The 72089-nt window shown below is 33.3% G+C and overlaps 3 protein-coding genes across 3 annotated transcripts; 1 reads left to right on the plus strand and 2 right to left on the minus strand.

The window, feature by feature from the left end:
- Positions 1 to 15265: 15265 nt before the first annotated feature.
- LOC126884025 (cathepsin L-like proteinase) lies at positions 15266 to 41139 on the plus strand. The gene is made up of 5 exons (XM_050649814.1): positions 15266 to 15299; positions 29895 to 29991; positions 32213 to 32560; positions 37108 to 37393; positions 40756 to 41139. The coding sequence occupies exons 2-5, from the start codon at positions 29905 to 29907 to the stop codon at positions 40998 to 41000; spliced, it is 966 nt and encodes a 321-aa protein (XP_050505771.1). The 5' UTR covers positions 15266 to 15299; positions 29895 to 29904; the 3' UTR covers positions 41001 to 41139.
- Positions 41140 to 42974: 1835 nt separating this feature from the next.
- On the minus strand, positions 42975 to 44234 carry LOC126883759 (uncharacterized). Its single transcript, XM_050649423.1, has one exon. It carries the CDS (start codon positions 44232 to 44234, stop codon positions 42975 to 42977), a length of 1260 nt encoding a protein of 419 aa, XP_050505380.1.
- A 6303-nt stretch (positions 44235 to 50537) lies between these two features.
- LOC126884023 (uncharacterized) lies at positions 50538 to 56295 on the minus strand. The gene is made up of 3 exons (XM_050649806.1): positions 56160 to 56295; positions 55710 to 55809; positions 50538 to 54736 (listed from the first exon to the last, which is right to left on the minus strand). Exon 3 carries the CDS (start codon positions 54590 to 54592, stop codon positions 50732 to 50734), a length of 3861 nt encoding a protein of 1286 aa, XP_050505763.1. The 5' UTR covers positions 54593 to 54736; positions 55710 to 55809; positions 56160 to 56295; the 3' UTR covers positions 50538 to 50731.
- Between the last annotated feature and the right edge of the window lie 15794 nt (positions 56296 to 72089).

Genomic DNA, 72089 nt, shown 5'->3' on the forward strand with positions numbered 1-72089 from the left:
CTGACGAAGAGTTATTGAAAACTGGTGCCCTTGTGTTAAGTAATCGGTGTCACCTCAATTATTTAAAAACAAACGTGATGTTTGTTTTGTAGGACATTTAAAAATTAAACGAATATGTCTTGCTCTTATTTTGGATGATGGTAATCCTGTACACTTATTAGGAGGAAGACAAATCCACAGACATAAAAATTATAATAAATATATTTACTAAAAATACTAATAATATATTCTTTTCACGCACACTTTATTTGCGCTACATAACTTAAAAGATGTAGCGACTAATATTTATTTATTTATTAATATTTATTTATTATCTTTATATTATAATTATATTTAATATTATATTTAATATTTTGTATATATTTTGTATATATTATTTTGTATATATATTTTGTATATATTTTGTATATATTATTTTGTATATATTTAATATTTATTATATATATCATACTGTCCTTGTGCGCATGCGCCAGAGAATGTAAAAATTCACCATCGTGCCTAAAGATAAAGAAGTATAACTTCAAAAAACGATATTAAGTATCAAATTAAAAAATATTGTTGATCTTCTTAAGAAGAGTTGTAACGGTAAATAAAAACTTAAATAAAATGTTATGGTTTGTCACTAAATTATTATTTTTGATTATCCCTTTACGTATTGTCAGGAAAAGCCACTGATGCGTGTAATTATTATTTCATCTGTCGTCTTCGTGTATTTGCGGATATCAGAATAGTAGAACAAGAAAAAGGATCGAGCCGTTTGATCGAAAAATTCTTGATATTATGAAAGGGTAATGGACCGGAAGCTGATTAGAAAAAGGCCTTTCTCGGCTGAGATACCAGACAATGGCGCGTCGAATAAATATCATGACAGTGCTGCGATACAAAGCTCACGAGAACGTTTTATTTTGACTTTTTACGTGGTATTACTATCGAATTCATGGAATAAAGGAATTCTAGGAAAATCGCCAGATGCGTATATATTTTGCCAAAAAAGAATCAAATGCTGGTAGAAGAGAGTTCTATCTCTAAATATACATTTATTTTTTGAGGGATTTGTAAGAATCTGTTCTCACTTTAATAATTACAGAAATATAAAATGATGAAATGACCAAATAAATATATATATATATATATATATATATATATATATATATATATATATATATATATATATATATATATATTTATATATAGTGGGGCATTAGATCAAAATCTATAAATCCATCGTCAGACCTGTAATAACATGTGGATGCGAAACGTGACTCGTGCTGCCCAAATGCAAGACCAAGACGAGACTTAGACAGTCTTGGTCTTGGTCTTGCGCCAGTACACCTGGTCTTGGTCTTGGTCTTGGTATTGCGCTCCCGGTCTTGGTCTTGTTCTTGCAGCAAGAGTCTTGCAAGTCTCGCAGTTGCCTATTAGCCTATTACATATCTTTGAACAACGTGACAGAGATGTACATTTTAAGCTAGAATTTCATAGCCATAGTAAAGATCAGCCAAATTAATAAATATCTAGACCAGCGGTTCTCAATTTGGGGTACATGTACCACTGGTGGTACATATCATTATTTGCGGTGGTACACAAAACGCAAACACAGCTAAAATCAGCACCACAATTATTATTATACTTAATTAGATTACCTAGCTAGATACCTATTTCAGTTAGTTGCTAACCAAAATAATAAAAAGTATTTTGTGGTTCATGACTCAAAAAGATTGAGAATTACTGATCTAGACAACTACTGATACCGGGTTGAGTTTGAACTCATGATCTAAGTAATCCGTGCCTATGTTCTAACTAACCAAAGTTTATTAGAAACTTATATATTTTATTATACATATTAATACAGGGTAGAAAAGCCATATCCATGATGAACGGCATTCTGTGGGACCAGCCAATATCTAAAGCGAACAAACAGCTCACATACAATAGCATACTTAAAAGTATAATCACATATGGCAGTGAAGTTTGGCCACTGAAACAAAGAACGGAGAAAATGCTACTAGTAACAGAAATGGACTTCTGGAGAAGAGCAGCAGGCAAATCAAGAAGGGATCGGATACCAAATGAGAGAATACGAGAAATGATGGGAGTCACACCTACAATAATTGATGACATAAAAACAAAACAACTAGTATGACAGATGACAGGATCCCTAAGCAGATTTTTGCATGGACATCACAAGGGAGAAGAAAAAGAGGAAGGCCGAGAAGAAGCTGGAGGGAGGTAATTGAAAAAGAACTAAAGGAAAGAGAAATCCCCCCAGGTCTACGGTTAAACAGAGAAGAATGGCGGTTAGGAGTCGGAAGGCGTCGAAGAACGCTGTAAACCGATAATAATAGTAGTAGTAATGTATTTTATTATCCAATATAAGCGAATGTACTGTCCAATATAAGCGAAAATATGAGGTTATCGTTGTAATTTCAGTATTTTATAAATGCTAGAATATTCCACAGACTGATGACTGACTCTGTGAAAAAACACACTTTTATTGGTACACCCGGTCTACAGTGACAATAATAATTGACCTGTCTAGCAACAATATTACACAGCGGTATTTATAAAAATAAGACAACATATTAAAAAATCACTTAAATCGAACAACAGGCTTAGGAAATTCAAGACATTAACAATGACCTGTTTTTAAGGTGGTGAGTAAATTTTTTGGAGAAGTGTATATCGTTAATTTCGGTATTTTATTTACACTGTTCCTTTGTCTCGTAATCATACTTTTAAATAATAGTCGCGCTGTTTCGGCAAATTTTCTGTAACCCAGTGATCTCATCGCATAGGTCATAGCACATTCAGCAAAAACAATACATAATAGTCTTACTATTCTATATACCGATAAGTTTAAATTTATTAGGTATATTTTTTATCAGCAAGATGACATATTTTTAAAAAGTTTGGATACGATATTTGATATTACTATCGGCGTCGCAAAGCAAGAATGTTATGTTATGATTAGAAGGCGACTATTTTCATAATAGGTCTGGATCCCGCGTATGAAAAAAAGTTGATTAATAGCAAGCTGAAAATTTGTTAAGAGCTTAAGGGTGTCTAGTCGGACAAACTTTGATATATGGGAACACTGGAACAGGGGAAGTTTTAATTGTCGAACAGGTTAAAAATTTGGAACGGTCAGACCACGAAAACGTCACATGTATTTTGTCCGACAGAACTTCCAATTGATTTGTTACGATTTCATTAAACTCTCATGCAAAAATGAGACTGCTATTTATCACCTGTCATAATTCCTGTCATTTGACATGTTCTACGTGTTCCACTCATTATCATGCCCATTTGGTGATAAATAGCAGCCTGATTTTTGCATGAGAGTTTGATGAAAGGGTAACAAATCAATTGGAAGTTCTGTCGGACAAAATATATGTGACGTTTTCGTGGTCTGACCGTTCCAAATTTTTAAACTGTTCCACAATTAAAATTTCCTCTGTTCCAGTGTTCCCATATATCAAAGTTTGTCTAACTAAATACCCTTAAGCTATTAACAAATTTTCAGCTTGCTATTAATCAACTTTTTTTTCATACGCGGGATCCAGTCCTATAACCCGGACAACTAATTTCAGAGAAGTCGTCTGATGGGAAGGAAAGTACGAAATATTTTATTTTTACATTGTAATAATGACCTGAGTACGTGTCAAATGTGTCAAGTGTTCTTTAAATGGATATTTTGACTCGCTATGTACGTTTACGGTATTGTTCGTAGTGAACATAAGTCCAATTTTCAAAATTTTTATTACAATTTTTTTTGTTTCTCATAAAGTATGTAAGAATATAACTAATATACATACTGCCTAAAACGACCCTCAGTTCTAACTGCAAGACGCAAGAGTCTCGCAGACTAAGTCTTGTTCTTGCTCAAGTCTTGCACGGTAAGTCTTGGTCTTGGTCTTGCTAAAATTAGGCGGTCTTGGTCTTGGTCTTGGTCTTGCGAAAACGCAAGAACAAGACCAAGACTGCAAGACCAAGACCGATTTTGGGCAACACTAAACGTGACCAAATCAAACGAAGAGAAGCTCAGACATTTTGAACGAAAAATACTTTTTTTTTTCGGACTTTCGGACCTCACCACGACATTAACACAAACCAGTATAAGATCCGCCATGGCGGAGTTCTCAATACCAAAGAAAATCATTCTGATGACTAAAGTCTGTATGGAGGGTGGAATATCAAAAGTACGTGTAAATAATAAACTATCTGACAGCTTCGAAATCAACAGTGGACTCAAGCAGGGTGATGCGTTATCTCCACTACTTTTTAACCTATTATTAGAGAGTTATTACTGGCATACGCAGATGACATTGATCTCGTTGGAGACTCCATTATATCCACAAAAGCCATTTTCAACAAGGTGGAAGGAGCAACAAGCGAAGTAGGGCTGAGGATAAATGAAAAGAAGACGAAATATATGTGTATAAATAGAACGACACGAAGAGACAGGATAGGACAAAATGTGACGGTCAACACCTTCAATTTCGAAAGAGTACAACGTTTTAAGTATCTGGGGGCCGTAATCACAGCTGACAACGATGTTACTGAAGAAATAAAAGACAGAATCCAATCAGCAAATCGCTGTCTATTCGCACTGGATAAGCTTATAAAATCAAAAAATCTTACAAGAAGTTCCAAGATCGAAATCTATAAATCCATCGTCAGACCTGTACTAACATATGGTTGCGAAACGTGGACCATGACCAAATCAAACGAAGAAAAGCTCAGACGTTTAGAACGAAAAATACTTAGAAAAATTTTCGGACCTCACCACGACATTAACACAAACCAGTATAGTATCAGAACCAACTTCGAATTAAAAGAACTCTACAATGACACCGATATTGTCCAAGAAATTAAATCACAGCGGCTAAGATGGGCAGGCCACGTGCACAGACATAATAACGAGAGACTTGTAAGACTGGTATGTTCCTACAGGCACAAGACCACTCGGGCGTCCCAGAATGGGATGGAGAGATAACATCCAAACAGATCTCCGAAAAATAAACATCCCATTTGACCCTAGGTCGATGTAAGACCAAACAAATTGGAAGAAAGTTGTACAGTCAGCCAGGACCCACCCAGGATTGAAGCGCTACGTGATGATGATGATGATGATGATGATGATGCTGATGATGGGGCATTAGTGGGAGGAAGTCCAATGACTCGTTTGTCGTAAAAGATAAGAAAAAACGTTATTTCGCTAAAAGTTGGGGCAGAGATAGTATACCTGAATAGATTTAGGAAAAAGACAGTCCTTTTGTTTTTATTTGACCCAGAGTTCGACCACCCTTTCCAGATAGCTATTTCTGCCTCTCATGCTTTTTCAATGGAGCTATGTAGTCACAGCTCTTAATAAAAAAATACTAACGAACTGCCTTATTTAAGGGAAATTACCGCGAACGCAATAATTCCAATTTTGAGACGCAAATTAGTATCTCTAGTAAAACGAGGAAAACGAAAAGCCCCAGATACAAAATTTACTACAATTAAACAATTAAAATTACTGAAATAAAAATAATAAACAATATTTTAAAGAAACTGTTTTTTGGCTGCATAGAATAGCTGAGTAGATTTAACTGAAAGTATCAAGATCACTTGCATCGCATTAACGAACGTCTGTCGTCTCTTCTCTTGGCGGTTGCAGATAAATCGGTTTCACTGTACCATTATTTAAAAATATTTTCAAATATACAAGGCCACTCGTATTGTCAAAGTGCCACAAACTTAGTTTTTTGAAGTTATAGTTCTTTAGGCACGAGGGCAAATTTTTATTTTGGTGGGCGCATGTGCACACCGACAGTATGGTATGAAACGTTATGAGGGATCTGATTGGGTGTTAAAATCATCTGTCAATAATTGTTCAAATGGAGATTCTGGATAAACAAAATGTTATGTATATTAGTTTTTGTTGTGATGGCAGTGAGAAAAAGCAAGTTCATAATTGTAGTGACTTTTTAAATAGTTTTTGAAAGCAACAGGTACGTACCTTATTGTAAATGTTTCAATATTGTAATAAAAAATTACTAGTTAGGTAAATATCTATTTGGAAAATGTACCTACCTAGCTAGTAGATAATGCTTTGATTTACATAATTTGATTACCAACAAAAATCTCCATCTAGTATATTGCTTTTTTAGTCTATATTTTGTCGTATTTTAATTCCACAAGAATCAAACTTATTTGATTAAACTAACAGAATAAGCAACTGTCAAAAAAATTTTAAAACGTTTAGTTGCTAGGTATATCTTTCCACTTCATTCACATGTCTCTGTAGTTAAATTCTGCTTGGGGTGAGTTCAAAATAATTTAAACCTGATAGACGCAGGTTTAATTCCCAATGCAAATTTTTATTTTTTTTTTATTTTTTTATACATTTTATGATTGTAAGTATATTTATTATTATTTTTTTTTCAGAAAATACGTATTTAGTTAAAATTTTCTCAACAATTTTTCAGAAATAATTTCTTTGGTTTCATTTTTCAATGTGTTTGCGTGTGTTTTATTCTTTTATTTTTTTTAATTTTTCGTATTGTTTTAATAAAAATTTTTGGAAAGTAGTAAGTATTAAAATTAGTTTAATATTTAAATAAAATATAAATAAACGGTTATATTGATTTCGTTGCAATCATATAATAAAAGTATAACTTCTTACGTCCGTACAAAGTACACACACATTCTTTTTTGTTTAATGGAACACCCAGTATATTTTTACATTTTTGGATTCTTCTAGATGTCTTCTTTCTTAAAATCACCCTTAATATTCACACCCTTTAAAAATGTAGTGATTTGACATCAAAATTTATATTTATGTTACAAAACTATAAGATTATATATTGGTATATGCTTCAGAGACATTTACATTAACAGCAAGAGAAGAAGGACAAGTGAAAGCTTTTAAGAGGCAGATTGTGAGAAAAATTCTGAGGCCAAAGAGGGAAAAAGAAGATGCCAGACAATGGATGAATCATGAAATATCAGAATGTTTGGGTCAAGAGAACACATTTAGATCAATGAAAGCACAGAGATTTAGATGGTATGGACACATAATCAGAGGAGAGAAAAGCAATCCGTTAAGAGTTATAACGGAATAAATACCACCAGGTAAAAGAACCAGAGGCAGACCTAAACTCAAATAAAGACAAGTGGAAGAAAACTTAAGGAGTATGGAAATTAGAAATATAACAAGGACAATCAAAGAGAGAGAAGATCGGAGAAAAGTAGACAGCAAAGTCACACCAGCATCTATAAAACCAAGCGCAGAATGGGATTATCAACCACAAGAAGGATCTTCGAGTGAACACAGCTTCAGCTTCCTCTGGAGCGTATAGCTTGTACATATATATAATAAAGGCCTTTCTCAGCTAAGATACCAGACAATGGCGCGTCGAATAAATATCATGACAGTGCTGCGATACAAACCTCACGAGAACGTTTTGTTTTGACTTTTTACGTGGTATTACTATCAAATTCGTGGAATAAAGGAATTCTAGGAAAATCGCCAGATGCGTATATATTTTGCCAAAAAATAACCAAATGCTGCTAGCAGACAGTTTTATCTCTAAATATACATTTATTTTTTGAGGCACCTACAATAATCTGTTCTCACTTTAATAATTACAGAAATATACATACACGGAAAAAACAAAATAATAATGAAATAAAGAAATAAATATATTATACTGGGTGGGGCAATAGTGCGAGGAAGTCCAATTACTTGTTTGTCGTAGGAGATACGATGATCTGATAAATCTAGCACATGGTTTGCTGCGAACAAACTAAAACTTAATACTGAAAAAACGCAGGACTTGATTATATCAGCAAGTGGTTTACATGGCGATCCAGATGACAAGGAGACTGCTAAACTATTAGGAATAACCATAGATAATCGATTGAACTAGTCGGCTCATATTTCACAAGTAAAGCGGAAGCTGTCTAGTTCATTCTAGCTGTCACGACTCTTTAAATCAACTGTACACAGAAGCTCCTAACCACGATATTAAAATAATACTAGGTGATCTAAACGGAAAGGTAGGCATAGAAGATTACGTAATACCGGTGGCAGGTAGATATAGTCTACATGAAGTTACAAACGATAATGGATCACGTTTGGTCGATTTTGCGACAGGCTGCAACTTAGCCATCAAAAGCACCCAGTTCGGTAGGAAAAAGATCCACAAGGCAACATGGAGATCAAACAATGGAAGAACAAATAATCAAATAGATCACGTACTGATTGATGAGAGACATTCTAGCAGCATAATAAGCGTAAGAAGTATGAGAGGGCCAGATAGCGACACAGAACATTTTCTCGTAAAGGCCAAGCTCAAAACAAGAATTTCAACACAAACAATAGATAAACACACAAAGATCGAAAGATGGAATATTGCGAAGTTGAAAGAAGAAAATAACCAAAGACAGTTACCAAGTAGAATTAAGAAATAGGTTTCAGGTTTTGGAAATAAGTGAAAATGAAACGGAAGATGTAGATCAGCGATGGAACTCCACAAAAACAACTATTACAGAAGCAGCAGAGAAATCTATCGGAAGAACGAAAAAAACAAAAAAGAAAAAATGGTTCGACGAGGAATGTGAAAGAACACTAAAAGAAACAAAAGAAGAATTGATTATCTGTCGAACCCATCAGAAGAAAAACATACACGATTCCACAGAGAGAGAGCCGTAGCTAGAAGAACACTTAGGCAAAAAAGAGACAATATCTACAACAACAAATTGAAAAAGTAGAAGGAAAACACAGACGCAACCAAAGTAAAAATTTCTACAGAGAGGTAAGACAACATAAGAGAGGCTCGTATATAAGGACAGCCAACTTCGTGAGAGATAAACATGGAGAAATGCTGGCTGCCGAAAACAAAATAATAGAAAGATGGGCTGAATATTTTGAAGAGCTCTTGAATATCCAAAATGTCACTGATGAAAACAATGAAAATGGTGGAAACAACGGAGAACATGAGTATCAAACGGCCGAATTAGAAATACACCCACCAAGCATGGAAGAAATTACGCATGCCATAAAAAGGATAAATCCCCTGGTCTGGACAATATTGATGCCGATCTAATTAAAACAGGCGGTCATGAACTCATAAGTAAAATCCATCAATTAATAGAAAAGGCCTGGCAACAAGAAATGATGCCGAAAGGATGGTGTGGTAGTATTATTGTACCAATACACAAGAAAGGAAAAAAAAGAATCAAGCATGAATTACCGAGGAATCTCACTAATTAGTACTACGTATAAAATATTGGCTTCGATATTATTAAAAAGATTAGTACCATACACCGAAGAAATAGTTGGTGACTACCAGTGTGTCAAATGTTAAATATTTACAATAAGACAAATGCTTGAAAAGTATTGGGAATATAATCAGGACGTTCATCAGATCTTTACAGACTTCAAACATGCTTATGATTCAATTAATCTTTCAACATTATGGAAGGCAATGATCGAGCTCGGCGTACCAAAGGAACTAGCTGCGGTAACACAAATGTGTGTAAGTAACTACTTTGCATAAGTTAGAATACGGGGGAAATATCAAATGCTTTCTGCGTAAATTCTGGACTAAGACAGGGAGATCCGTTGCCCCCATTTTTTGTTTAACCTGGCCTTAGAATATGTCATGCGAAAAATGTATCCAAAACTCAAACCAGACATAATTGCTCGTGGAGCAAAAATCATACTCGCCTTTGTCGATGACGTAGACGCAGTAGCATAATCAACATTAGAAATTAAGGATATTTTCTCGAGCTTTAAAAAAGCTGCATTAAACATCGGTCTAAAAATAAATGAAGACAAAACAAAATACATGGTCGTCTCAAAACAAGAACGACGGCGAATAAGGCAAAATATTACTATAAACGATCATATCTTCGAAGTGGTTAAAGAATTTATATATCTAGGAGCAACAATCACAAATGACAACAAATTAGAGCGAGAAGTTGACACGCGAATAATGGCAGGAAACAGATCTTTCTTTGCAATTAAACATCTAATGAAGTCAAAACTTCTTTCACGAGGTGCAAAAATCCAGATATATAAGACCATAGTACGACCAGCAGTCGCGTATGGAAGCGAAACATGGACGCTAACAAAAAGAGAAGTAAATAAACTGCTGGTGTGGGAACGTAAAACCCTTCGAATGATATATGGTCCTTGCAGAGACAGCGTGACAAACGAATGGAGGCGCAGATACAATAACGAGCTAGAGTCTCTATTCGGAAAAGAAAATCTAGTCAGATATATTAAGGCTAATAGACTCAGATGGGCAGGGCATGTGATACGCAGTAACGACAATCGCCTTATAAACAATGTGTTCTGGGAAAGTCCAGATGGAAGAAGGTCTGTAGGGCGGCCTAGAAAAAGGTCGAAAAATGCAGTAAAAGAAGATCTAGAGAAAATGGGAGTGTGACAATGGGAACTAGTGGCACAGGACCGACAAACATGGAAGGCAATAGTAAACGAGGCAAAGACTCATGAAGAGTTGTAGCGCCATTGATGATGATGATGTCTAGTTCATTGTGTCTTATTCGTCAACTAGCAAGGGTTGTCAAGTTTGAGACATTGAAAGTGACATATTTTTCTTTATTTCACTCACACCTAAGCTATGGATTAATCTTATGGGGTAATTCAACAAATGCTCTTCAAATTTTCAGCATGCAAAAGAAAGCTATCCGAATTTTATCAGGGGTTAGTTATCTGGAATATTGCCGACCTCTCTTCATCAAATTAAAAATTATGCCGCTACCTACTCTGTTGATATATCAAGTTCTGACTAAAATTCACAGAAAACGGGCCCATTTAATAAAGCAGTCTGATGTTCACGTTCACAATACGCGAAAATCTTACTATTTGCGAACAAATCGCTCTAGATTGCGTCTTTCAGATAAAAATCGTCTGAATTATAACTATTACAATATTTTACCAAAGGATATTAAACAGCTAAGCTGTAACAGTTTCCAAAAAGTCATAAAATGGTATCTGTTGAAACATTGCTTTTATTGATCGGAAGAATATATGGCTCACTGCAGAACATCTACTGAAATGCTTACCGTGACACAAAATATTTTTTGTTAATCTATGTTCTTGTTTGTGATAATTATAAGTTATGTTATATATTTCTATTTTATATACCTTGTAATTTTTATATACCTTGTAATTTTGACTTGCTACAAACAATTTTTTGTAAAGTAGTTAAATAAATCTATCTATCTCTATCTATCTACGAAAAAAAGTTATTTGGGTAAAAGATGGAGCACAAATAGGACTATAATAATATAAAAATATTTACAAATATACAGTATCACCCATATTGACAGGGTGATACAAACTTATGTTTTATTTTTAATTGAACATACAGTATATTTTTACATTTTTACATGTCCACAGATAGGACTATAATAACCTAAAAATATTTACAAATATACAGTTCCCCCCGTATTGACAGGGTGATACAAACTTATGTTTGTTTTAAATTGAACATCCAGTATATTTTTACATTTTTGGATTCTCCTCGATGTTTTCTTTCTTAAAATATAGGATTTTGTAATATACGACGCAGTCTCATAGATAATTACGTTTTTTTGTTTTAATTTCTTAGCTACATTCACACCCTGTAGAAATGTAGTGATTTGACATCAAAATTTTTATTTATGTTCAAACGATTTTTAATACATATAGTATATTACTGTTAAACATTATTAATATAGAGAAATGTTTTATTTTAGTACACAGGGTTGGTCGAAACTTTGAATGAGTATTTTCTGAGTTATCTTAAATCGAACACCCTGTATTTTAGTATTGTTATGTAATGATATTTTATGGTACTTTTTTATTTCTTAAGTATTGCCTACACCTAAGTGCTTTAATTTGTGACGTATTCGTGATTCTTTAAGCCAAAAATTAATTGCAAAAAAATTACGTGAAATTTTATTAGGTGGCCGTGAAAACATTCAATCAAAAATAAGTTTTCGAAAAAAAATACATATTAAACTAAACTTATCCTTAATTTATTAATATTGGATGAGAAATCAAAATACCTACATAGTTAAGATTGTTGGTGCGTAAAATATTAATAAAAACATACATTCTACCTAGTTAGCTATGACACTAAATTTGCTTCAACATTTGACATTATACTATTTTTATAGTTCCAGTTACTTTGTAACCATTACTAATATGATTATCGAGCGTTGGCTATCAAATTGGCTATATTCCGATTTCTATTCCGTCTACCTTGCCTTGTCTTAATAAATTGAGTATATCATATCTCTCTGGGTGTCGCATAACATGACCAAAATATTCAAGTTTGCGGTTTCTAACTGTTCTGATGACCTCCGCAACTTTGCCAATCCGATGCAAAACAAATTCGTTACGCCATAGTATACGTATAGTCCAGGGCGCATCTGTTTTGAGATGGACGTTGAGGGGTGACTCAAATTTTTTTGCCGAAATTGCTTGAAAATAACTCAAATAATAATATTTGAGTTATCCTCCCACTCAAAATGGTCCGGAACATTGTTTAAATAATCAAAATGTCAAAATATGAAGGAAAAATTCGATTTTTTTTTTGGTTTTTTGATTATAACTTTAAAATTATTCATTTCTGAGAAAAGTTTTACTGACATAAAAGTTGCGTAATTAAACTTTCTACAATATAGAATTGGTTAAAAATTAGTCACCCTTGTTGCAACATAGCAATAATTGCGAAAAAACCATACAAAAACAAGTATTGGCATTTTACGTTTTTCGACCATTTATGCTACACTTCGGACCTTCATATTTTACCCAGAAAAACTTTATGATATAGTAAAACAACACTGTAAATTTCATTAAGATCGGTTTAATAGATTTTGCAAAATAAATTTTGCAATCCAACTTTCGCAAAAAAAATTCATTTTTTTATTAATGTTGCAGGACTGAAAATAAAGCAGATAGCAAGTTGAATTTTTTTTTGCTTATAGAAGTCTACTGTACCTTTCATTTGCAATTTGCAAAATTAAAATCAATTTACTACCACGGCGTCAGGAAATTTTTTAAATAAACATTAGTTTTTGGTGCTACGCGCAGGACAGCGGTGTTCGATTCACACAAGTTGATTTCCACCAAAATTTCTTCCAATCTTTATCTAATATATTATTTTCTTACTCTATATTTTGTTGTATTTTAATATTTTAATTCCACAAAAACCAAACTAATTTTATTATTGTTTGTGAAATATTCTTTAAACAATTGCGTATGTTTAAAAATAATAAACTTTTATTCTCTAAGTTAAAATATATGAACAAAGAAAGTTTTTGCTAAAAAAAGTGTTATTTCAAAGGATAGAGTATGTGTTTTTATTTTGCAATAAACAAATTTATTTATTTATATCGAAATGTAATGAAAAGTTAAAATGTATCTCAATCATTATCAAAGGTCATTGAAATGCCCAATCAGAGCAAACTATCCGCTGTCCTGCGGGTAGCACCAATAATTAATGTTTATTTAAAAACATTCCTGACGCCGTGTTAGTTAATCGATTTTAATTTTGCAAATTGCAAATGAAAGGTACAGTAAACTTCTATAAGCAAAAAAAATTTCAACTTGCTATCTGCTTTATTTTCAGTCCTGTAACATTTTTAAAAAATGAATTTTTTTTGTGAAAGCTGGATTGCAAAATTTATTTTGCAAAATGTATTAAACCGATTTTAATGAAATTTACAGTATTGTTTTTCTGTATCATAAAGTTTTTCCTGGGTGAAATATGAAGGTCCTAAGTGTAGTATAAATGGTTGAAAAAACGTAAAATGCGAATACTTGTTTTTGTATGTTTTATTCGCAATTATTGCTATTTTGCAACCAGTGTATTATTATTTTTTAAATTTTTAAGCAATTCTATATTATAGGAAATTTAATTACGCAACTTTTATGTCAGTACAACTTTTCTCGGAAATGAATACTTTTAAAGTTATAATCAAAAAACCAGGAAAAAAATCTAATTTTTCCTTCATTTTTTGACATTTTGATTATTTAAACAATGTTCCGGACCTTTTTGAGAGGGAGGATAACTCAAATATTACTATTTGAGTTATTTTCAAACAATTTCTGCAGAAAAATTTGAGTCACCTCTCAACGTCCAAATGTACTAATATTTTTACAGATGCGCCCTGGTCTAGTAGGGGTATTGTATTATAAGCTTTCGTCAACCATTGAATGAAATGATCATATCAGTCGAATAATAACAAGTTAATAGAATGGTAAAGACTGCGAGAGAAGGTTCTTCAATAGGAAGGCAATTAGCGAGAAGACCACGAAAACGATGGAATAACAACTTACTGGAGGAACATTGAAAAACAGACAGAAACACAGACAAAAAGACGAAGTAAAAGTTATGAGAGAATGCAAGATATCAAACCAACAGACGTGTTAGCAAAACTAGACTCAGGAGAAACTTTTGTGGACCCAGAGGCGTATCGTCACTACACGTGACTAACTTGTCATGTAACTGACGTTGCAAGATATGAGTTCTAGAATTAGCTAGAAAGAGATATTACCAATAGAAGGCTCTCCAGCAACCTGACAAAACTTAGTCAACACGAATTAAGAACAGTCACAACAATGGCTTATTTAACACTGTCAACTAAGAAAGCACCTATATCGCATGGTGAATTAACTATGGTCCGGAAAGTGTGAATAAGCACAAATTACAAGCTTTCTCCTAAAGTACAAGGCTTCTAATATAGTGTAAATGAAAGGTTGCGCTACAATAGACTTACGACTAAATGCCAAATACTCTTGCCTAAAAGAAAAATTGGCAAAGTACACAAACCGAAGCAGCAACAATATCTACATATTTATGCTAGACAATTATTAACCAAAGCCTTAATTACCTAAAACTCATGTGTTTTAGGACTTGATCAAGTAAGAACCATAATATTCGTAACAGATTATAATTCTTCTTAGAAGCCTACATCTTTTTGGAATAAACAAAGATGTAGCCGACATACAAAAATGATCTTTCAAGTCACAGTGTCTCAGTCTCAGTCACTGGAAGGATATCATTCCACGGTATGAAAGTTAAAAATTAAATCGTCGAAAAAAAGTATCAATAAAAATAAAATTTTCGTACGTATATTGTAAACCGTGCTCCGAAAGGATCGTGGGGCATGAAAATAATAAAATGTTTTTAAGGGACACGATACATTACGTCAATGTTTTTGGGGTATAAATATAGCAAAAATTTGATAAGCATTTACAGTTTTTTGTGAACTTCATCATAATTATTAAGGTAAGTGTTTTACAGACATTACTTATAATATACAGGGTGATTACTTAGGGCCGGTTTTTCAGTGCTGGGTTAACCTATTTATTTTTTGGTCACCGAAATATTCATGTTTAATCAGTTTTTCAGTACTAGCTTAGAGCTTAAACTCGTTTAAGTTAACCACGATTTTAACCGATCCTCGTTAGATGGTTTAACTCCGAATTTTGCGGTTATGCTTGCACATTGGTGCAGTGAATGCATCATGTTTATTTTTTTGAGTACCTGCCTGACAGCGACAGAAGGGATTAGTTGGGTTATGATATTTTTTTTCATCGCGGCAAGTATTCTAATACATCCTTATTATTATAAGGAAATTATTATTATTGAAATTATAAATTATTATCGTTATTATAAGGAAATATATTTATATATAGCTGTAACATGTACCTACGTTTACACTTACTGTAACAGGATTTAATGCATGATTCCTAGTAATATTTTAAAACGATTATTTTATATTTGTCTATACATCAAAATACTTAATTATTTATCAAACAGTCTGACTTCTTATTTCCTGGTCAATCTGTTCAAATATTGATAAGACCGTGGTCTTTGACAAACAAAAAATTCTAAATCGTCCCAGTAATTCTAATTCTCTTCTGGTATGAAACTGAGGTAGACGTTATGAACTAAACAAATATTCCGAACTTGATATTGCATTGCATTAATCATTTTTTTTTTTAATTTGGTTATGAAATTGTTTTTTATTTATTTTTCTGTCAAATTGTGTGTGTGTGTGTGAGAGAGAGAGAAAAAATGGCTTGGATGCGGGTCCGTTAGCCACAGATTTTTATTTTATTTTTACCTCAATTTATTAGTTTTGTTATATTTATACCTATTTCACTTAAATGAATATATTTGTTTCTCTCAAGTAGTTTCTGTCAAATTGATCATTATTTCTTGAATTGCACATGCGCACGTACAGTTACTGCTGCCAACAGAAGAAAAAAAGTGGTTAGCTAACCGAGATTTTCTTAACTTGATTTAAAGCACTGAAAAACGATATGAGGGTTAAAATATTGGTTAAAATTTAAACTAGGTTAGCTAACCAAAATTTTAACCGCTCACTGAAAAACCGAGCCTTTTACTAAATTTTGATAAAAAAAACTTTCTGGCTACTACCAGAGGCGTACGACAAAGGACAGTGAATTGTTTACTAAAAAGGGGTAGTTCCCTGGATTGGCTGTATACCTTATAGTTAAACAAACTGGAACATGAAGTAAAAACCACTTCTATGTAAAAGGTATATTTACTAAAAATTTTTAGAATCTCAATGGATTCAATAAAATGAGTTCATCAGAACGTTTTCAAACCTATCGGTCCATCATCAGTGATTTGAATACTTGCAAAATAGCCCCAGAACCAAACAATGGTTGTGATTATAAATAAATCTACATTATGTTGAAATAAATTTAAAATGGCTAAACGCCGATGTTCAAGGATTAAACCTCTGGGAACATGGTGAAACTCTACCCGAGGACCCAATCAACCATCTTCGGTCAACGAAGACTTAGTAGTCATCGTTGACCGAAGATGGTTGATTGGGTCCTCGGGTAGAGTTTCACCATGTTCCCAGAGGTTTAATCCTTGAACATCGGCGTTTAGCCATTTTAAATTTATTTCAACATAATGTAGATTTATTTATAATCACAACCATTGTTTGGTTCTGGGGCTATTTTGCAAGTATTCAAATCACTGATGATGGACCGATAGGTTTGAAAACGTTCTGATGAACTCATTTTATTGAATTCATTGAGATTCTAAAAATTTTTAATAAATATACCTTTTACATAGAAGTGGTTTTTACTTCATGTTCCAGTTTGTTGAATTGTTTACCTTTCGCAAATTCTACACCACTGGCGGAGTTGCCATTTTAGCACAATATTTTGATACTCCAATACTTTCTAGGTAAATAATATACTCTCTGTTAGTAACGATAAAGTCATTAGTTTTCGAGACATTTGGAGTTGAAAATGAAACGGCACAGCTATTTTGATTAATGTATTGGGTATTTCTTTAACTTGAAATATCTCGAATAATAATGATTTTATCGGTACGTATTAAGGGCCGGTATTTCCAACCTCACTTAAGCCAAAGCTTACTTTAAGCCTTTGCTTAAGCTTAGGTGCCTGTATTTCCACTTCAATTTGAGGCTTAAGCCTAGGCTTAAACCAAATAATTTTAAGCTCGCGCGGGAGTTGGTTTAATCCTTTGCTTATTTGTTTTCTGTTTTTTGAGGTTATTTCTATAGATTATTAATTATAGAGTTGTTTTGAAAACCAACTTTAAGTAATAACGTTATTATTGGATTATTAAATAATAATCTATTAATTTATTAATCGTAATAACGATTATTAAAATTCTTACTACTTTTGGAAGGTGTAGGCACATGAAAATTGTTTATTTCTACAATGCTTGGTAGGTATATTTATTTTACAAAAATAAACTTACATTCCAATTTGACATTTTTAAAAATATATCCAATAAACAAAATTACAAAGACGGATCTATTGCATATGCAAAATAACAATAAAAATATAACCAGAGAAAATATAGACAATAAACTAAAAACACATGTACCATGTACACAAAATTAAGTAAAGTAAAAATAACATTGATACAGATGACAAGATAAAATTAAATGTCAATAGTAGTGGTTTTTACCTCAGAACAGTTAGCTCTGGCACTTTGACGTATTCAGAGGTACCAAACCAATTAATTTTACAGCTGAGCCTCAGTTTAGTTAAGAGAATGATGGAAGTACGGCACCCAGCTTAAGCTTCTCCTTAACTTTTGACACAGGCTTAGCTAAGCAATAGCTACTTAAGCTTTTGGTTAGCTAAGCCTGTGTCAAAAGTTAAGGAGAAGCTTAAGCTGGGTGCCGTATTTCCATCATTTCTTTAACTAAACTGATGCTCAACTGTAAAGTTAATTGGTTTGGTACCTCTGTATAAGTCAAAATGCCAGAACTAACTGTTCTGAGGTAAAAACCACTACTGTTGACATTTAATTTTATCTTGTCATCTGTATCAATGTCATTTACTTCACTTAATTTTTTGTACATTTGTACATGGTACATGACATGTGTTGTTATATTTTATTGTCTATAATCTCTCTGGTTATATTTTTATTGTTATTTTGCATAAGCAATAGATCCGTCTTTGTAATTTTGTTAATTGGATATATTCCTTAAAATGTCAAATTCGAATGTAAGTTTATATACCTACCAAGCGTTGTAGAAATAAATAATTTTCATGTACTTACACCTTCCAAAAGTAGTAAGAATTTTAATAATCGTTATTACGATTAATAAATTAATAGATTATTATTTAATTATCTAATAATAACGTTATTACTTAAAAGTTGGTTTTCAAAATAACTCTCTAATTAATAATCTATAGAAATAACCTCAAAAAACAGAAAACAAATTTTAAGCAAAGGCTTAAAAAAACTCCCACGCGAGCTTAAAATTATTTGGTTTAAGCCTAGGCTTAAGCCTCAAATTGAAGTGGAAATACAGGCATCTAAGCTTAAGCAAAGGCTTAAAGTAAGCTTTGGCTTAAGTGAGGTTGGAAATACCGGCCCTTAGAGTATATTATTTACATAGAAAGGATTGGAGAATCGAAAAATTGCACTAAATTGGTAATTCCGCCAGTGGCGTAGGGAGTAGCCAGAAAGATTTATGTAAAATATTTTAGTAGGGTGTACAGTACCTACACTTTTGCCAAGTATGATAATGATAAGTCAAACACTTTTAAAGTACTGGATACAAATACTTCAAATTTATGTAATAGGGATGTTTGATATAAAAATTTAAAAATTATTGGTATCCAGTCCTTTAAAAGTATTTGAAATATCCTTATCATACTTACCAAAAAGTGCAGGCACTGTACACCCTACTAATTTATGTTAAATAAACGTTTCTGGCTACTACCAGGGGCGTACAGGGGAAACCGATTGCTTGACCTTTCCCAAATTCTGCGCCACTGATGAAATTGCTATTTTAGCATAATTTTTAGATTCTCTAATACTGTATATGTAAATAATATTTTCTTCAGTCGAACGATAAAATCATTAGTTTTCGAGATATTTAAAGTTAAAAATGAGAAAGCGAAATACATTTCTCAAAAGAGCTGTGCCGTTTCATTTTCAACATAAATATCTCGAAAACTAATGACTTTATCCTTACGAATGAAGAGTAGAATATATATTATTTACATAGAAAATATTAAAGAATCCAAAAATTGTAGTAAAATAGCTATTCCGCCAGTGGTGTAGAATTTAGGAAGGGTCAACCAATGAGTTTCCCCCGTCTGGTAGTATCCAGAAACATTTGTTTAACAGTACCTACACTTGCGGCCACATATGACAAGGATATGTCAAATGGTTTTAAGGTACTGGGTACAAATTTAAAATTTTTAAATTAAACGTCCTTTAACTCAGTAAGGAGATAGTGCAGCCGATATGTGAAACAATTGTGCATTTAATGATAGAAGTATATAATTTGGCCCACATATACTGCACATACGATGGTTCAAATTTAGATATGAGGCCATCTCAGATTTTGCCTTTTACAAAAATGGCGGCGATTTAAAAGGGCGACTATACATTGTGACTAATATCACGATAACTTTTGAACGAGACTCCAGATTTCAACCAAATTTGGTATATAGGTTCTTTTTTTGATGTATAATATCAAGGTCTTGAACGGGAAGAATCGGTTTACCAGAAGTTGTGTTTTTCCTGGTTTTTATGTAAAAATATACTGTTTTTTTTTTCAATTCTTTCACCCTGTATGTATTAATTTTTCAAAAAGTTAATACCACCACTGAAAAGAGCGTAAAAATATTTTTTAGGAAATATTTTTAACTTTTGATTTATGTTAATTATTACCATTTAATAAATGCAAAACGTATCTTCATATGTATCTATATGCGGCAGATTCGTGCAAATATTATAAGAATTATTGTGCATTTAATGGTAGAAGCATATAATTTGGACCACATATATTACACATATAAAGGTTCAAATTTAGATACGAGGCCGTCTCAGTTTTTGTTCCTTTTACAAAAATGGCGGGCATTCAAAATGACGACTATACATATGTGACTAATAGCACGATAACTTTTGAACGAAACGTCAGATTTCAACCAAGTTTGGTATGTAGGTTCTTTTTTTGATGAGTAATATCGAGGTCTTGAACCGAAAAAATCGGTTTACCAGAATTTGTGTTTTTACTGTTTTTTTTTTTTTATGTAATAATATGTTGTTTCTTTTTCAATTCTTTCACCCTGTATATATAAATTTTTCAAAAAGGTAATAACGCCATTGAAAAGAGTGTGAATATATATTTTTTGGGAAATATTTTGAACTTCTCAGTTGTGTTAATTACCATTTAATAAATGCATATCATATGTTCACATGTACCTATGGGCGGCAGATTCATTTTGAATGCCCGCCATATTTGTAAAAGACTAAATCTGAGATGGCCTCATATCTAAATTTGAATCTTTGGATGTGTAGTATATGTGGTCCAAATTATATGCTTCTACCATTATTAGATTTATATGCCAAAGAATTATAATTTAAAAATAAAAATCGACCTGTTTCGTGATTTAGCTCCAAAATCGCCCATTCTCGAGAAAATAAATTTATTCCAACCTAAACGTCCTCACTGTATAAGAGCGTAGGAGTAAAATTTCGGACCAATGCTTTTAAATGAAATAATACAGTATTACTGATAGGTCTGAATCCCGCGTATGAAAAAAAAGTTGATTAATAGCAACGTGAAAATTTTTTAATAGCTTAAGGGTGTCTAGTCGGACAAACTTTGATGTATGGGAACACTGGAACATGGGAAGTTTTAATTGTGGAAGAGGTTAAAAATTTGGAACGTCAGACTACGAAAACGTTCCATGTATTTTGTCGGATAGAACTTCCAATTAATTTGTTACCCTTTCATTAAATTGTCCTGCAAAAATCAGACTGCTATTTATCACCAACTGGGCATTTTAATGAGTGGAACACATAGAACATGGCAAATGACAAGAACTATGACAGGTGACAAATAGCAGTCTGATTTTTGCATGAGAGTTTAATGAAAGGGTAACAAATCAATTGGAAGTTCTGTGCGACAAAATAAACGGGACGTTCTCTTGGTCTGACGTTCCAAATTTTTAAATTGTTCCACAATTAAAACTTCCTCTATTCCAGTGTTCCCATACATCAAAGTTTGTCCGACTAGACACCCTTAAGCTATTAACAAATTTTCAGCTTGCTATTAATCAACTTTTTCTTCATACGCGGGATCCAGACCCATGAGGGGCGAAATTCTCTGAAAACTTCTATAATGTTTATTTTAATAAATTATAGGGGTGAAAAAAAAAGAGAAAATTTAGTGTGATTTTCATTTTCAAATATCTCATTTAAAAGAAACTTTTAGTTTATTCTAAGCGATTTTGGCCCTCGGTAATAATGCAATGTTTCATTTTGCGTTTAATTTTTTCAAAAATATTTATTAGTTTTTTCATCATTCAAAAACAATGAATGATTTAAAAAGCACTGGCACTGAAATTTTGCGCCTACGCTCTAGGTGCACAAACGCAATAGGTGACCGATTTTTGATTCTTAATTCTACATGTTTTCTCCAAAGTTCCACGTTTTCTCCAAAATCATAAAGCTCGTCGTTTAGATTTTGCAAGAACACTTCATACTCAGTGGAATATCTACAACTGGAAAAATGGTCTGTTCACTGATTAGACCAGAATTCTATTATAGAAGCCAGATGGTCGAAACCACGTCAACGGAAGAGTTGTAAAATGATTCGCAATCTGGCCCAGACCGATAGTTTTTTAGGTGGTGGCATAATACTTTCAGGAGGTATTAATTGGGAGGGAAGCGTCTCACTTGTGGAAGTGATTGGGTGAATGACTGGTGACTATTACGTTCAAAACATCCTACAAGACCATGTTTTGCCATATGTTGATTACATTAGATACGACAGGTTGCTCGACCACACGCTTTATGCCAGGAACCGAAGCTTTTCACCTCGCAATTTTTACAGAATGGATCGATTTGATTGAAAATTTGAAAATAAGTAATGGATAGTCCAAGGATCAAAATCTATATGATTCTGAAAGGCGCTTTTACCATGGGAGTGGTTGCCACCCCATCTCGGGGGTGGAAATTTTTTATTATATTTTGACCGCAAAAGTTGATAAAAACATTCGTTCTAAGCAAAAAATGTTCTATACGGTTTTTTGATCAAATTAATAATTTTCGATTTATTTGCTATCGAAAGTGTTAGTTTTGTATAAAAAAAAATCAATGTTTTTCGATATACTCATTTACGATTCACTCAATTTTTGCCGTAGAAAATTTCTTTTAAACCAAGTTCTTATAGCCTAATAGATGACCGTTTTGGAGAGTAATTTCCAAGGGCAACTCCGAATTGCATGAAAATTTGGATTTAGGTTCTATTTACCCTCCACTTCAAAGTTGAATTTCTGCCGTTGGTTTCTTTTACTTGGGGGGTGACATTAACCCCTTCTCGGGGGGTGAAAAACGCGTGTTTAAAATGAGGCCGGAAATGGATAAACTGACTTATTTTAAGCACCTTTTGTTCTATAAAGTTTTTTACGTAAGTCAATACTTTTCGAGTTATTCGCGATTTAAAATGTTGATTTTTCGACAAAAAAAACTATGTTTTCAGACTGTTCTTCCCAAATAACTAAAAAAGTAAATATTTTATCGAAAAAACTATTTTTAGCAAAAGTGTAGCCTATAAAAAAAAACGAAAAAAATGATGTACCTACCAGTAAAGTCTACAAATTGAGTAGAAGCAAAGTTTGATTGATTTGAAGTGCTTATTTTTGAAAACATTTGGTTTTATAGTAAAAAATTTGTTTCTAAAAATTTTTGAAAAATTTCATTTTTTCAAAATAACTTAAAAAGTATTAGTGATAAAAAAAATCTTAAAGAGTAAAAAAATGTAGGTTTTGCTATTATAAATATGCTAGTTTATTTTGTTTCTCCGTAAGACAAAAATTGGTTAATATCTGGCTGTTCAAAAATTCCATACACTCATGATAAGTGACCCATTCAAGCTTTCTCAATTATAACCCTTTCAAAAATAAACACTTTAAACTGGTGAGCCTGACAGATCATATAAAAAATAGATATGTAATTAAATTGTTTGTAAAGCGGTAGCGATTAATTTCATTTGGGGAGCTAAACACGGCGAGATTTTCATGATTTTTTACAAAAAAAAAAGAGGGCCAACTAGATTGTGCGTAACTCGCTTTTTTTAATGCTAAGACTTTTGTTAATAACTAAAACAAAGCTTTCTATAAACACTTTAAAAAAGTTAAAATCGGTTTTTCCCGAAAAGTGCTTAATTTTTCGGTGATTTTACCTTGAAATATTCGATTTGGAATTAGGCGAATAAAAACGTATTTTTCATGAGCTACAACTTTGTTTTTATTTGATTGATAGACTTCACTGATACACCATTTTTTTGGGTTTTTTATAAGCTACACTTTTGCTAAGGATATTTTTTTCGATAAAATATTTACTTTTTGAGTTACTTGCGAAAAACCGTCTGAAAACGTAGTTTTTTTTGTCGAAAAATCAACATTTTCAATGTCAAATAACTCGAAAAGTATTGACTTACGTAAAAAACTCTATAGAACAAAAGTTGCTTAAAATCAGTCATTTTATGCATTTCCGGTCTTATATTGAACGTATGTTTTTTCACCCCCGAGAAGGGGTGGCTGTCACCACCCAAGTAAAAGCAACCAACGGCACAATTTCAACTTTGAAGTGGAGGGTAAGTAGAACCTAAATCCAAATTTTCATGCAATTCGGAGTTGCCCCTGAAAATTACACGGTATCGCCGAATTTCCGTTCATTTACGGGGCTATTAGGAATTAGATAACCTACAATTTTATATTTAAACATTTTTTCGTATCGCTAATACTAATCTTTCTATTCTGAGGAGAATTGCATTTTTACCAAACTACAAAAATTCGTTATTCGCTTTTAACTCCAGTTTTTTAAAAACTAATTATTCTAAGCCAGTCAGACTTCTAGAATCTATTAATAATGCATAAGTAAATAAGAATGAATAAGTACTTCTTCTTTGGGTGCCGTCTTCTTAGCGAAGGTTGGCGATGACTTCTGCAAAGTCTTCTCTATTTTGGGCTTTTCTTATTAGACTTTGAAAGTCTAATCCTGTCCATTCTTTGATGTTGCGCAGCCAGGTCATTTGTCGTCTACCCGGACCGTGTCTTCCTTATATTTTCCCTTCCATAATAAGTTGAAAGAAGTTATACCTGTCGTGTCTAAATATGTGTCCAAGATAAGATGTTTTACGTCTCTTGACAATTTCTGTGAGTTCACGTTTTCTACTCATACGCCTTAAAACTTCTTCATTTCTAACGCGGTCGGTCCATGGAATTTTCAACATACGACGAAATACCCACATCTCAAAGCTCTCTAAACTTCGTAACGAGCTGACTGTTAACGTCCAAGCTTCCACGCCGTGCAACAGTACACTATATGCATAACACTTTATCATGCGGTATCGTAGAGACAGATCAAGATTGCGGACAGTGAGTACTGTCGCATCTTTAAGAAGGTGTTTCTTGCCTGTTCTATTCTACATTTAATCTCTTGTTCTTGGTCTAAGGTTTCATGTATCCAACATCCTAGGTACTTAAACTTTTTCACTTGTTCAACGAGATTGTTGTTGACTAGGATGTTTATAACTAGTGTGTGCTTTTTTGAAATTACCATTGTTTTAGTTTTTTTTTACATTCACCTTGAGACCATATAATTCTCCTTCTCGCACTACTTTGGTTAATAGAATTTGTAGTTCTTCTTCACTGCCAGCAATCAGTACTGTATCATCGGCGTACCTGATGTTGTTCGCAATTTTTCCATTGACTTTTATGCCTTCTTGTGCTTCATCTAGAGCTCGTGCAAAAATTTCCTCTAAGTACAAGTTGAATAATAATGGTGATAATATACAACCTTGTCTAACTCCTCTTTGGATGCTTATGGTTTCAGTATCACCCATTTCGGTTCTAACAGAGGCGTTTTGATTCCAGTAGAGTTCACGTATTGTATTAATGTCGTTTGGATCCAGGTTCTTTTTTTTTGCAAGCATCACAAGTAGACATCTTTTTGTTGATCCCGACACTTTTGCATGACAACAATGAAACTGAACAAAGCCTCTCGAATGCCTATACCGTTTCGAAAGCCAAATTGTTCCGGACCCATATCTTCTTCGCATTTTTTGTAAATTCTGTTATGGATAATTTTTAGAAATAGTTTCAGAATATGGGGCATGAGACTTATTAATCGAAAGTCGTTAAATTTTTTTTGCTAGTTTGATTTAGCTATAGGTAGAAACGTAGACGTTAACCATTCTTGTGGAATTGAACCAGTCTTGTATATACTATTAAAGAGTCTTGACAGTAGTTCTAAATTGTTTTCTTCCAAAAGTTGTATAATTTCACTATAGACGTAATCAGGTCCAGAGGCTTTTCCGGCTTTCATATTTTTTAAGGCGTATTTTATTTCTGATATTAAGATGGGCAAGTCGTTATTTTTGATGTTTGTTTGTCTATCAATAATTATTTTTCTATTGTCTGAGAATAGGTTTTTTATGTATGTTCGCCATTCAACGCTTATTTCTTCTATTGTGGTCAGGTCTATATCATCCGTGCTTGTTATTGTGCCAGTCTGCCGAGCGTTTTTGATCCCACACATTTCTTTAATTTTCTTATGAAGAAGTCTATCATCATGTTTATTCTGTAAGTCTTCTATCTCTTCGCAAGTTTCTGCAAGCCACTTTTCTTTTGCTTCCACTATCATTTTTCTTATTAATCTTTGTATTTCTTTATATTTATTCCAGTCTTTGTTCTTGTGTTGTCGTCTCACATTCATCATTTCTAATATTTCATTAGTTATCCATGGTTTCTTGCCTCTTTGATTTGTGGGTTTAAGGTGGTCTTCAGCTTTTAGAAATACAGTTTTAAGTTCTATCCATATTTGGTTTAAGTCGTCGATTCTTCCGATTAATCAGTTTTCTTTTGTCTGTTTTTCAGTTCTCGACATTCGTGGTTAAGGTTTTGTGATATCTTCTGTTTTGTTTCTACGTTCTTGAGTAAGCTCATGTCTGATGTCTGTTCTCTCTTCTTTCTTTTGATGCTTTTTAATGCATTTTTAAATTTAACGACAAGCAAGGTATGGTCGGAAGGGACATCTGCACCGGGGTAAGTTTTTGCGCTTTGTATGCTATTTCGGTATCTCTGGTTGATCATGATGTAATCTATTTGGTTTCTGACGCAATTTTTATTATTGTCTTGTGGCGATTTCCACGTGTATAGTATGCGCGCAGGTAATTTGAACCATGTATTCATAATAGTAATATTCTGTTCTTGACAAAATTGAAACAGCCTATCGCCTCTTTCATTTCGCTGACCTAATCCATGTTCTCCAATGATATTCTCAGATCTACCTTTTCCCACTTTCGCATTGAGGTCTCCCATTATTATAGTTATTTCGTGCTTTTTTGTAAGCTGCATCAATCCTTGTAGGTCTCCGTAGAACTCTTCTATTTCAGTGTCGGGTTTATCAGTTGTTGGAGCATATACCTGTATGATATTGATATCGACTGGACTTCCATGTAATTGTAGAAGTAGCATACGATCCGAGTGGTAGATCACATTTTTAATGCATTTTCCTATACCTTTGCTTACTATGATACCAACGCCATTCCAGTGCTGTCTTTGATTGTTACCTGAGTAGTATATTGTCTTGTTGTCAATTTTCATTGTTCCTGAATTAGGCCACCTTATCTCACTGATGCCAAGAATCCTATTGTCAAGTCTATCCATTTCTTGGATGGTGTTGTGGATTTTGCCGGCTTCAAACATACTGTTGATATTCCAGGTTCCAATTTGTATTGTTAGTCTATTTTTAACTCTTTCCACTTTCGGGTGGGTCCTAGCTTTCTTCGCGGGGATTCTTAGCACCCCCTGACCATCTAAGGTCTGCCACGGACTGGGGGGCCAATTGTACGGTTGTGCTTTGCATGGTCATTATTAAGTACAATGACTAAAAATACCGCTAACTTACATTATTATACTTCCAATTGGATTTCTCCTTTTTTTTCAAAAAATATATTGATTTTTTAACCGTAACTTTTTTATTATTTATCTTAGAAAGTTTGGTAAATAATAGTTTTGTAGGATTTTATAAGGTCAATAACCCTATTAGTATTAAATCTTTTTAAAATCCTCAGTCGCAAAAAAGGTGACTTTGAAAGGGTTTGTAAATGTGGTTTTGGCATGTAATTACAAGTTTTAATTATCAATAGCTCACTCAATTTTTGCCGTAGAACAATTTTTGCAAACCAGGTTCTTGGGAATTAAATAAGCTACAATTTCATATTTAAACATTTTTTCGTATCTCTGATTCCAATCTTGCTATTCTGAAGAAAGGCCATTTTTTTCAAAACTACAAAAATTCGTTATTTTTTTTAACTCCTTGTTTAAAACTAATCATTCTAAGCCGGACAAACTTCTAGAACCTATTAATAATACATAAATAAAAAAGACCAAATAAGGTTAATGACTAATTTTAATTAGGGTGGTGATTAGGGGGTTGCTTGCCATCACTTTTTCGCTTAAAAAAATGGGAACTGACATTCTTTCCATTATTTTCATTTTTTAGTTAGAGACTTTTTTATTTCCAGAGATAGATATTTTTAAGTACTTTAAATTAGTTTGAACAAGTTGTCCTTAAAAAATGCATATTTTGCCCGTCTTTTGACTTTGAAACTACAATATTTAGCATTTGACGAAGAAGAGCCAACATTTAATAAAGTATAGTTCGATTACTATTGGTCTTAAAGAAAAATTAAAAAAAAAACGGTTTTGTTTATTTTTCAAAATGTACATTTTTGTTCAGTAAAGTTGTTTTGATTAAAACGAAAACTTTTGGAGTTATTAGCAGAAAACTTATCAAAAACATTGATTTTTTCGATATAAAACCAACACTTTCGATAACGAATAAGTCGAAAACTTTATCAAAAAATGTATAGAACGTTTTTTGCTTAGAATGAACTTTTTTATCACTTTTGTGATTAAAATATAATAAAAATATTTCCACCCTCGAGATGGGGTGGCAACCACACCCATGGTAAAAGCGCCTTTTGGCATGACATATATTTTGATTCTTGGACTATCCACTATTTATTCTCAAATTTTCAAGCAAATCGACCCATTCTGTAAAAATTGCGAGGTTTTGTCCTACTTTAAGCTTTATTACTTGGACTACTTCTGCCATAGTGAGTAATTATATCGATGAGGCCCAAATTCGAAGATTGGATTCGAAGATTAAATAGAAGATTTAGGATCAGCTAAAACGCCGCATACGACAAAGAAATCACGTTCCAAATACGATAGAACAGCGTCGGCTTTCTGCACAGGATGAATGGAATGAAATTCCCACAGGACATGCCAAAATGTACTTGCAAGCATGCCGAGAAGGATGCAATCAGTAATAAGAGCTAATAGTTACTAGTTAATTGCTAATAAAGGGTGAATACCTGTTATTGTAGGGGAGCAAAGTATGCTAAATTTGCAGTCACTCGAGCGTTATAGGGACCTATTGGGTTGTGATTATTATGTCTTAGAACCAAAAAAAGTTAAGTAAAATTTTTCATTTCAGTGGGGACTTTCCATTTTTTTAATTTAATTTTTCATTTCCAACAATCGTTTTTTCCGATTGTAGCACCATCTATCCATAATTCGAAAAAATATCTCGAATAAAAGTTGCTTATTTTTACGTAAAGAATCCAAATCTGCTATAAAAATTTGGGGGTCCCATTTAAGATTTTAAAGTAAGCCCCCACCCCACCTCCGTGGGGGGACATGTTTAGTATTATTCGATAGATTTTTGAAAAATATTGAAGACATATTTTTTAGTTTTTCGATCTGACGTTCATTTCACGAAATATTCGCTTTTATTTTGTGAAATTTTTGACTCACCCATTTCCTTACGCCCCGCTCAAATCGTCAGATTTTTTAAATATACACTCTTTTGCATGTACTTAACTTACCTTATCTTAATCTGGAAATTTCGAGTATTTTTAAGGATAGATTTTTTTCCGGCCCCCCTTAACGAACTTCCCTGTGTTAAGAGCCAATATAATAATATGGTAGAGGTACATCTGCAGGGTACCAAGTTTCTTTCGATATGATAATCTGACGCTCTCGAGGAACTGCAAAAATCCCCGCTTAGGCTCCCCTGCCATTACTGATCATGCACATTTTTCAGTTAGGAAGAATTATTTAAGCAATTAAAATTAGAATTTAAATTTAGAGTAATTTTCTTCGCATAAAAACTTAATAATTGTTCATCAAACATTATTAAATTAAACTCTTCTTCAAAATAAACGAGTTGGTTGACTAGATTTTATTAAAAAAATTAGAAAATTCCAAAATATTCGATAGTTTTGTCCACGTGTGTATTTTTATTCTGTTGTAGAAAATTCATCATGCAAGTGTTTGTCGTTATTGCTGCTCTTATTGTGGCAATCTCCGCTGGATTGCATGAAGATTATGAGGAATGGATCTCATTCAAGGTAAGCCTATTTTTAATTCTTATAAAGAAACTGTACCATTTGCAAAGGCCAGACCTTGGTTTTTTTAGAGCTTCTTCTTCATGTACGTTATCGCTTATCGAGCGTTGGCTATTAAACTGGCTATAGTAGTTTTGTTGACGGCAGCTCGAATAAGTTATGCAGATAATCTCTTAAACCATTCTCTCGGATTTCTAAGCTATGACGTTTTTCTTCGACCTGACCTTCTTCTTCGGTCTACCTTGCCTTGAATTTTTAAATGGAGACAATATACAGCGTGTCTATTTAAGTTGGAAACATATGGGAAACTTTTTTGTTATTCATTTTACGAAAAAAAGTTATTCTTTATAAAAAGTTCTGCATGCTCTAAAACCTAAGATTCAATCATCAGATATTAAATTTTGTCAATATTATACGAGGTATGTCAAAAAATATAAACTATGTTCAAGAGTAAAGTACCTTTATTTCTCTCAATATCGAAAATTCTTATTGGAGAAAAGTTGTTTGGATATAAAAACTAAGATCAAATATGCAATTACATACTTCTAATTTGGAAAAATATTTTCCAAATTTTTCTCAAATTTATTGATACTAACCTCGTTTTTATTTATTACACATACGATAACTCTTTTATTATTACTTTTATGAAAAAAATGTATTCTTTATAAAAAGCTCTGTATGTCCTAAGATCGAAGATGCAACCATCAGATATCCCATTTTATTAATTTTACACGAGGTATGTCAAAAAATATGAATTTCACTTAAGAATAAAGTAGCTTTATTTTTCACAATATTGAAAACGGTTATTAAAAAAGTTGTTTAGAATTAAAAACTATGTTTCAATGTGCAATTACATCCTTCTAATTGAAATATTGTGAAATATAAAAGTACTATAATCTTGAACGAATTTCATATTTTTTGACACATCTCGTATAAAATTAATAAAAGTTGATATTCATGGTTGTGTCTTAGATTTTAGACCATGCAAAGCTTTTTATGAAGAATAACTTTTTTTCGTAAAATGAATAATAAATGAAATTGAAGAAAGACTTCTGTGTAAAAGGTATATTTATTAAAACCCCAATAAAGGGCTACATTAAAAGACAGAACGTTTTCGCTCTAAATAGAGCATCATCAGTGGTCTAAGCCTAAAATAAGTACAACCATAATAATTAGTGAAGACAAGAGTAAAAAATTTAAAGGTTGACCAAGATAAAAAATTAGGTTATACTTACAAGCTCTACATGCTAAGCCACCAAAAATACATGGGTTAAAACCCTTAAAACGCCGACCAAAAGTCTTACATTGGCGTGTATTATGTTAAACCCTGGCGATGGGTGAAAATGAAAAAGATATACCTCACAGCATTATATGACTCTACGACGTGTATGTGGGTGGTTGGGTACCACGTTCTGTCTTTTAATGTAGCCCTTTATTGGGGTTTCAATAAATATACCTTTTACACAGAAGTCTTTCTTCAATTTTTGTAATTAATGGTATACAGCCAGTTACGGAAATTTTTCCTTGTGGATAATAATAAATGAGTTATCATCATGTTTGTAATAATTAAAAACGATGTTGGGTATCCATAAATTTGAGAAAAAAAAATTTTTTTTCAGTTAAAAGCATTTAATTGCATATTTGATCTTAGTTTTTAATTCCAAACAATTTTTTATCATACGAATTTTCGATATTAAGAGAAATAAAGGTACTTTACCCTTGACCGAAATTCATATTTTTTGACATACCTCGTATAATATTGAGAAAATTTGATATCTGACGATTGAATCTTAGGTTTTGGGGCATGCAGAACTTTTTATAAAGAATAACTGTTTTTCGTAAAATTAATAATAAAAAAGTTTCCCATATGTTTCCAACTTAAGTAGACACGCTGTATATCTTAGACCTGGAAGAATTTCATTTCTTTCGACATTTAATACTCAATTCTTATTTTCTGGTTCCAGTAGAGGTTTGAAATTACTCTGATGTTGCCGATGTTTTTCAGTTTTAAGTTATTAATTAGTTTATCGTTCTGTACCTTGTCAAATTCTTTTTCAAAATCAATAAATCACTTGTACATGTGGTCTATATGATTTTCGAATATTTAGAGTTCATGGTGCATCTTCGACTTCTTACTGTTATTAAATTCATCATCTTTGTCGTATTCCACGTCATATGATATGACAAAAAAAAGATAAAATATTTATTTCTAACATCATTTTAGGTTAAATTCTCAAGAAAGTATGGACCTGCAGAAGACAAATCTAGATTCCAAATTTTTCAAAAGAAGCTTCGTGAGATTGAACAGCATAACGAGAAATATGCAAAGGGTGAGATAGGATGGAAGCAGGGGGTTACTCAATTTACAGATTGGACCGAAGAAGAGTTTGAAGCTATTTTAGATAAACAACTTGCTACAGAACCAGTACTTGAAGATAGTTTAGGGGTTTACAAAGCTGATCCAAATGAACTATTAGAAGCATCTGTTGATTGGAGAGAAAAGGGCGCAGTATTACCTGTGAGGCATCAGAGTAAACCTAGAGATTGTGGATCATGCTGGGCATTTAGTGCCGTAAGTGTTTTTTTATATATTTTTAGACTTTAGTGTAAAAAATTAGTAAATACTGCGTCTTCTTCTTACTGTGCCTTATCCCTAAGGACGTTGGCCATTACATTTGCTCATTTAATCTTATTTGCAGCCGCCCTGAATGCTGCCGTGCTTAGCGAAAACGCCGAATCTGCAAAAATCTGAAAAAAATAGAAGTATACATTTTTTTAACCCAAATGTGCATACCTAGCTTATTTGCTTAATAAAAATGACGTAAGTGAAGCCAAGATACATTAAACATAACGCATTTTATGCCGTATCTGCAAAAATGTTCACGGATACTTAGAATAAATGCGTCATCTGAAAAATACTTAGACAAAACGCCGTATTTAAATGTCACTTGCCGCGTTTATGCTAAGCAGGCACTAGATGCGGCGTTCTGCCTAAGCATTTGACAGATTTTTACAGCATGTGTAAAATTTTTAATAAGGTTAGTTTGTTGCCATTTTTCAACGAGAACGGTTGTTTGATACAATTTTTGAAATATGTCAAATAAAACAAAGTTAATACTGCAGAAGGCTACTTCTTTATCAACAGAAAATCTAAACACATGTTTGAGTTGTTGGTGATCTAGAAATAATGTGTGGTTCTAAAAACAATGCGGTACTACTAAGTGAGACGAATACTTCCAATAAATGAGAAGTTTCCTGAGGTATAGCGGAGTTTCCTATGTATATGTATATTGTTGTTGATGCGAAATTCTATTATTACGTTACATCAGGCATTTTTAAACAGCGCAAATTTTATAAAGTTTGTTTGAAATACTAATTTTGGTACGACGTATTTTGGTCGCCGTATGTCGTAGAATTTCCAAATAAAAAATGTGTTATAAAAGTACAGAGCTAAATAATTGTCTAATAAATAATAATTAAAAATAAACTTCATCGTAAATGTTAACCATTTCTGGAATGTTTTTAATTTTAAAATTCAAGAAACGCCCCTTAGCGGCAAACTTATTAATTCCAAAATTACTTCTAGCACTCTTTTCTCCATTTTCATGACACACTTTTATAAAAAATGTTTTTCTTTCCTTTTTCATCATCATATTGTATCTATTATACAGTAGACTCCCTCTATAACGAGAACTGGAATGGCAGACTAATTACCTCGTTATACGCGGATCTCGTTATATCAGATAACGATAATATTGTGCATATATATGAATATATAGTTTTCCAAAATATTAACTTGCTATAGTGAAGCCATTCAGAGCAATATAAGATGCTAAATATTGTTTCCTCGACAATAAGGTTTCGCCATCATAAATTATATTTTTTTTTACAATATTCAGTATCGATCAATAGATCATAAATTATATTTTTTTTTTACAATATTCAGTATCGATCAATAGATAAACAGCACAGGAAGAAGTTTATTATGGGTAGGTGGTGGATTTTAATACAGCACTACCCTCGTTAACCGCACAGATGTTGGGGATTTATGTAATAGTTGGGTATTTACTTATAGCCAATACAGCGCTAAAAATAGATAAATAATAATATAGATACCAACATATTTTACGATTTTATTTTTCCTCGTTATATCCTAATATGCCTCGTTATAGAGGAGCCAGTTCAATAGAAATTTCATGGGACATCTAATGTACCTCGTTATAAGCGAAACCTCGAAATAACCGTGTTCGTTATAGAGTCTACTATATTATAAAATAAGAAAATGCTTAGCGCAAACGCAGTACTGCATTCTTCCTAGGAAGGAAGAAGTTAATTTATGTAGTATACTTAGAAAGAACGCAGTAACATGAGTTTTGAGAGTACTTAAAAAAGATATATTTTGCCAATCTTATGTATAAATATGAATTCTATGATATTTATTATGTATATGTTATAGTCAAAGCCCGAATTTCAGGCACTCCTAGGTTTGACTAGGCAATCCTCAGGTCTGACTGACGGTCTTAGTCAAAGCCCGAAATAAATTACAGTTTCGGCCTTTGACTAGTCAAACCTAGGAGAGACTTTGGTCAGGCAAAGGTCGAAATTTAATTTGATGAAATCGGGGTTTGACTAGTCAAACCCCGATCAGCTATTAAAATGTCGTAATTTGTTAGATTATGTTTCATTAAACGTCATTTTTTAATTTTAATGTTTATTATTTTTATATTGTAGTAATTAAAATAAAAAATTAGTGTTTATTCTCACATGTTGAGGCATTATGGCATTTAGAGTTGCCAAATACGTTAGACCTTTCACACTTACCTAATTTGAAAGAGCATTTATTATTGCAGTAGCATTTTATAAATCCTTGTCCTCCAAATTTAGAATCTTTTCTAATTTCTCTTAGAGACAAAGACAGCTTAACGTCTGGAACATCTTCGAACTCAGGAAATTTTTCTTTGCATTCTCTTATTTGATTTCTTGAAAAAGGTGTGTTTATTGTTCCGTATTTCGTACCAACTCTATATAAACCGTCAATTGTTTTATCTTGTATGCTACTCAAAATATTTCGAGCATCCTCTTTGGCTCTATCAAAGCTCATAGATATTGTTACAGTTTTTCCGATCGAACTTTGAGGAAATTTTTTTTCACTTAATTGTTTCACAGCATTAGCCTGGGCATGAAGACCTTCAATCGCATTTCCTTTATTTATTTTAATTTTTTCTGTCTGTTCACAACGCCTGCTTGAAGGCGCGCCAAGGAGATGTTCGAAAAATGTTGGGTATCATACAAGATAAAACAATAATTGACGGTTTATATAGAGTTGGTACGAAATACGGAACAATAAATACACTTTTTCAAGAAATGAAATAAGAGAATGCAAAGAGAATTTTTCTAATTTCGAAGATGTTCCAGATGTTAAGCTGTCCCTAAGAGAAATTAGTACAAAAGATTCTAAACTTGGAGGACAAGGATTTATAAAATACCACTGCAAAAAGGAGTGCTCTTCAAAACCATGTAAGTGTAAAAGGTCTAACGTTGTGCAACTCTAAATACCATAATGACTCAACATACGAGAATAACCACTAATTTTTTACAGGTATTTTTTAACACGTATTTTAATTACGACAATATAAAAATAATATACAGTACAATTAAAAAAATGACTTTCTATTACATCTAATCTAACAAATTTCGGCATTTTAATAGCTGATCGAGGTTTGACTAGTCAAACCCCGATTTCATAAAATTAAATTTCGGCCTTTGCCTGACCAACTTAGTCTCTCCTAGGTTTGACTAGTCAAAGGCCGAAACTGTAACTTTATTTCGGGCTTTGACTAAGATCGTCAGTCAGACCTGAGGATTGCCTAGTCAAACCTAGGAGTGCCTGAAATTCGGGCTTTGACTATAACATATATAAAGAAGAAAACAAAAAAAATTCTAAATAGTTTTCAACGGCTAGACATTTAAACAAAAACCGATTTTACTCAAATGTGATCTCTCTGCAGATACGGCGTTTTAGTTAAGGATGGCAGAATGGAGGCCATGTTCGTCCATTGTCGTAGTGTAGGTTTTTAAGCCGATACCCAGCTGGCGGTTAAATAGAACTTTTGCATTTTGTAAAACACTATACGTGCCTTTTTCAGACGTGTTCGTATCTCTAGTGAGTGGTCCAAGTTTCATCAAGATAACTTCCAAAGTACGTTACTGTTGTTACTCTTTCCAGATCTGTTCCGTTGACATTAACCTTCACCCTTCTGTTTTGGTGCGTGCTGATGAACATCGTGTTTGTCTTCTTTGTACTCAATTTTATTCAAAATTCTTTACGGGCTGCAAATACTGGGTGGAATATGATATACAGAGAGTATGTTAATATTTTATTAAAGAGGATACATTTTTCAGAACAGAGAGATTTTACCTAAAACCTATAAAATACCTAAAATCTATAAAAAGAACTAACTGACCCAATTGAAGCTGGCAATGAGATAAGAAAGTGGATTCCCTGAGCCCTTTATTGTTCAATCTGACCATGGATGAAATAATAAAAAAAGTAAGAACCAAAAGAGAATACCAAATGGGAGCAAAACAGCTTAAAATAATTTGCTATGCAGACGATGCAATACAAATATATCTATGATTTACATTTAATATAACCGCCAGAAAACGTAACATGTTAGTTTCCTCAAAAAAGACAAAATGCATGGTTATAACAGAAAATCTGCTCAGATGTAAATTGGAGCTAGAGGATCAGAAAATAGCACAAGTAATGGAGTTTAAATATCTAGACATAACCCAATCTAGCTATGGAAAGCTCGAAACAGAATTGGAAGATTAAGTGAATAGAGCAAACAGAGCCGCAGGTCACCTGAATGAATAATATAAATGAATATGGAGATAAAAATACCGGAAAGAAAATTAAAGTCAGAACTTACAAAACATTAGTACTTAACAGACATCAGACGAATAATGGCATACGCGGCAGAAACACGACCTGACACAGAGAGGACAAAAGGAATGCTAGAAACAGCAGAGATGAAAACCCTTCGAAAAATCGATGGTAAAATACTAAGAAGAAGAAAATATTATTTCGAATTGTAATACTATATTCTTATTTTTTAGGTTGGAGCCCTGGAGGGACAAGTAGCAATCCACAAAAAACAAAAAATCCCTTTGAGTCCACAAAACCTTGTCGACTGCACTAGGAATTATGGAAACAGAGGTTGTAGGGGTGGTTGGCCAGTGCGTTCTTTCCAATATATACAAAAGGAGGGTATCAGTTCCGAAGCAGATTATCCATACGTGGCAAAAGATGAGACTTGTAAGAAAAATGCACGAAAATCGATTACTAGGATTTCGGGATACAAAAAGGTTAATCCAACCGAAAAGGATTTAATTTCAGCGATTTGTAAGTACCTACAGGGTGGGGCACTTAAAGGACCATAACCTTAAAATATTTTTAAATATACAGGGCTACCCATGTTGATAGGGTGATACAAATTTATGTTTTTTTTATGGGACACCCTGTATATGTTGATATTTTTAGATTCTCCTCGATGTATCCTTTCATAAAATATAGGCTGCTCGGATAATTCTTGGTTTATAGAAGCGGATGTGGGCTATGGTTCTGGAGTGTTCAAAGTCGATTTTGTGACCTCTATGAAGATGGTGTTGGCTTAGGGCTGAAACTGAATCGGAATTGAGAACAGATATGGAATGTTCATAAATCCTATTTTGGATTCTACGATTGGTTTGTTCTATGTAAGATCGGGGGCAGTCTGCACAAGGAATTTCATAAACTCCGTGTTGTTCATTTGGAATGTTGTCTTTGACTGATCGGACAGGAGATGAAAGTTTTTGTTGGGGGGTAAATGTTGTCTTTTATTCCTCGTGGTTTGAGACTTTCTCGATTTTGTCCGTAACACCTTTGATGCATGGAAGAAAAGCTTTCGTATGTTCAGGTTCTGAGTCTTTGGGTTTGGGATTGAGCGGGATATTTAAATTTGTGGGTGCTCCTATCGATGTGATTTGCGCGGTATCCGATTTGGATGAGAGTTTGTTCCAGGAAACCAAATCGACCACGTCTTAATAGAAGCAAGACAAGCTTCAGACATTTGAAATGTTAGAAGTCATGGAGGGGCAAACAGCAGCTCCGATCACCACCTTGTGCTAATTAAATATAAACAAAAAATTACCGCCAAGGAATTGATATGAATTGGTATGACAAAGATTGCCAGAGACTAATGGAACAAATGCTGAACAACAGTACAGAAGAAACCAAAGAGGAATATATTACAAGAAGACGACAATTAAGAAAACATCTAAGATTTAAAAAGAGGAAACACAATAAAGTAAAGATTGAAAGGCTGGAATAACATGAACAAAAACATGAAATAAAACTATTCTATAAGGAAATAAATTTTGAAAAAAAAGGTTTGAAAAACTACTGTAGAATAAACAAAATCAACGTTACGAAATAGAAGAGCTAAGATTAGTTGGAGAGGCTGAAGTAGACCAATATGCACCAACAGAAGCAGAAATAAAAGACGTAATAAAAAAAATGAAAAATAACAAGGCCCCAGGATGCGATACAATAACTGTAGAAATGTTAAAATACGGAGGACATAGAATACAGAGTGAAATATCAAAGTAAATACTAGAAATATGGACCACAGAAATAATGCCGGAACAATGGAAAATTGCAGTAATATGCCCTGTGCACAAGAAGGGAGATAAGTTAGATTGCAATAATCACCGGTGAATATCACTACTAAACGTATACAAAATATTGGAAGGAAGACTAAATAATATAATGAAACAAACAACAGGGGATTATCAAGGAGGATTCAGGAAAGGCAGGTCAACTATAGACCAAATATTTACAGTAAGACAAACGCTGGAAAAATTCTACGAGCGGAATACCGGACTTCATCATCTATTTGTAGATTTCAAACCAGCGTATGACTCAATATTTAGAAAGGAATTATATAGCGCAATGCAAGAATTAAATGTGCCAAAAAAACTAATCAGATTAGTAAAACTATGCCTAATCAACACCAAAGCAAAAGTAAGGATCCAAAATCAACTACTGTCCAATAAATTTAACATTAATGAAGGTCTAACACAAGGGGATGCACTGTCAACAACACTTTTTAACCTTGAGTTGGAACAAGTAATCCGGAAAACTCCTATAGATAGGGATGGTACAATAATTACAAAGCTTAATTAGGTCGTTGCCTACGCAGATGATATATACATAATCAACTGGACATTAAAAGACCTAGAAAAAATTTATACATATTTTAAAGAAGCGGCACAGACTACGGGTCTAGAAGTTAATGTAACAAAGACAAAGTACATGATAACAACTCGGGAAAAAGTAAAATCGAAAGGCAACATATCTCTGAGCGGGAAAATATTTGAAAGAGTAGACCGTTTCAAATATTTAGGATCAACAATAACAGAAAGAGATAAAAACAGTGATGAGGTAACAGCAAGAATTTCAGTTGGGAACAAATGCTTCTACAGCCTACAAAATATCATAAAGTCAAAAACAGTATCTATTAATTCAAAAGTAAAAATATACACAACAGTGATGAGACCTGTAGTAATGTATGCATCAGAAACATGGACCTTGACTAGTGAACAAGAGGAACAGCTTCTTAGATGGGAAAGAAAAATCTTAAGGACAATATATACAGGAGAATAAAGAATGGCGTATAAGAATGAACCACGAAGTAAATAGTATGTTTAACAGACCGACTATCATAAAAGAAGTAAGAAGTAAACAACTAAGTTGGTTAGGACATGTAGAAAGGATGGATGATAAGAGAAATACAAAAAAAGTACTTAGAAAAAAATTAAATGGGAAGAGACCGAGAGGTAGGCCTAGGAAGAGATGAACTGATGGTATTAATCAGAATTTGAAAGACCTAGGAATACGAGAATGGGAAAAACAAGCAAGGGAAAGAAAAACATGGGCAGCTATAGTCAAACAAGCAAAACACACATAACGCCGAAAAGACCTCCTCAAAAAAGAAACAAGAAAGTGATATTTTAGATAAATATCGTTTAGAACTTTTGAGGAGTTATGCGTGTGGCTGGCCTCCACACCATGTAAAACTTTAGAGCCTAGAAACCCCAACGGGCGACCATGGCCCTCCATGGGCTGTCAGCGGTCACCGATGATAATGATGAATGTTTGAGTGTGTTGATTTAGTCATGATCATGCTTTTAATTTTCTTCAAGTTCATCTTCAGTCCGTACTCATGACAGCGTTCATTAAGGCGTTGCATTACGTTTTGTTAATTATTGTTGTTATCCGTTATTATTATTGTATTGTCTGCAAAACGTAAGTTGTTCAAAACTTTTCGATTGGTAGATATACCTTCTATTGAATCTGAAAGCGCTTCTTGAAATACCGCTTCACTGTACACATTGAAGAGTAGTGGGGACAGTACGCAACCCTGACGGACTCCTCTCTGTATTTTGATGCTTTGGATGTTCTGGTTGTCAACTCTTTCCTTGGCAGTTTGATTTCAATATAGATTAGATATAATTTTCATATCACGACTGTCAATAGTTTTGCTCTTTATAGTACTGGGTACAAATAATTTTTATTTTAAATAACCACTCTGTAACTCAGTAAACAGCCGCATTGTATTTAAGTGATTTGGGTTCAATCTGAATCTTTTGAGGTCTAGAATCTAAGACTCAGAGATTGGATATTGTTAAAATACCACCCTATATATGAATTTGTTTTTATTTTAGCTAAAATTGGACCGATATCCGTTCTCGTTGGGGCCTCTCCTTGGACAAATTATGTTGGTGGCGTTTATGATAATACAAATTGTGGACAAATTAACCACGCAGTTCTTGCTGTTGGATACACTGATGAGTATATTATCGTCAAAAATTCGTGGGGAACAGAATGGGGAGAAGGTGGATATATAAGGATAGCAAGGGGAAAAAATATCTGTAGTATTAACAATCAAAATTCTTATCCCTTATTGTAAAACTTAACTGTTATCGTAAAGATATGATGCAAATTCGAGCAAAGTAACCATTGCATTGTTTATAAAAGATTAAATTTTAAATGTAAAAAATAACGATATCTCAAATATCCCAGTAAATATATGTATATCATGATCAATATTCATTGTTTGTTTTTGCCAGAAACCAAACCTAGAAATACCTAAAAAATGACATAGTCCATAGTAGATGACCAACGTTTGTATGACTACCAAGATAGGGAAATCAATGTGTTAGAGAGAGAAGTACCTTTCCAATGAGTAAGAGTGAGATAGATGCTGACGTCACAGCGATGGAATAGTGTAGTTATTTTCCACTAGATGGCGCCACCAATCCGCCATTTTTATTCCATTTCAGTATTTTTCCATTTCAATATTTTTCCATTTCAACGGCACTAAAGCATATCTCCGTTGTTATTGGTCCGATCGTGACGTGTGAGGTATCATCGGAAAGGGGAGGGGGTAACGAATACGTTAACACAAAAAACAAAGATGGCGGCATAGCCAAAACGGCACTAAAGCATATCTCCGTTGTTATTGGTCCGACGTGTGAGGTATTGGAAAGAGGTGTGTTGGATCGTGACGTACAAAGGGATCGGTGGAAAGGGGCACGTTGCATATACTATATTTTATCTACGACCATAAAATAATATGTTATTTAAACCAGTCACGTGAAGAAATCTAAGCTTTACGAGCTGCATACTATATTTTATCTACGACCGTAACATAATTTAGTATGTTTAAGCGATGGTCTGATTGGAGATTGTGATACGTAAAAGGTGTGGGGAGTATCGAATATGTTAGTTAATCCATAAACTAACCGTTACGAGCTGCATACTATATTTTATCTACGACCATAAAATAATATGTTATTTAAACCAGTCACGTGCAGAAATCTAAGCTTTACTATTTGCATACTATATTTTATCTACGACCGTAACATAATTTATGTTTAAGCGATGGTGTAATAGAAAAATTAAACATCATGTCATAAAGGCATTAGATATGTATCTTTACTAAAACAAATTTGGTAGTAGCGCCATGTCTTTGAGTGAGTACAGACATAAAGTTGAACAGTTTCAAGATAAACTCATTGAGTTGCAGAAAGATATTAAAGTATATCAGGATTTAAGAAAAATTATCAAACAATTAGAGAACCTACATATTAGCGATAGAACATATCCACTAGGACATATTCAACCATGGACGATAACACCACCAGCGGAAACATGAAAAATGAAATTAATAATATATTCGCATTGACATGTTTAATTTTAATGCCTGTATTAATCTTAATTTTAAAAATTATTTTTAAAAAAATTGTAAATAGAGCATTTGACACGTAATATAAAAATTGATGAGTAAAAAAGGAGTTTTAATTAAAAGTCAATAGTTTTCTATACATTTTTATTATAAAACATAATTATACAGGTAATATCGTATTACAAAACCATTAGCGTAGTCGATCCACATTTCTTTCGGTACATAAAAACACTCCATTGGCGTGACAGGGGTTTGCATCAGGAGCAAATTTACAAACGCAAGGTGTGTAATCAAATTTGCAGACATCAATAATAGCAGGAAGAATTCCAATCATATTACATTTCTGTCGTAAAAACTCTGCTTTTTGTTCTCCTCGAACGTAAATGTAATCGGCAGCATACAATAACTTGGATTCTAGTATTTGATTTATTTTGGAATATTCCACATCACCATTGGAATACCGAATGCCATGCACATTTTTCTCCAAGAAGAATACAGTCTTCTTATCTTGATTAGTTAATGAAGCAAACGGTTGCGGAGACGTAAATATGTAATGATATCGTTTAAAACCAATTTCAATGCTGAGTTCCTTGGGTATAAACAATCTATCTACCATAAATCCCTGTATGTCAACTAAAGCAATCCTCATGATTGAGCGTGATGAATGATACTGAGTGACATACTCTTTAAACCGACTTAAATAATATTTTTGATAACTTCTGTTAGAGGAAAGTATTCGAGTAGGCTGTCGTGAACAATTAAACAGTAGGCTCGAGTGCCTGCCGGAAAACCTTCATCTGCTTCGATTTCCAGTTTAACATCAACGGTTCCTGATCTGAATGACGTATCATCCTGCTTGGAACAGTCAAAAACAAATAAGGCATATTTCTTGAAAGCAGCATAATCTAAGATGGGATGTTTTGTTGAGGAAAGAGTATAACTAGGAAAGAATTCCGTATAGTTATAGTGAGCTATAGCATAGTCATTTTTTGCAAAATCCAATTGCATTCTCTCGTTAGGCCAGTATTCTCCATTAATAACTAATCGCACGCTGGACATTCTAATGTGATCAAATAACGTTGGATCAGCGTGTATGTCATCTCGTTTAGAAGTTTGAAAAGCCACAATGACATAGCGTGGACGTTCAACAGATGAAGTTGTCTTTACACTCCATATCTCGCGTCGAGATCCTGACGTAAGTGAAGGTAGTTCATTGAGCTCCCATTTACGGAAAGGTATAGTTATCGGCACATTATTCTTAATCGGAGTCATTAATTCAATTTTCATATCATCATTGGGAAAGACATGCTTGACCTTGAGTTCCATGCTGGAAACAGTTAAAGATACTGTTATTGTTGTTGTAGCATTAGGTTCTTTCACTAGAATACAGTCTCTATCATTGCGTGCTCGAACAAATCGAAACACTTGACGGCCATAGGTTAATTTATTGTAGTCGTTGAAAATGTTGAATATATGTTTTATCGGAATCAGTAGACTAAAGTTGTCTCCCGATATATGTGGATTATTCGGATAGTTCCATCCTGCAGTACTGAGAAACTTGGAATCTTCAGGAGTATAACATAACAAACTGCGAATAGTGCTAACTACACCTGGGTCTCTAACTATTTCCATATCATGTGAACTTTGGATATACGTACATGTATCAAACAAGAAAGCTCCAGCATTCGGTGCAAGAGAAACCACTCCATCACCTACTTTCTCTATACTTCCTTTAATTTCCAACAGCGTTTCGTGTATCCCAAAAAATGCATCTGATTGATTTATGATAAATTCGACAACGTCACTATTATTAAATGATTTGATGTATGGTGTATATGTCCGAAATTCTTCTTTTCTAATAGTATTATCGAACAGAGGTTTTTGGTAAAGATCGAAAATATGAGGTTGAGGCTCCTGCTGTTGAACCCCCCGTCGAATGTATTGACGTTTTGACATCTTTCAGCTTTAATCCAATGGCAACAAGAAAGGCTTTATTGGCGGCAGACACGTCACGTCGCATGCAGGATCTGTGTGAGACTAATGGATATTGACTTGAGTTTTGTTTTATAATTAAACCCATTTATATCGTTTCCTTAAAATCCAAATGGAGCGTACTTTTCTCTCCTCTAAAATTGACAGGTCTTAATTCCTGATCGACTATACTAACAGTAATTTTGGTAATTTCACGTATACTGCTGCTTATTGGTATGTATATAGGGTTATGAGGACGTTCATCAATAGAAAAACCTGGATCAACATTTATCGGAAAATGCAGAATGGTGTGTACAGGTCTGTCTTCGTAGAAGGCTCCTTCAGTAATGTTGCATTCAAATAGTAGACTTGATACTTTTATAATATTTACAGGTTGGTCTGAAGAATGCATTTTTCCTGATTTTAACACTCTATTTGAGGAGAAACCCAATAATTTACCAAGACTATCTTCTTTCTCGAAAGTAATGGTATGATCTTGACAGAAAATTTCACATTTAAGCGTATTGTTGTTCGGTTTTAAAGTGAACTCCTGAACCGAATTGTATATACCCATTAATTTATTTCGAATGTATGCTTCGATATCGGTAATTTCATACGATCCTGATGGAATTTCGATATAACGCAACTTTGTACGATCATTCTGCTCATAGAAATAAAACTTTTCACCATCAATGTTTGGAATTGAATTAAATGTATGAAATCCCAACACTGCTACATAATACTGCCGTAGCGGATCAAGCACAAGAGGCACTTGAGGAGTAAACGAAAACTCGTTTGTAGTACTTGTTAGGGTCAATAATCGAGACATGACTGATAGGAGGTAAAAGGTGCAGTAAGTTAAATACCAAAATATGTTAAACATTTCTTTATTTTTCTTAGAATAATGTTACATGTTTTTCTTGTTTTATTTATATTTTGTTCATAATACGGTATTCTACAAAATACACATACACTTTCCATCGTCCCACAAACATCGCACCATACGTGTTTCTTATAGTCTTTCTTGCAAGGTAAATAATATTCTAGTGCATGGCGAATATCTTGTGGTAATTCATACCAGACATCAGCGCTTATATTTTCCATTATACAGAAACTTTAAGCACAAATGTCCACAGTTTATTTGGTTATAACTTTGATATTGATCGTTATTATAGGCAATTCTTCCACCATTCAAATAGGAAACTAGTTCTTGAGGTGGCTTCAAGCAACCATATGAATCAAAATACTCTATGTCTTTGTTTATCTTTCTGTAAGCTACCCAATGTGTACCAGGGTTTGTTGAAATGTCGAGATTAATTATAGCACATTCATGTTTACGAGGGTTACGAGGTAAATTATCTCTCATAAACACACCACGAAAATTTGGAATTTTAAGTAGTTTAACAAATTTATTCAAGTCCACATTGGTTAAAGGTCTATTAGGTAGCTTCAGCGGTAGTTTTTTGACTTTTTTAAATATAATCCAAAGCCTCCTTTAGCGTTTTTTCGAAGATATAATCCTTTGCCTAGATGTTCCATAGCTTTATTATGACGTTTGTCCTCTTCTAGTTTCTTTTGAGCATTCTTTGAATCAATTACAGTCTTTGCGATGGCACTTGCACCACCAGCCAAGCTACCAAGAGCTGATAAGCCTGCAAAGATGGGGATTAAAGGTAAAATACCACCAGATTTTGATTCGAATGGAATGATTCTTGGAACTCGTACATTTCTTTTCCCACCTATATTCTTCACGGCTGTTCTAGCTGCTGCAAGTGCAACTAGGGCTGATTTACGCAAATTTGGTGACGGAGGAGTTCGTTTCAACGTTCTGATAATTGGTTGTAGCACGTGTCGCTTAAATGAACCAACACCTTTACCACGTTTCATACCCATACCTAGTTTTCGTTTAACTTTCATTGCTGTAGTAGTCAACCAGGCAGTGGCTTTTTCACTCAAAGATGCGTCGTTTGCTGTAACTCGTTCCCACGCTTTGTTTTCCAATACCCAATCTGCTTTATGTCTATCTTTCAATGAATTACTATGAGAATATGCAATATCATGATCTCTCGCAGCTCGATCTAATGGATTTATCCCTGGATCTCCACGAGCTAGACGTTTCTGTAATTTAGTTCCAGGTCCTAGATACTGGTAACCAGGGGCATGCAATTCAAACGGTATATTGTTGATCAGAGAATTCAACACTCCTTCACCTTGAACGACTAACATTGAAATGAATCGCTTCTTGAAAAATTTCTTTATATAACCAAGCGAATAAAATACATCTTAATCACAATATGAAGGTCATTCAACAAGATAAGACACTAGCAGTGGAGAACTTGGATTTTGTCGATAACGTGACAAGAATCAGTAAACATGGTGTATTGCTACCACATTCTTTTCGTGCTATCGTATGTGGCCCAAGCGGATGTGGAAAAACGAATGCTATGCTGGCATTACTGTTTGATCTAAATGGCGCTAAATTCAAAAATGTTTACGTATATTCAAAATCGTTGTTTCAACCCAAGTATCAGTTTTTGAAGGAAGTGTTGGAATCTGTGAAAGAGGTTGGCTATTTTCCATTTAAAGACAATGATGCCGTAATAAGTCCTGGCGAAGCTAAACCAAACTCAGTATTCATATTTGATGACGTATCGACGGATCCACAACAAACAATACGTGAATATTACTGTATGGGAAGACATAAAGATATCGATTGTGCATACATATGTCAATCATACAGTCGAGCAGGCAAACAACTCCTGCGTGATAATGCCAACCTTATTGTATTGTTTAAACAGGATGAGCTCAATTTAAAACACGTCTTTGATGATCACGTCTCACCTGACATGACATTTGTTCAATTTAAAAAAATTTGTTCTGAATGTTGGCAGGATAAGTATGGCACGTTCGTAATTGTTAAGGATTTCGATATTTCTAACGGACGATATCGTTTAGGCTTCGACAAGTTTATAAAATTGTAGTTATGATCGAAATACACGCATTCCATAACAACATGTTGGACAAAGAGGTAGCTGCACGCAAGCGTAAAGTTGCTGAATTAGCTCGAGTCATTCGCAAAAAGTATTTGGCATTAAAGCTAGGTAGGACAGAACAAGACGATACGCTAAATAAACTCTTTGAACCCATAACTAAACCACTAAAAGATATTGCACAATCCTCACATCATGCTGCTAATAACAAGCTTAAACACGTCAAAAAGGAAGAGATGAAATCAGAAGAAGAGGTGAAAAAAGAAGATAGCGATGACGATGTATTTTCCGATACAGTATCAACGAATCATGAAAATGAAGATTTAAAACAATATAAAGAATTAAATAATACTGAAGTTCATCACAATTCCATAGGCCATCTTAAAGGTGCAACTGCAGAAAAATATCTTAATATTGTCAAACCGTTGTTTAAACCTAAAAAAGCAAAGAAGCAATCACCGAAAATTAAATCTACTAGATTAAAGAAACTGTCTCTCGAAGGTCAAGAGAAAGCGACTCGTTCACCACCGAAAACTCGGTCTACTACATCAAAGAAATCGCCTTTAGAAGTAGTAAAAGCAACTCGTTCATCATCGTCAGCAACTTCATCTACCTCCAAAGGATCAGGGTTCATCGATGCTTCTCATTTGATTTACAACGATAATCCTATTGAATATGTATATTGGGATGATCCAAATGAACTATGTGATAGACTCGAATTGTTGATTGCTTCCCAAGAAGCAGGAAACACATCCCATAGTAACGAAATTGTTGCCATTATCAACGAATTACGTGAAGCAGATATTATATATTAATGTTAGGTCAGATTAGACATCATTTCCAACATGAGTGTTGATAAGTTTGGTCGTCATCATTATCGTTCTAATGAACAAGCTATTCAAAAGCTGCGTGAAGGCTTCAAACAATCCATTTTAGATTTACAAAACCAGATACATGCAGTAAATAAGGATATTAAACGAGATCCTCCTGTAGCAGGTATACATCTTTCCAACAAGAAATATGTAGATGACCACATTGCAAATATAAAAAATTTTCTGCGAAAAGAGATTAACTTGATGCAAAAAGAATATAGTTCAAAAGATACTCAACTTGAACAAAAAATTTCTGACTTTCAAAACTCCATCGGTAAGATTGAAAGCAATTTTAATAAAAAAAATAATGAGTTATCTGATGGAAATAAACTGGCTGTCTTGAAAATATCTGATTTAACAAAAGAAATGAATGATTTACAAAAAGCAGTAAGTACCCAGAATGCAATAAAACAAGAATCTGTTGGAGAAAATACCGTGACAGTAGATAGGATTAACAAGGCATTGAATCTACAAAAAGCTACAGAAAATACCTTGACAGTAAATAAGACTAACAAGAGAATAAATCAAATGTTGTCCTGAAAAATAATTTCCCATCGAAAATACTTAATAAATCAAATGTAACCTACATTACAGAACGCAGTAGATAACATTACTTCATGGGACAATCGTCTAAAGTTTAAATTCGTAATGTCTAAAGAAAAACAACAATTGGTCAACGAATTACATAAACCAGCACGAAAAAATTATCCTCGTCGACGAACCGTCATTAAAGGTCTAGATGATTTATGGCAAATGGATATTGCTGAGATGAGATCCTATGCCAATCAAAATAAATCTTACAAGCTCATTCTTGTCGTAATTGACTGTTTTTCAAAATTTGTGTGGACTCGACCATTAAAGACAAAAACAGGGGAGGAAATAACAAAGACGTTTGCAGATATTTTAAGTCAAACTCGACGAGTTCCGAAAAATTTACAAACAGACCAAGGTACAGAATTTTTCAATTCCAAGTTTCAAAACCTCATAAGAAAGCATGGTATTAATCACTATAATACCTTTAGTGTTAAGAAAGCAGCCATATGTGAACGAATTATTCGAACATTGAAGGAAAAACTTTACAAGTATTTCAGTCTTAATGGTACTTACAAATGGATAGATATATTACCTCAAATTACAAAAGACTACAATAACACGAAACACAGCAAAATTCGACTTAGACCTATTGATGTTAATAAATCTAACGAAAAAGAAATCTTACGAAAATATTACACTCACTTGAAAATATCAGGTACAAGAAAATTGAAAGTTGGTGATATGGTGCGTATTAGTAAAAATAAACACCTTTTTGATAAGGGATATAAGCCAAATGGGACAACAGAACTATTTAAAATTACTGAAATTAAAATAACAAATCCCACAACATATTTGATTGAAGATATGACTGGAGCGCCTATTAGAGGAGGATTCTACGAAGAAGAATTACAGAAAACAAAAAATACTGACATTTACTTAATTGAAAAAGTATTGCACAGACGCGGAAATAAGATGTATGTTCAATGGCTGGGTCTCGATAGTAAACATAATAGTTGGATTAATAATAAAGATGTGGTTTAGTACTTCTTAATGCGAATGCAACCTTGAAGAGGAGGGACGCAATATAAAAGACCGCTCAGCAACCTCGCTCTCAGTTAGTTCACCTCGCTCCTCAACATGAGTTCTCAAGATAGTGGTTATAGTTCATCAAGTTCTATTGTGGTATTCGATGATTCATCAAGTGAAATCAATTATGGTGCCGAACTAGACCAAGTTTTAGCAAAATTCGAAGAAGCTGCGAAGAATGAACCATACTACTTGTTAGAAGCCTCATTTCCACTAGATAGTTACATAATTAAAGTTGGTCTATCTCCAGCTAGACAGTTTACGGCATCCGTCATTTTATGTCAACATACCATAAAAGAAGAATTATTCGACGGTCGAAGAATTAGTATAGACAAATTTGAGTGGAGTGACATAATTAACCTGTTTTCACAAAAGATGAATGATTTTTTCTATGCAGACGAATTTGATCCTGTCGAGTTTCAGTGTGGAGACTACTGCAAGATACGACAATTGGTGTTGGATTCAATCAAGTTCCTTGTTATTGAAAAACATGGTGTGGAATACTATTTAGATGAAAGTGATGTTACGCAAATTCTACAAGTACACCACAGTATAGTGACTCATCGCATATCGTTGTTGGAAAATTTAAACTTTCATGCATATTATACAAATGTTGTATATTTTTTGCAACAGAATTTTTGTACAGATACTAGTTTATGCGGTCCGTTTGAAGCTATGACTGCGTTTTGTGAAATTTCTCCAGCAGATACTTTGTTAAGCCATGCTATGAGAGAATATGTATATTATTATAAAATTAAAGTTGTAAATGACTTAAATAACTTTATTTGTTAATAAATATTATGTATTTAACACTTGTGTTTTATTTTCGTAATATATTTACAAAAGGATAATGAAAAAATAATATTGTACAATAGTCATTTTAATTATAATAATTACTGAGGAAAAGTGATTGTGTCTTTTCAACAGCCATACATATTTTTAATATCCATTTAAAGTAAATACCCTCAGTGTCTTAAAGCGATTATATTTTTGCTAAAAATTATGGTATATCACAATGCCCCCAGGGAAGCGTTTTAAAGGATTCTGGTATTAAATATCGTTTATCATCATAAGGACTTAGGGCCGTTTTTGTTTGCTCTATGCTGAATACTGAATGTTGATATGACCGAATACACCTTTGGTTTGTGCTTTTAATCTTATATTCTTTTAAACAATTTTCAAAATCTTCAAATGTGATTATATTTTTGACTACATTATATTTTACACCTTTTGCTTTTTTGGTTATACCTAAATTTTGAATACCACAATCAATTTGTTCCTTGTTTAGTTTCAGTTTTAAACGTTCTCTCTCTTTTTCTCTCTCTTCATCAGTTGTTTGTAATTTAAATGTATACATTTTTGATCTTAGACCAATAAAATGTGTAATAATTTTTCCATTAGCTTCATCCTTCATTAGACCGGGGATTTTTTTATTTAACCGTTCTATCATGTACGGGTTATTTTCCGAATAGTCAGATGTATCGAATTTAGAGTTGTGTGCCTTTAAAACCTCCTTATATGCATCTAAACACTGTAATTCATATATAAAGCTATCTGTATCCATGTACAATAACATACAATTTTCTTCTCCCATCGTTGGAAGCATGAAGGAGTAATGAAAATCATACATACATAATTTTGATATGTCTAGGATTGCTGCACCTATATACAGAGGTTTATTAAAACACACTACTGATTTGGTTAGTTCGATGGCCACTAGGTTTTCACTGAAGATAGTACGACTGTGAAACCGAATACTTGCAATCAAGTTTTTGGCTCCATACCTTCCATTCCAATTTTTACATATTTTTCCAGTTCTATGCCTCCTTATATTCTCCATGGTCTTACCGAACACAGCATTGTTCATCATTTTATAGAGATTTTTCTCAAAACTGCTCTTAGATGCAGCCCGTAAGTTAGTATTTAACTCAATATAGGGTCGCAGCCATGCAGATTGATTAAATTTCAAAACTTTATGTATTTTAGTTAAAATTAATCCGTTGGATAAAGCCTGCTTTAAATTTCTATAATGAATAATATATTTTGACTTATTAAAAAGAGTTGGCAATAATTTTGGTAGTTTTGAACCGGGAGGAATGCGGTGTTCGGCAGCAAATGGAAAATCTTTATGTTTGTCGTGTAATTCACGTGGATACTCTAAGTCAACTTGAAAGAAATAGCCCTCCTTCGCAGCATTCGGAATTGACATAATATTAATATGACCCTTGGGAAGTTTAGTGGATTTAGATGCAACACCAAATTTGGTTACATCTTCAATCCACTTAAATCCTCCAAAAGGTAAATATTCACTCATAGCCCAACCATAGAGATTATTTACATCTAAATACATGATGTACTTAGAGGGTTGTGTGGGGTCATATGTTGACATGTACTTATTGTTAGCTTCCGAAAATCGGTTACTACACACAGATATTCCGCCTCTTATGCCTTTTTCAATAAACAAAATCATATCCACATCTTTTAATAACTCTAATCTACATTTTGTATACCTAAGCATACAGTCCCATGTATACCCTGGTATGGTATAATACCACGCAGGATCTAAATGGTACGTATCCCTACATTTTTGTCTAAATTGTTCAAATACATCAGCCAGAAGCAAAATATCTGTTTTTAGGTACAAATCGCTATACTCTCCCAAATTTTTACATTCAAATGTAGACCAAACTTTCTGCGCATGAGCATACTTCTGTTCGCTAATATGTTCATCACATAATTTATTATAAAAATGACTAATTGTAGGTAAAGAAGTTTCCTCTAATTTTTCCAAACTATCGACATAATCATAGCAAAATACTCCTTTGCAAGTTAATAAATTAAATGCATCATCATCTAAACTATTAAATTCTTGTTTTAAAATCTTCTTCTCTGAAGTATCTAAAAGTGATGCTAATTCATCGAGTGAAGCTCCCATAAATCTCATAGTATCGATAAATCTTAGTCTAATTTTATGCTCATCTGAATGTAGAGTAAAAGAAATATATTTTTCTTTATTAATAGGAAGTAAGCTCAGGTGCCCATGTTTGCATAAATCGATAATCATGAAATGTGAGTCATATCCACTAAAATTATGGAAGGCTACTGGCACAACAAACACCTTTCTGAAGTTTAAATTGCATGCTTGGTGTGCAAATCCTCTTACCTCTCCGGTAAAATGATCATGATCTACCACAATTATATCTGTAGCTAAAAAGCGTTTCTCACAAATATGACAGGCAGTTGCCTTACTTGTACTAGGCTTTTTAACCATAGGTACAATTGATTTTATTTTAGAATCGACAAATTTGGATATTTCAGCCATTTCTTTTGCAAACCACTCCATACAATTTTCACCTCTGTAGCTTCGAAAATATGATAAGCTGTCATCGTAAGCACATTTTAAGTAATAGCCTGCACTATAAGGTACATGCTTTTGGTATTTTGTTGTTTTGTTCAGATTTACATTAGAATCTGTAAAATTATGTAACTGACATTCAAAATCAGCATATATGATAAAGGGAGTGGTTTGTTTGTATGTGAAATTTCTAAAAGCAACATCATCGTATTTGGGAACAGTCATTTTACATTTGTTTATGTCTCTGCAGAACTCTTCGTGCTCCGCAAGTTTATTCCCGCTGGAAAAATAATTCATACAACGATCACAAATATATTTTTTATTTGTGTTCTTACTTAACTGAGAACTTAACAACCTAGACATATCTTTAATCCAGCAATAATGATATTTTATTTCAATATTATCATCGTCACTAGGAGGAGCGTCGTAATCATTTAACTTTGGAAAATATTTATCCTGAATTAGAAGCAAATTTACATGTCTATCAAGCTTGTTTTGTGTAAGTCTAGCAGGTACTACGTCGTAAAATTGTTTTTCCTTAACTTGATTTAATTCCAAAGCATAAACATTCACTGATATAGTATTTATTTTTTCAAATTTTGTGATATGACTTAAAGGCATTGGAGCTTCCAAGTCCTCCGTTTTCAACGCAGTACTGTAATATGGATATGCCGACGTACGTTCTGTATGTATTTTAGCTGGATAAAAAGAGCTAATAATCGCCCAATAAAAGCAATTTTGATCGTAATTTTTGATATTTATACATGCTCGACGCTTTTGAATTTGCTCAGGAAGTTTAATGTACGATGATCCGTTCCCAATTTTGACTTTATTGATGTTAACTTCTAATGAGATTACTTTAGAGAGAGCGGCACCTGAATCTTTTTCTGCAAATTCAGACATTTTTTTAAAAATTTTATCTTTGACATTTTCGCTAAACCAAATGTGTAAATCGGTTGAATAACTATTTATAATGACATTTTTAGTGCTAAAATGCATCAAATCTAAACTCTCACTGTCACCTGTCTTTTTAATAAATTCCCCCCACAAAGTAGTGTTGACTTTAAGTACTCTATTAGATTTCAAAAGAGTTTTAACTTTTTGTCTAAATACCGTAAAAGCATCATCCAAAAACGGTCCTACATCCTTATGACATAAATTTATTATAACCCCTGTCTTAATCCGGCTTGCAAAACTTGAAGCGACATTTTCCCATTTTACTCTATTACGTAATTTTGAATTAAGTCCTAGACCAACATGTCTATTAAAATTTAAAATTATTCTTCGAAAATGTTTAAAATGTCCTACGTTTGATTGTAATTTTCTAGCAGTTCCTACAGGTAAGTTTTTAGCTTTAATTAAATTATTACATTTGCAAATATGTGCATTTAATCGCTTTAACCACACTTTAGCATCATTTTGAGTAAATTTATCAAAAATTATTTTACGAAGTCTTTTAATAGTTAATAATAGATTATCCGACTGCTTAACTATTTCCTTAATCATTTCAATAATATATTGTATGGCTTATAAAAAACAAAATCACTTACCCTCTTTTTTATTCTAAGTTTCAACGATTTTGAATTTGGCTGCTGGATCTTCGTTTCCACTACAATGGATGAAACCTTGCTTATTTTTTGCTAAATCCACCTAAAACAATAACAATTTGCTATACTAAAATTCACTCTCTTCGAAAAAATAAAAAAAATATATTGCTAGTGCGATTTTCGAAACCGCTGTAGAAAACACAAAAAAAAGACAAAAAACATATCTAATAGGAGGCTCTCTAATAGAAATATGTTGTAAAATTTCGATGCAAAAAATGTAATTCAAAGCAAAACTCTCAATAACAACTTGCTATACTAAAATCGAAAAATAGAAACAAAAATGCATTGCTATTACGATTTTCGAACCTGCTGCTTAAGTATTTAAACCCTGCTTATTTTTGCTAAATCCACCTAAAACAATAACAACTTGCTATAGTAAAATTCACTCTCTTCGAAAAAATCGAGAAAAAAAATGCATTGCTAGTGCGATTTTCGACCCCGCTGTAGAAAACACAAAAAAAGACAAAAAACATATCTAAGAGGAGGCTCTCTAATAGAAATATGTTGTAAAATTTCGATTCAAAAAATGTAATTCGGAGCAAAACTCTCAATAAAAACTTGCTATACTAAAATTAACTCTCTTTGAAAATAGAACGAAAAAAATCGAAAAATAGAAAAAAAATGCATCGCTAGTGCGATTTTCGAACCCGCTGCTTAAGTATTTCACTATATTATATGTATGGTTAAAAAAAAAACAAAATCACTTGCCCTCTTTTTTATTCTAAGTTTCTTCGAAAAAATCGAGAAAAAAATGCATTGCTAGTGTGATTTTCGAACCTGCTGCAGAAAACAAACAAAAAGACAAAAAACATATCTAATAGGAGGCTCTTCGATGCAAAAAATGTAATTCGAAGCAAATATCTCAATAACAACTTGCTATACTAAAATTCACTCTCTTTGAAAATAGAACGAAAAAAATCAAAAAATAGAAAAAAATGCATCGCTATTGAGATTTTCGAACCCGCTGCGTATTTCACTATATTATATGTATGGTTTACAAAAACAAAATCACTTACCCTCTTTTTTATTCTAAGTTTGAACGATTTTGAATTTGGCTGCTGGATGTTCGTTTCCACTGCAATGGATGAAACCTTGCTTATTTCTTGCTAAATCCACCTAAAACAATAACCATTTGCTATACTAAAATTCACTCTCTTCGAAAAAATTTAAAAAAATGTATTGCTAGTGCGATTTTCGAACCTGCTGCAGAAAACAAACAAAAAGACAAAAAACATATCTAATAGGAGGCTCTTTAATAGAAATATGTTGTAAAATTTCGATGCAAAAAATGTAATTCGAAGCAAAACTCTCAATAACAACTTGCTATACTAAAATTCACTCTCTTTGAAAATAGAACGAAAAAAATCAAAAAATAGAAAAAAAAAATGCATCGCTATTGAGATTTTCGAACCCGCTGCGTATTTCACTATATTATATGCATGATTAAAAAAAACAAAATCACTTACCCTCTTTTTTATTCTAAGTTTGAACGATTTTGAATTTGGCTGCTGGATGTTCGTTTCCACTGCAATGGATGAAACCTTGCTTATTTCTTGCTAAATCCACCTAAAACAATAACAATTTGCTATACTAAAATTCACTCTCTTCGAAAAAATCGAGAAAAAAATGCATTGCTAGTGTGATTTTCGAACCTGCTGCAGAAAACAAACAAAAAGACAAAAAACATATCTAATAGGAGGCTCTTTAATAGAAATATGTTGTAAAATTTCGATGCAAAAAATGTAATTCGAAGCAAATATCTCAATAACAACTTGCTATACTAAAATTCACTCTCTTTGAAAATAGAACGAAAAAAATCAAAAAATAGAAAAAAATGCATCGCTATTGAGATTTTCGAACCCGCTGCGTATTTCACTATATTATATGTATGGTTTACAAAAAACAACATCACTTACCCTCTTTTTTTATTCTAAGTTTCAACGATTTCGAATTTGACTGCTGGATGTTCGTTTCCACTGCAATGGATGAAACCTTGCTTATTTTTTGCTAAATCCACCTAAAACAATAACAACTTGCTATACACAACTTCACTCTCTTCGAAAATAAAATGAAAAAAATCGAGAAAGAATGCATCTCGTGTGTGAGATTTATATAAAATGTATCTAAAATATATCTAAAATGAAGGTCTCTAATAGAAAAAAATTTCGGGAAACGTTGAAAAGTGAGGAGGAGGAGGAATAGAAAAAAGTTGCAAAATTTTAAAGCAAAAGTCTTTTAGAGTAATTCGATTAAGAAAATTATATATACAAAGTTACAAATAAGCAAACATAGATCTAATATGTATGAATAACATCGGAATTACTAAAAAATTTGGGATTCTAACCTGCTGCAACGCTACGAAGCACTAGATAAAACAGAAACCAAAAGACACATCATTTATTTTTGCTATACACAATTTCACTCTCTTCGAAGTGGTTCAAAGAAAGGAAGAGCTGTCGGATGATATTTCTGAGAAAGACAGAAACAAGTTGGCCAACAGTTTATTTAGTAGAATTATGGAAGTTGGACAAAGCCAGACGAATGGAGAAGCAGTGTATTTATAAAAAAGAGACAATGTACAAAGAGCAATACAACTATCACATATGGGCAATTGATAGACGGATACGTGAAAATCAGTTCAGCTTCAGGAACAAAGAAGCAAACTCTCATATATAAGAAGCAATAAATATCAAGAAATACTAGAAAAATAAAACAGAAAAAATGGCATATAAGGTACGAATATCAATAAAAAATCAGAATAAAGTAAAAATAGTACTCACCTTACTGCTATGTTGACTGCAATATACCAAATGTACTTAACTATCTCGAAAACTCGAATACAATAATATTTTCACTGCTTTTCTCGTTTTTATATCAAAGTCCAGTAATTATATTAATGGGTCTTTAATTACTGTATTTTCTCCATCAATTAGTGTGACGTATTTTTTAAATTACCTTCTAATTGCTTTGCTATTAAGCAAAGTTTCTAATATTTTTCCATATATCATTTAGCTATTAAATAAAATTAAATTAAGTTTCTAATACCATATATCTTTCCATATTAGCAGTGGCGTATCTACGGAGAGGTAAATTTCATTTTTCTGTGTCATTTTATTCTGTTAAATAATCATGTTGACCAATAGGACTGAAAATACTAAAGCCTTTTTACATGCTGTTGTATACAAAATACTGAAATGGAAAAATACTGAAATGGAAAAATACTGAAATGGAAAAATACTGAAATGGAAAAATACTGAAATGGAAAAATATTGAAATGGAAAAATACTGAAATGGAATAAAAATGGCGGATTGGTGGCGCCATCTAGTGGAAAATAACTACACTATTCCATCGCTGTGACGTCAGCATCTATCTCACTCTTACTCATTGGAAAGGTACTTCTCTCTCTAACACATTGATTTCCCTATCTTGGTAGTCATACAAACGTTGGTCATCTACTGTCCATTTACCTTTTTATTACGCAAAAAGGACAATACAACAGACCTCAAAAATTACCGGCCCATACATAAGCCAGAAAACCCCAAAGAACTCCAAATATAGATGTTAGAAAACTGAAAGAAGTTGATATAAAAAACAAACTTCAACAGAAAATATACGAAAACCTTGATAAATAAGATACTAACACCTACGAGATAAACCATCAATGGGAAACACTAAAAAATTGCCTACTTGTTCCATGCGAAGAGATATTAAAAGAACCGATAAGAAAGAGAGACAACTGGATGACCGACGAGATACTCGGCATGATGGACCAACGAAGACAAGCTAAGAACCAAGACAATCACAATTACAAAATAATTAACAATGAAATCAGAAAAAAGATAAGAGAGACAAAACAAACTTACTATGAGGAAAAATGTAAAGAGATAGAAGATCTTCAGAACAAATACGATCTATTCAACCTGCATAAAAAGGTTAAAGAAATGGCCGGGCTGCAAAAAAGAAACAACAACACAACTCTTTTAGACAAAAATGGAAACACTTATATAACGACTGACGAAAAGCTAAAACGATGGAGAGAATATGTGGAAGAGCTTTTAGACGACGAAAGAGGAAACATACAAGACATATCTTTCGAAAACAGAGAAACAAGTGTAGAAATTACAAAGGAAGAAATATTGTATGCACTAAAAAACACCAGTAACGGAAAAAGCCCGGGGCCAGATCAACTGCCTATCGATATCCTTAAAATAATAGAAAATGAGTACATAGATGTCCTCTTAAAGCTCTTTAATGAAATTTATCAGTCGGGTGACATACCCAAAGAATGGTTGACCTCTACATTTATTTGTCTCCCAAAAAAGAAAATGCTAGAGAATGCACCGACCACCGCACCATAAGTCTGATGTCTCACACACTTAAAATGTTTTTAAAGATCATTCATAAACGCATTTACCAAACACTTGATATGGATATTGAAGAAACCCAATTTGGATTTCGTAGAGGCGTAGGTACCCGCAAAGCTCTCTTTACATTCAACGTACTAATCCAGAGATGCTTGGACGTGAACCAGGATATGTACGTCTGTTTCATAGATTACAACAAGGCTTTCGATAAAGTCCGCCACAAACAGCTAATGGACGTCCTCAAACCAAATCAATTACAATACAATGACCTTCGAATTATAACAAATCTATATTATAAACAGCAAGCACACATACGCATTAACGAACACACATCAGAAGAGTTCGAAATTAAAAGAGGAGTGCGAGAGGGGTGTGTATTATCACCACTACTATTCAATGCAAACTCTGAAGAAATTATGAAAAGAGTTCTTGAGGAAGGAACAGCAAGAATAAAGGTAAATGGAACGCCAATTAACAACATTAGATATGCGGACGATACTATCATAATAGCAGACAACCTTAAAGACCTTCAAAAGCTAATGAACAAGATAGTTGAGTATGGATAAGAATATGGATTATCAATAAACATCAAGAAAACTAAATAAAATGAGAAAGGTACTTTGTGCAAAAGAACTGAAATTAGACTTGAGAGTTAGGCTGGCAAGGTGTTATATTTTCTCGACTCTGCTTTACGGGATAGAAGCATGGACACCTAACGCATCGACTACTAAAAAGTTGGAAGCATTTGAACTGTGGGTGTATAGAAGAATCCTGAAGATATCATGGACCGAGCATATAACAAACAACGAAGTCATGAGAAGAGTCAACAAAAGACTGGAAATATTGGAAACCATCAAGACACGAAAGCTGCAGTACCTGAGGCATGTTATGCGTAATGGGAGATACAACATACTTCAGTTGATTGTACAGGGGAAAATCCAGGGCAAGAGAAGTGTAGGAAGGAGACGAATCTCGTGGTTGCGTAACTTGAGGGAATGGTACGGATGCACATCAACCGAACTATTCAGAGCAGCAGCATCTAAGATGGCAACGGAGATGGCACATGAAGAAGACATAAGCCTGTTAAACCGTCTTTAAGTTACTCACAAAAATGTCACTTAGACTTGAAATAAAATTTGCCAGAAAAACTTTGGCACGGACGACCACCTTCACTGTTAAAAAACGTTTATGGAAAAACCCATCGAATAAAACCGACTTATTTAATGTTCGTTGACTTGCAGAAGACCTATGATACAGTACCTTTAAAAATATTGTTTGAAATATTGACGAAGTAATGCCTTAGTTCTGCGTCTCCCTGTGGTTCTCCTAGGGAGACGCAGAATATCGTGGCTGCGCAACCTGAGAGAATGGTACTGATGTACATCAAATGACCTTTTAGAGCAGCCGTCTCTAAAGTCCGAATAGCTATGATGATTGCCGACCTCTGTCGCGGAGATGGCACTTGAAAAAGAATATTTAAGCTATAGACTCTTATCGTGCCTAAAATGATTAGCAAATCGATGGCTTAGTGTGAAAACCTCGTATCTCATTAAATGACAATTTTACAGGAGAGGCAAAAACCTGATTTTCAGCATAATATAACATAAAAACAAAAATTACGTTACGTATTTTTAAGTCGAGCACATTAAGACAAATATCTGATATTGGCCCAGAGCTAAAAGTGTTAAATATCGCTATTAAATTGGAAATACAAATATTAACTAGGAAAAACACGTAAATATCCTTGCAGTATATAGAGCCTTTACCCAAGTAACTATGATAACCTCGTATATCTTGATATACGTGTTTTTCATCTCAAATGAGGTTGTGTTTATTATTATTTACGAGGTTTTCATTTTTCATAGCTTATTCTTCTTCTTCTTCGTCTTCAGCCTGTGTTCGTCCACTGCTGGACATAGGCCTCTTCCATTTGCTTCCATCGATTTCTACTCTTGGCAATTCTCATCCACTGTTTGCCCGCGACTTGTTTGATATCATCTGCCCACCTCTTCTGCGGTCTGCCTACTAATCGCCTGTTCTCTCTTGGTCTCCAGTTTGTTAGTCTCTGTGTCCATTTTTCGGGATTATCTCGGGCAACATGTCCGACCCATTGCCACTTGAGCCTTGGTATACGTTCTATGACGTCAGTAATCTTTGTTCTTTCACGAATATTTCGAATTTTGTCTCTCAAACTAATCCCTAGCATGGCCCTCTCCATCGCTCTTTGAGTTGTACTGAGCTGCTCCAAGGTTTTCTTTGTAAAGGCCATGGTCTCCAGTCCATATTAGGGTGGTTCGAAAAAAACTTTTTTTTATATTTCAGATCGCTATAGTGCGCAAATTTGCCATTGGTTTAGACTTGAAAAAAGCAATAATTATTATTTTTTTATTAATTTGTCTTCCGGTCGCGCAATGCCATCGAAGTTAGCAAAAATTGCGAAAAACCTGAATTTTTCATATATTTTTTTAACAGGCCAGATGGTTTTAATTGCGTTCGTATACCATGAATTAACTACTAAAAGTATGTAAAATCAATATAAATGCACTTATTATACATTTGTTTCATATCTTCCGGTCGCGCAACATAATAGAAAATGAGTAAAATTAGTAGTTTTTGCAAAATTTCAAAGTTTGACTGTTTGGTACAATTTAATCATACGACTTTTAGAGATGGTATAGTTTAATTTAATTACGATAATATATTTAAAATCCAAGCATATAAAATAAATTTTGATATTCAAGTGGAATTCGGTCGCGCAGCTTCGTCAAAAACAGCAGACTACCGAGAGACGAGGCGAAAGTGACGAATGCCAGCGAAGCGCGCGCTGCCACAAATAAAGATACATGTGGGAATATCTCTACAATGGAGTACTTGTCTTCTCCATTACAACTAACTGCCATTCCACCACCTTTTCCAACACTTAGATGAAAATGCAACAGGCCCAATAGGATATTCCGGACCAATTGGAAAGGCCCCACCTGATTGTGAAAGACTACCACTTATTGATTTTAATCCTATTGATTGTGAGATTCCAAAAGTTAACAAGCGTATTCTTAAGCTTGCCAACTCTTAAGCACCAATAATTGTACTTGCTTGAGATATCAGAAATCATCAAGTCAGGACATTGTTCAGAAGACTTTGTAGTGGGTACGTGATCCTATCCCAACGTCAAATTCAAGATGGCTTACTAGTGTGTCCAACCCTTCTGAAAATCTGAGAGAGATTGTCACATTCATTCTCAAATATTATAATATGCCTATGTGGTTTGCCACAAAAATAAACCACAGATTCACAGATGGGCCTAGACATGATTACAAAATCATTGAATATTCAAGGTACTTACCAGTAGAGCTTCTTCAAGTTGTTGGTCCCGTTTTACAACGGAATGCTTACTTTGCCCATCCTGAAAATTTACTTTTGGCTGTGGTAACTGATGACAGAAACAGGAAAAGCAAGCAATATCTGAAAGTGACTCTATCAGAATCTTTAAACCACCAAACTTAAACTTTGAAGCTAAATAGTATTACGAAATTATCAAATGGAACACCAGTAAACGGACTCCCCTCTACTGCTAAGAACATTGACTAATGAAGAGATAAAACAGTATGTGAGCAATGACTTCAAGCCTGTTATGAGTATAGATACTTTGCCATGCCATACACAGGCAGTTGAAACAAGCGTTAAGCTAGTGACCGTAGCTTCAAGTAAAGTATGTGGACACAGTTCCAGAGACTGCTATATTAGAACCACATTATTGAAGCGCTCAGCGATGCCAACGATTAAAATCAACAACAACTGGTAGTCTTTCACAATCAGGTAGGGCCTTTCCAATCGGTCCGGATATCCTATAGTGCCTGTTGTATTTCCATCTAAGTGTTGGAGAAGGTGGCGGAATGGCAGTTCGTTGTAATGGAGAAGACAAATACTCCATTGTAGAGGTCTTCCCACATGTATCTCTATTTGTGGCTGCGCGAGCTTCGCTGGCATTCGTCACTTTCGCCTCGCCTCTCGGTAGTCTGCTGTTTTTGACGAAGCTGCGCGACCTAATTCCACTTGAATATCAATATGTATCTTAGATGCTTGGATTTTAAATATATTATTGTAATTGAATTAAACTATAGCATCTCTAAAAGTCGTATGATTAAATTGTACTAATCAGTCAAACTTTGAAATTTTGCAAAAACTACTAATTTTACTCATTTTGTATTACGTTGCGCGACAGGAAGATATGAAACAAATGTATAATAAGTGCATTTATATTGATTTTACATACTTTTAGTAGTTAATTCATGGTATAGGAACGCAATTAAAACCATCTGGCTTGTTTAAAACAAATATATGAAAAATTCAGGTTTTTCGCAATTTTTGCTAACTTCGATGGCATTGCGCCACCGGAAGACAAATTATTAAAAAAATAATAATTAGTGCTTTTTTCAAGTCTATACCAATGGCAACTTTTGCGCACTATAGCGATCTGAAATAAGAAAAAAAGTTTTTTTCGAACCACCCTAGTCCATATGTAGTTACAGGCAAGATACTTTTGTCATAAACTCTACGTTTTAGACACTTTGGTATATCTCTATTCTTCAAGATAAAGCTTAACTTGCCGAAATAGCTTATTGCACACCTTCAAATACTAGGTCGATACAATACAAATCTTTTGATTTAAGGTTCATAAAATGTTTCTACACGCCGGACTACATTTTGTTGTTCACAAAAAACACTTCTCCAAGTAGAATCTCTCAAACAAACACTTCAAATTAAGTACCAAGTTCTTAGTTATATATACGTGGTATTCACACTAAATCAAGAGAGCAATTGATATACGTGGTTTCTTTTTTCGGCTGTAGAAAATAGTCTACTGTATTTTGATTTTTTCTAACAGTTGTAAATGGTGAGATACAAGGTTTTCAAACTAAAACCACCAAAATGTCATTTTCGAAAAAAATTGAGATACGAGGTTTTCACACTAAGCCATCGAAATGTCATCTATACCGGCTCTTAATCTAATAATGGTATCAAACTGCACTCAGACCAACCAGTGGCAGTGACACAAAACACTAATAAGATGTGGCGATACCTAACAACAATAACCTGCGTTTTAAAGACTCGAAGTTTTCGATTCTGTCAACTTGAAAATGGGCTAAATCCCATCTTAAAGTTTAGGAAAATGTCAACCAATCGATATGTCAACCATCTATTTTGGTCCAAGGATGTGGGTTTTACGGCCTTCCCCATTTTGTGTCTGTTATTCCTTCTCATTCCCAAAGCACCCAAAAATTTCAAAAAATTTATCCGATATCTGCGCTTCTGATAGTATTGATCATTACCATTCCAATGTATGTCTAGTTCTGAAAATTATACCATTCAAAAGTTACCGTGCTCAGAAATTTAACTTGATTTCTGTTTAAAAAGGGGAAAATATTTGTGGGCATGTATGTATGTCCAGTCGGGTTAGACGAATAACAGGCCTAACCTTGCATTAGGAGCTGCCCCAAATTTTATTTTTCAAATCTTTAGGGAGAGTTAATATTAGTATAAATTTAAAATCTCGACTGAATTCCACCGTTGCGTTACCCGCCATCTTGATTTTAAATGAGAACCGTTTTGCTCAATATCTCCGCCATTTTCGATTTTTTGGAAAAAGAGTAGAAACTGAAATTGTTTAAAATGCGATTTTCTATAATTTCATTTATTATAATTTTTTTCGTGCGGTCGATATTTTCCGAGTTATGAGGGGAAAATAGTGACAGTTGGAGCATAATTATTGAATTCTTGATTTATCCCGTTTATTATTAGTTTTACAACAAATATGTACCTATACAAAAATGAATAGAACTAAATTCTACACAATTTTTATCAATTTCATTTTTTTGCTGAAATTAATATTTAAGGTAGTACGTATGCGGTAATGGCGCGAGCGTAAGACAGGATTGATTTTATAGCAATTGTTTTTGTTCAATATTTACGCCATTTTCAACTAAAATTGTTCAAAATATAGTTTCCTACCATTTCTTTTTAACAATTTTTTTCATGCGGTTGATATTTTCCGAGTTACATGGGAAAATAGTAAAAAGTTGTGGGGGGAGCATAATTATTGAATTGAATTTTGTTTTCGAGCTGCCCCAAATTTTATAATTACATCCTTTAGGAGAGATCAATAGTAGTGTAAATTTAAAATCTCGAAGCCGCCATATTGATTTTAAATGAGAACTGTTGTTGCTTAATATCTCCGCCATTTTCAACTTTTCGACATAAATGGTAGGAAAGAAAATTGTTGAAAATTTCCTATAATTTCTTTGGCACAATTTTTTTGTGCGATCAATATTCTCCGAGTTAAGGGGAAAAATAATGGAAGCGGAGGGGAAGCATAATTATTGAATTGTCTCATTTATTATTAACTTTACGACATAATTGTACATAAACAAAAATAAAGAGAATTATATTTTATATAATTTTTGAAACTTCCAATGAAACGTCAACCAAACTAGGTATATAAAATACATAAAAAGACATTATATGCATTAAGTTCACTTAATTTTATTAACTAGCGGGTTTTATTGGTTGAATTTGTCAGTGGATATTTTAAGTTTTATTTCAGCTAATATATCGTGATGTTTCAACATTTTTTTTTTAATTTTGGACCCTGTTGGGGGGAATTTTCCCAATTCCCCCCTTGTAGACCTGCCACTGGTTCTCTCGAAAAATTGTAGTAAATCGTAATTGCAACAATTTCAGTTCTTACACTTTTAGTCGAAAACTTGAAAATGGCGGAGATATTGAACAAAAACAATTGCTACAAAATCAATCCGGTCTTACGCTCGCACCTTTACCACATACGCACTACCTTAAATGTTGATTTTATCAAAAAAATGAATGGCGTCAAAATTGTACAAAATTTAATTCTCTTTATTTTTGTATAGGTATATATTTGTTGTACAAGTAATAATAAACGAGATAATTCAATAATTAAATAATTATGCTACAACTGTAACTATTTTCCCCTCATAACTCGGAAAATATCGACCGCACGAAAAAAATTATAATAAATGAAATTATAGAAAATTGTATTTTCAACAATTTCAGTTTATACACTTTTTGTCAAAAACTTGAAAATGGCGGAGATATTGAGCAAAGACGGTTATCGTTTCAAATCAAGATGGCGGCTAACGCAACGGTGGAATTCAGTCCAGATTTTAAATTTATACTAATATTGACCCTCCCTAAATATTAGAAAAATAAAATTTGGGGCAGCTCCTAATGCAAGGTCAAATGCTATCCCGGCTGGGCATGTATGTATGAATGTTTGTGGAAAAGTTACACCGATCTGAATTTTTTAAATTTTTACATTACATTAGACTTATAGGCCTGGATCCCACGTACCCAACAAAAGTTGATTAATAGCTAGCTGAAAATTAGTTAAAAGCTTAATGATGTCTAGTCGGACAAACTTTGATGTATGTGAACACTGGAACAGGGGAAATTTTAATTGTGGAACGTTCCATTTTACGAATTTACGAAAACGTTCCATGTATTTTGTCAGACAAAACATCCAATTTATTTGTTACCCTTTCATTAAACTTCATGCAAAAATCAGACTGCTATTACTAACCAACATAACTCCTGTAATTTGAGATGTTCTTCGTGTTCCACTCATTGAAATTCTCAGTTGGTGATAAACACCAGTCTGATTTTTGCATGATGGTAACAAATCAATTGGAAGTTCTGTCCGACAAAATACATGGAACGTTTTCGTAGTCTGACGTTTCAAATTTGTAACATGTTCCACAATTAAAACTTCCCCTGTTCCAGTGTTCCCATACATCAAATTTTGTCCGACTAGACACCGTTAAGCTATTAACAAATTTTCAGCTTGCTATTAATTAACTTTTTTTGGTACGCTTGATCCAGGTCTATTAAGTTCATACATTTATTAAAAAAAGTTCAAAAAGGGTTCAAGGCAGGTTTTGTTTATATTCGATTCAGAGTTGGACTACCATCTCCATATAGCAACTATTTCAGCATCCTTATGCATCATCAGTGAAGATTATGCAGTCACAACTCTGAAGGGAATACAAACATTCTGCCTCTTTTAAGGCAAAACATCGCGATGCAATGAACCCACCTTTTGAGACGCAAATCAGCGACATCTCTCGTATTACGAGGAAAACAACGAAAAGCCCCAGATACAAAGTTTACTACTTTTTTAACAATTAGAATAACTGAAATAAAAATATAATAAACAATATTTTAAATCTAAGACTTTTCGTTAATAAACTGCTTTCTGGCTGCATCCCATATCTCCGGATTTTACAATATATAATCACGTAGAGACGACGAAAATAGGAGAAAGCAAATAGAGGACGCTTAGGCCACGCATTTACCTTCTCTTCGTCTAGGAAAAGGACCGAAAGACAGTTTCTAAATACTCAAAAACTGAGTAAAATGAAAAAGATTAAAAAGGGTTCAAGGCAGGTTTTGTTTATATTCGATTCAGAGTTGGACTACCATCTCCATATAGCAACTATTTCAGCATCCTTATGCATCATCAGTGAAGATTATGCAGTCACATACATTTAATTTATAAATAACTTTGAAAAACTCCTAATACAAGAATAAAAAACCGCTAAACGCCGTAAAAATCAGTGGCACACACAATATTCCAATTCCAAAAGAGCTGATATGAATATTACGTATCCAGTATTAAGTATCCAGTATTAAGTATCCAGTAATGAATTATTTACTGATGAATACGATGTACATCGAAAAGATCGTAAATTTGATTTAGTTGATAAAACAAAAGGCGGTGGCATTTTGCTTGCATTAAAAAATTTTATAAAGTCCGAGGTAATGGATACTTCACCATTTGATCTTCAGTTTCCATTAATTGATATGTTAGTTATTAAATGCAGCATAAGGTATATCGTTTTTTATGTAATGGTATTATATATTCCTGATAAGTTAAGTTTATTAGATTTTGAATTTTTCTTTGAATCTTTAGAGCAACTTGATTATTTGAATGATAATTTTGTGAGTATTTTGGGAGATTTTAATGCGCCTAAATTTATTGAGAATGACATATCGGATAGAAAAACTGCAGCAATTTTAAATTTATTTAATACTAATAACTTGGATCAATATAATAATATAAAAAATTCACTTGAACGAATACTTGATTTGATAGCATCCAATATAAAATGTACTGTGTCTCACGATGATTTGCCTCTTGTAGCTGAGGATGATCATCATCCGGCTCTACTAATAAATTTTAACAACATATTTTCTAAGGAAGTAACGTTTATTCCAAATTCACTTGATAAAGCTTATAATTTTAGGAATGCAGATTTTGTTAACTTATATTCAAGTATCCTACAGAGTGATTGGAGTTTTATCGAATGCTGCGACGAAGTAGATATTGCTGTACAAACTTTTTATAGTAAAATTTATGAAATTTTTGATAAGCATATTCCGGTTTACAAAAATCATGCTCATAAATATCCACCTTGGTTTGATTCCGCGATTATTAAAAACATAAAACTAAAAGCTAAATTCCGACGCAAATATAAAAAATCTAAGATTCATTCCGATTTTATTGAGTTTAAAAGATTACGACGACTAATAAAATATCAGGTCAAGGTGGCATATGACAATTACTTGGAGGATATTCAAACAAATGTTTCTCAAGACAAGACTAAGTTCTGGTCTTACATTCACTCTAGAAATAAATCATCACGAATTCCTGGCAACATGAGTTTTGAGGGAAGTGATTACAAAGATCCGCAAGCCATAGTGAATGCTTTTGCGGAATTTTTCAGTAGTGTTTATTTAGTTTCTGATGATGAAGGTGGTTGCAATTATCCAATAAACCCATATATGACATCAATTAATTTTCAATCGGTTACAGAGGATGAAATAAATGCTGCTATCAGAAAGTTAAAAGATAAGATGACATCAGGCCCTGACAAGATTCCCTCGTTTCTTATTAAAGATTGCGCCGGTTCGTTTGTCATACCTTTAACCAAGATTATAAACTTATCTATACAACAAATGAAGTATCCAGAGCTATGGAAGGAAGCAAGGGTGTGTCCGATATTTAAGGCTGGGGTGAAGTCAGAAATAGAAAACTATAGAGCTGTCTCTATTTTATCTAATTTTTCAAAGGTTTTCGAAATCGTATTATATAATAGGATCTTATCTTCTGTTCAACTTTATATTTCATCTCGTCAGCATGGTTTTGTTAATAAAAGATCAACTGTAACCAACTTGGTTTATTTTACCCAATATCTTTCTGAAGTTATTGACGATAATGGCCAAGTTGATGTTATATATACCGATTTTTTGAAGGCTTTTGACAGAATTGATCATGAAGTATTACTTAGCAAGCTTTCAACATTTGGTTTTACTGACAGTGCTCTTTTATTGTTAAAATCGTATCTTCAGGGAAGGATGCAGTTTGTAGCATTTAATGGTTATGTCTCAGAAAAATATCTTGCTGCGTCTGGTGTGCCTCAAGGTTCCAATCTCGGTCCATTGCTCTTTCTACTATTTATTAATGACCTTCTTGAAAATATTTCATGCGAAAGACTGGGCTGTGCTGACGATTTGAAAATATTTTCTACTATTAGGGGGCTGGATGATTGTAACCAACTTCAGCAGAATATAGAAATATAGGAAAATTGGTGCAACAGCAACAAATTACAACTTAACACAAAAAAATGTAAAGTAGTCACTTTTTCTAGGAAATCAAGTTTATTTGTATTTAACTATAGTTGTCACGATAGAATATTAGAAAGACAGAACACGGTTAAGGATTTGGGTGTAATTTTTGACACAAAACTTACTTTTGTGGAACATATGTGTGTTAAAGTTTCTGAAGCGTTGAAGGCTTATGGGTTTTTAATTCGCAATTGTAAGTCATTTAATAATATAAAGTCATTAACATTGCTATATTATACTTATGTCCGCTCTAAACTTGAATATGCCAGTATTGTATGGAGTCCTTTCTATGATTGTCATAACATTGCAATTGAAAGCGTTCAGAGAAAATTTCTAAAATTTTTATATATATATATCGGGTGTTCTACAGCATTCGCCGTTTCCCGCATCCTATTCGCCATGCTTTTCGGTCACGAATATCTTCCTCGTTGAGTTGTCTACTGTTCATTGCTTTCTCTACATCTTGTATCCATGTTCTCTTCGGTCTGCCTCTTTTTCTTCTCTCGGGTGGTACATACTGGATCATTTTCTTGGGCCATCTTGTTGGTCCCATTCTCTGGACATGCCCGTACCATATTAATCTTTTTTGTTCTATTCTGTCTATAATATCCTTTTCTACTTCCATTCTTTCTTTTATTTCTTCGTTTGGGATATGCTGCAGTTTAGATATTCTGCAGCTTCTTCTAAGCGCGTCCATTTCTAAAGCTTGAAGTCTTTTATTTTGTCGGTCTTTTACTTCCCACACTTCCGAGTTGTACAGGACAATTCCTTCCACGATAGTTTGGTAGATTTTTTTCTTTGTCTGATTTTGCAGTCCTGTACTCCACCAAATGCCATTTAGCTGTTTTATAGCTTTTCTTCCTTGGCTTATTCGATATTCTATATCTTGATCGCATGTGGAGTTTTTGTCAAAAATTGAACCTAGATATTTAAATTCATCACATCCTTTTATGTATTCCCCTTCTAATTCTAAGTCTTCAGTATCACCTCCGACTACAAGGTATTCAGTTTTCTCCATGCTCATTTCCAAACCCCATTTTTGGTACTCCTCTTTCAATTTTCTAATCATGTAACTGGCGTCATCTTTATCAGCAGCAATCACAACTTGGTCGTCAGCAAATAGCAACGTATACAAATAAGAATCTCCTACTGGTATCCCCATTGTTTGGCATTTCCTAGTCCAATATTTTAACACATGTGTAAGGTAAATTTTAAATAAAGTGGGCGACAGACAGCATCCCTGCAAAAGGCCTTTCTAAAATTTTTAATGTTTAAAGTAAATGGTCTTTATCCGGCTAGAGGTGTAGATAATAATTACTTGTGTGATCGTTTTAGTATGTGTAGTTTAGAATTAAGAAGAAAAGTTGCATCTTTAATTTTTTTGTACAAACTTGTTAATAATGCCATTGATTGTATTTCAATATTAGAAAACATTAATTTTAATATTCCAAGGTCAAATTTAAGAACAAATGTATTATTTAGGTGTACAAGAGCTCGTACAAATATTCTATGTAAGGCTCCTATTAATGTAATGTGTAGAAATTTTAATGTTATTGGTAAGCATTGTGACATTTTTTCATGTTCTCAAAGGAACTTTATAAAAGTAGCTATTGAGTGTCTGAAATAAGCACTAATTTTTTATTTTATTTTTTTTATTAATTTATTTTCTTTTTCTGTTTGAATTTATATTAATTTTAGTCTAACTTGTATTATTAATGTTATTTTTTGGTACTACTGCTTAAATCTTTATCTTACCTATAATAGGTGTTATAAATTATGTAATATTTTTATCATTGTCCTGTAAATGGGAAACTGTTGGGAAATAAAGCTATTATTATTATTATTATTATTATTACGTGGCGCAAAAATGTATTTTCATTTTCATGTTTTTATTTATTCTGAAAAATTTTTTCAAACTTTATCATAGTTACTCTTTTATGGCGGGTTTTTCCAAAATCAAACTGAAAATACATTTTTGCGTTACGTAATATTCATATCAGCTCTTTTGTAGCTGGAATATTGTGTGCGCCACTCATTTTTACGGCCGTTTTTTATTCTTGTCAATATTATAACAATATTATAACAGTGCTCTTCAGATAAAACTATCCATAGTATGGTATAACTAGACCCAAACCCAGACATCCAAAGTGAAAGTTATCCTCCAACACCAAATTTTTCTATATGGTCCACATAATGTTCAGAAAAAAGTCACACCATTTTGAGCGTCGGGTTTGGGGGGAGAGGGGGAGAAAGTTTTTTACGTTTTTCGTCAATATTTTTAAAGCTATGCGGTTTAGCTTGAGCAAACTTCTATA

The sequence above is a fragment of the Diabrotica virgifera genome, chromosome 4, assembly GCF_917563875.1.
Source record: "Diabrotica virgifera virgifera chromosome 4, PGI_DIABVI_V3a".
Lineage (NCBI taxonomy): Eukaryota > Metazoa > Arthropoda > Insecta > Coleoptera > Chrysomelidae > Diabrotica > Diabrotica virgifera.

Coding starts and splice junctions, on each gene's coding strand:
- LOC126884023 (XM_050649806.1), bottom strand. CDS start 54,592: ATGATTAAGGAAATAGTTAAGCAGTCGGATAATCTATTATTAACTATT.
- LOC126883759 (XM_050649423.1), bottom strand. CDS start 44,234: ATGTCAAAACGTCAATACATTCGACGGGGGGTTCAACAGCAGGAGCCT.
- LOC126884025 (XM_050649814.1), top strand. CDS start 29,905: ATGCAAGTGTTTGTCGTTATTGCTGCTCTTATTGTGGCAATCTCCGCT. Junction 29,992..32,212: donor AGGAATGGATCTCATTCAAG/GTAAGCCTATTT, acceptor ACATCATTTTAG/GTTAAATTCTCAAGAAAGTA. Junction 32,561..37,107: donor CATGCTGGGCATTTAGTGCC/GTAAGTGTTTTT, acceptor CTTATTTTTTAG/GTTGGAGCCCTGGAGGGACA.